At 45.6% G+C, this 60,007-nt stretch overlaps 7 protein-coding genes across 10 annotated transcripts in view; 2 read left to right on the top strand and 5 right to left on the bottom strand.

Moving 5' to 3' along the window:
• The window catches only part of LOC119197994 (myelin-associated glycoprotein-like), a 4,390-nt gene extending 3,071 nt beyond the window's left edge, over positions 1-1,319 (bottom strand). Inside the window, exons 1-3 of the mRNA XM_037454760.2 lie at positions 1,107-1,319; positions 352-756; positions 1-211 (exon numbers count right to left, since the gene is read on the bottom strand). The exon at positions 1-211 is cut by the window's left edge and continues 110 nt beyond it. Coding sequence (XP_037310657.2) covers positions 1-211; positions 352-756; positions 1,107-1,167 — 677 coding nt within the window. The 5' untranslated portion in view covers positions 1,168-1,319. The remainder of the gene's footprint in view (positions 212-351; positions 757-1,106) is intronic.
• Positions 1,320-7,812: 6,493 nt separating this feature from the next.
• Positions 7,813-12,745, top strand: LOC119197996 (myelin-associated glycoprotein-like). Of its 3 annotated transcripts, none has more exons than XM_037454762.2 (10): positions 7,813-8,084; positions 8,512-8,643; positions 8,922-9,332; positions 9,540-9,860; positions 10,187-10,489; positions 10,851-11,120; positions 11,206-11,490; positions 11,637-11,739; positions 11,839-11,908; positions 12,013-12,745. In XM_037454762.2, exons 2-10 carry the CDS (start codon positions 8,577-8,579, stop codon positions 12,349-12,351), a joined length of 2,169 nt encoding a protein of 722 aa, XP_037310659.2. In that variant the 5' UTR covers positions 7,813-8,084; positions 8,512-8,576; the 3' UTR covers positions 12,352-12,745. The 3 variants fall into 3 exon arrangements, with proteins under 3 accessions (XP_037310659.2, XP_062421687.1, XP_062421688.1); XM_062565703.1 differs by having other exon boundaries at positions 8,454-8,643; XM_062565704.1 differs by having other exon boundaries at positions 8,408-8,643.
• A 241-nt stretch (positions 12,746-12,986) lies between these two features.
• On the bottom strand, positions 12,987-16,451 carry LOC119197318 (sialic acid-binding Ig-like lectin 14). Its single transcript, XM_062565558.1, has 7 exons — positions 16,391-16,451; positions 15,757-16,155; positions 15,230-15,550; positions 14,530-14,638; positions 14,171-14,231; positions 13,880-14,078; positions 12,987-12,991 (listed from the first exon to the last, which is right to left on the bottom strand). Exons 1-7 carry the CDS (start codon positions 16,449-16,451, stop codon positions 12,987-12,989), a joined length of 1,155 nt encoding a protein of 384 aa, XP_062421542.1.
• Positions 16,452-17,552: 1,101 nt separating this feature from the next.
• Positions 17,553-19,364, top strand: LOC119198010 (33 kDa inner dynein arm light chain, axonemal-like). The gene is made up of 6 exons (XM_037454805.2): positions 17,553-17,717; positions 17,841-17,911; positions 17,997-18,166; positions 18,257-18,435; positions 18,657-18,821; positions 18,920-19,364. Exons 1-6 carry the CDS (start codon positions 17,640-17,642, stop codon positions 18,953-18,955), a joined length of 699 nt encoding a protein of 232 aa, XP_037310702.2. The 5' UTR covers positions 17,553-17,639; the 3' UTR covers positions 18,956-19,364.
• Positions 19,365-21,475: 2,111 nt separating this feature from the next.
• Positions 21,476-39,317, bottom strand: scap (SREBF chaperone). 2 transcript variants are annotated; one of them, XM_037454751.2, is made up of 24 exons: positions 39,045-39,317; positions 38,330-38,680; positions 36,863-37,063; positions 35,002-35,122; positions 34,514-34,671; positions 34,035-34,255; positions 33,030-33,135; positions 32,765-32,937; positions 32,426-32,552; positions 30,929-31,041; positions 30,673-30,767; positions 30,408-30,506; positions 29,561-29,773; positions 28,975-29,366; positions 28,411-28,560; positions 25,206-25,407; positions 24,878-24,993; positions 24,175-24,706; positions 23,850-23,935; positions 23,614-23,696; positions 22,841-23,007; positions 22,636-22,716; positions 21,892-22,098; positions 21,476-21,771 (listed from the first exon to the last, which is right to left on the bottom strand). In XM_037454751.2, the coding sequence occupies exons 2-24, from the start codon at positions 38,476-38,478 to the stop codon at positions 21,526-21,528; spliced, it is 4,038 nt and encodes a 1,345-aa protein (XP_037310648.2). In that variant the 5' UTR covers positions 38,479-38,680; positions 39,045-39,317; the 3' UTR covers positions 21,476-21,525. The 2 variants fall into 2 exon arrangements, with proteins under 2 accessions (XP_037310648.2, XP_037310647.2); XM_037454750.2 differs by lacking the exon at positions 38,330-38,680.
• A 1,807-nt stretch (positions 39,318-41,124) lies between these two features.
• elp6 (elongator acetyltransferase complex subunit 6) lies at positions 41,125-43,997 on the bottom strand. Its single transcript, XM_037454804.2, has 7 exons — positions 43,718-43,997; positions 43,514-43,592; positions 43,352-43,422; positions 42,840-42,964; positions 42,545-42,761; positions 42,232-42,396; positions 41,125-41,797 (listed from the first exon to the last, which is right to left on the bottom strand). Exons 1-7 carry the CDS (start codon positions 43,769-43,771, stop codon positions 41,672-41,674), a joined length of 837 nt encoding a protein of 278 aa, XP_037310701.2. The 5' UTR covers positions 43,772-43,997; the 3' UTR covers positions 41,125-41,671.
• A 6,903-nt stretch (positions 43,998-50,900) lies between these two features.
• The window catches only part of cspg5a (chondroitin sulfate proteoglycan 5a), a 25,554-nt gene continuing 16,447 nt past the window's right edge, over positions 50,901-60,007 (bottom strand). Inside the window, exons 3-5 of the mRNA XM_062565557.1 lie at positions 59,067-59,448; positions 56,560-56,616; positions 50,901-52,108 (exon numbers count right to left, since the gene is read on the bottom strand). Of these exons, the coding sequence (XP_062421541.1) occupies positions 51,941-52,108; positions 56,560-56,616; positions 59,067-59,448 (607 nt within the window). The 3' untranslated portion in view covers positions 50,901-51,940. The remainder of the gene's footprint in view (positions 52,109-56,559; positions 56,617-59,066; positions 59,449-60,007) is intronic.

Below are 60,007 nucleotides of genomic sequence, written 5' to 3'. Positions count from 1 at the left end.
GAGCTGCGTCTCCGTGTGACAGAAGTCAGGTTCTCGGTCTTCACAGCAGTGATGCTTCCTGTGATGGGAGAGTCCTTCTCTCCTGCTCCTCTCCACGTCCAGGTGATCTCAGGATCCGATCCAGAGCAGAGACCAGGAGCAGTGCAGCTCAGTGTGGTCTGCTGCCCCTCTGCCAGAGGAGGAATCCCCACTGTGGGCTTCTGGGTCAGACCTGAAGGGAGAGCAGTCAGTGAGAGATGAAGATCAACACTCACTTCAACGCAACATTTGTGGAACTTCCAAGCTCCGTTCAGACTTTCAATACATTTGATTGTCATATTATATAAGTATATTTATTGAAGCTCTTCGTACCTTTGACAGAGATAGTTACTTTTTGATTGAATGTTAATCCATCTTCTTTCCTATTTTTTAGTAAACCGTTAACTCTGAGCTGATATAATCCAGAGTCTGACTCAGTGAGGTCATTGATGATGATGCTGCAGTTCTTCAGACGCACATCAGGCTCCAGCAGTGAAACTCGTCCCATAAACCCAGCCTGAACTTTCTTGTTGCCCTTGTTGGAGTGGAATATCATGTTTGAATCCCCACATTTTTGATTTGATGGTTCACATTTGTACCACAGCAGATGTTTGGGTGTGAAGCCATAAGCAGTGGTGAAAGAACACGGTATGACCACACAGAGTCCAGCCTCTGCAGCTATTTCTCCTTGACTGACCGTGATGCAGTACTCTCTAAAACACCAGGTTACTGATCCATCTGTTAATACAAACAGAGAAAAAAACAGGGATTTGGGTTATTTTAATATAATAACAGACCATTTCAGTTAAATAAAAGATGTGAGAAAGAAACAGTGAAAATAGGTGTTTAATTTTGATAATACTTCATAATATTTAATTAATGGTGAGAGAAGGCATTATTTGAAGTGTTTTTGTTTAATAACACTGTTTTTTTCAGAATTAATATTTCTTCACATATATTAACTTTTTGAAAACAAGTTAAAATTTCTATAAAATATATAACTACATATATATACATATATACAAGCAAACTATTGACTCTCATGCCTTAATGTTGGCGTCATAACTAGATGATAATAAAGGTGGTACCTGTAGCAGCAGAGATGCGTCTCACAGAGAAGAGCAGAGTCGCACAGATGAGAACAAACATCCTGATTGGACGATGGAGACAGTCCGTCTCTTTTCCTTTAACAAGAACAAACGTTTCAATGTGCTCATTAAAGTGCGGTGCCGCTTGTTTCACGTCTCGTGGTCTGGTTCTGCTGCTCCCTCCTCACCACGCTGATCTCTGCCGAGTGTCTCTGGACTCACTCTTCCTCTCTTCCTCTTCCTCTCTTCCTCTTCCTCTATTCCTCTTCCTCTCTTCCTCTTCCTCTATTCCTCTTCCTCTCTGCGTCTTCGACTTTTTCTTCTTTGCGGAACAACTCATTTAAGGGAAGTTTCTCTTCACACTACACATGATAAGCTATATCATGTTGATAATCTGCACCTTTGACACTGAAGAATGAATTAAAAGAACAGTAAAAAGGAGAAGTGCTGTTTGTGTCTGATAAAATGTGACACCTTAAGAAACCAATAGTTAATCTTGCACCTCTACTTCCACACAGCAACGCACAATGTAACACATGCATGTGCACAGTGGGGGCAGGGTGCATGTGAGTTACTTGTATTATAATGATAATATATTTAGTCTTTAAAGTTCATGAGTTAGATGCATCTTACTGTAACATTTTTGTTACAACAGCAGGAACGTCAATATTTGTAAGTGTGGTTTTTATAGTTGAATATTTTAAAGTGAAACTTGATGAAACATTTAAACACTTGATTATGACCATAGATACAAAGTCAATGTTAGTGTGTCCATGTGTACCTCTGTGTGTTAGTGTGTCCATGTGTACCTCTGTGTGTTAGTGTGTCCATGTGTACCTCTGTGTGTTAGTGTGTCTATGTGTACCTCTGTGTGTTAGTGTGTCCATGTGTACCTCTGTGTGTTAGTGTGCCTCTCTTCCTTTTATGTCCTGTCCTTAAAAAAAACAAAACTCCCGCTTAATTTAATGAAAGACTCTTAATTAGTTAATACGGAACCAACGTGAAAGGTGTGCGTACCACACACATTGTGAGCGTACATTCGAAAAAGAAAAAAAATAGTGTTTAAAAAATACATGTTCTTTAAAAAAAACAATGTAGTAAATTTGAATAACACCTGCTTACGTTGAAATCAAATTGAATGAAAGAGTCGTTGATGCGGAACCAGCGTGAAATGTGTGTCGCCATCTCACCACAAGGGGGCGACCGCGTTGCATTCAACGCGTCTTTCAAGATCTCAAGAAGAACTGTGGACAACAGGGAAGTACTTTACTGCCACGTTACCATGACAACAGCTAAAATATGATTTACAATACTAGGTGTTTATTTAGTAAGTTTTACTCTGGTTTGAACGTCATACATTTTAACAATCTGAACACATACACGCCATCCTCTTAGTTTACCTTTTTTATGTCCTCATGCGTTCACCGGTTGTCACGTTTTTAGTTTTTAACATTGCAAGGACTTGTGGGTAATTCCCTCGGGCAATATCAGTATCTAAAGCAAGGGTCTCAATCACAAAAAAACGTTTAAACTGCAAAAAAAAATCCAAACTCTTCAAACTTCATTACTAACAGTTATTTTATTCTGAACATGAAAAGCATATTGAAGAACATAAAAGGTTCTCTTTTGACCGGGATTGGTCAAATAGAGGAGCCAGACAGAAGCAGTCGATCCCAGCACTTCGCTCCTGTAGAGCGTCTAGAAGCTTCTAGCAGCTTGGGAACTGTGAGTTCCTGTTTGACGTGAAGGCAGCGTTGTTCAAGGCCAACACACTAACGTTGTATTAAACTGTTAGATAGCCACGTAGCGTTCACTGCTTTATTTTTAGGCAGCACCGAGAACCGCGAACCAACCCATGGTCCATACATGTGGGGCGAGGTGATCTGTTGCTGCAAATATTTTCAGAGTTATTTGAGAAAAATTATTTGCATTTGCCTAACATTGGATATTGTGACAGTTATGGATAAGCATGTTTATTTTAGTATTATCGATTAGGTTTGAACGTTATTAAAGTTGATCGATCTGTATTGATCAAATGCTTGCAGCATTGTTCTCCAGAACCCTGTTGATGTTCCAAAACTTTTGAATTACGTTACTGACCTTATTTTAAACAACAAAACACACTTATTGATGTTTGGGAGGAAATCATAAGTAACATTAACAATTTCTGTTGTGAGTGTACAGGCTGATGAGGGCCAACAAGAAGCCATTTAACAGCTAAATATAGAATTAGTTATAATCGAACATCTCAAAGTGTCAATGTTTAAAAGAGTATTCACTTCAGAGCCCTTTCTGAGAACACAACTTCGATCGAAGTTTCACACTGAACCATTCAACCAAAAAAACCACACTGTTGCAAAAAAAGATCCTTGCAGTTGCAAAAATGTTAAGATGCATATTTATGCGTATAGTGTCAAATTCCTGTCAAATCTTCTCAGACACACCTGGTACTTTTCTCACAGTTCCTTAATAGTGTCAAAGTGGCACATTATCAACATGATATTTATTATAAATACATACGTGTTAACACATTTGAGTGGTTTGACTAAGTGTCACAAGCGTGTCTGAAAATAGCTCCAGAGCAAAGAGAACGAAGTAGAAGAGAACGTGAAGATCAGAGCAGGAGAACTCGACAACAAGCGGCACCTTTATACATCATGAAAACCAACCGCACGAGGCATTATTTAGGTGCTGATGCTTTGTCTGTATTCATGGGGGGGGGGGGGGGGCTAAGAAAGCTTGAAGCTGCAACATCACGTATTTTCTGCTCCGGTTTCATTGAGTCATTCAGTTCACATTGAAACGTTTGTTCTTGTTAAAGGAAAAGAGACGGACTGTCTCCATCGTCCAATCAGGATGTTTGTTCTCATCTGTGCGACTCTGCTCTTCTCTGTGAGACGCATCACTGCTGCTACAGGTACCATCTTTATTATCATCTAGTTATGACGCCAACATTAAGACATGAGAGTCAATAGTTTGCTTTGATAGATGTCCTCAATGGAAGCACCCGTTGAGTCACTTTGCAACTGCAACTATATATTTGTGGAACAAATATATATATAGTTATATATTTTATGGAATAATTGACGTGTTTACCAAAAGTTATTATTTGTGAAGAAATATAAATTCTTTCTCACTGTTTCCATCAACAGGTTCATCAGTGGGGGGAAAGGAACCCTGTAAAGATGGATTCTGTGTCACTTTCAGTGAAGGAGAAGTAAAAGCAGAGGCTGGACTCTGTGTGGTCATACCGTGTTCTTTCAAAACCGATTCTACCTTTGTCCCCAACCAACTGGTGTTTTACAAATGTGATCCATCAAAACGATTTTGTGCTGATTCAGACACAATATTTCATTCTAACAAGAGCAACAAAGTTCAGGCTGGGTTTATGGGACGAGTTTCGCTGCTGCAGCCTGACCTGAAACAGAAGAACTGCAGCATCATCATCAATGACCTCACTGAGTCAGACTCTGGATCATATCAGCTCAGATTACTGAAAGGAAACACAGATTCATATCAATCCTCTTCAAAAGTAAACATCTCTGTCAAAGGTACAAAGAGCTTCAATACATATAATCATATAATATTCATCACATGTTGTGTATTTACAGTCTGAACGGAGCGTGAAAGGATGTTTTGCATTTGTCGACCTCTTTGGTCAAACAGTACAAAGTGCATCAGTTCCTGATAGAAGTTCCACAAATGTTGCGTTGAAGTGAGTGTTGATCTTCATCTCTCACTGACTGCTCTCCCTTCAGGTCTGACCCAGAAGCCCACAGTGGGGATTCCTCCTCTGGCAGAGGGGCAGCAGACCACACTGAGCTGCACTGCTCCTGGTCTCTGCTCTGGATCGGATCCTGAGATCACCTGGACGTGGAGAGGAGCAGGAGAGAAGGACTCTCCCGTCACAGGAAGCATCACTGCTGTGAAGACCGAGCACCTGACTTCTGTCACAGGGAGACGCAGCTCCACTTTGACCTTTAACCCTTCAGCTGAACACCACGGCACCGATGTGACCTGTAAGGTCAGCTTCACCAACAACATCACTACAGAGGAGACGGTGACTCTGGATGTGACCTGTGAGTATCACTGACCTTCATGCTCACCTTCACTCTGTGACGTCTAAAGGGCTCTCCACATGTACAAGGTGTCGTTGATGGTTTTCTGAATGTCGGTTGCTTTTAAAACATCAAGAATGTTCTTCTTGAATGATGTGCAGTCGGTGGCGTGTAATGGCAAAATATAATGATGCCATAATGTTCTATTAGATTAATGTCTAAAACCAATCGTGACTTTAATTCTGAGGAAGTTTCCAACATACCAGCTGTGTGGGAACCTAAGCAGAAGAATCTCTCCTCTTTGATCCCATTTGTCTTTGCATAACACCGCTGCGTGGAGGAGGGAGAAGGTGTGAACTTCTTAGGCTATTGTCCTAGTTCTAATCAAACATCTGTTGTAAGCATCTTGAGTTTTGCTTTAGGTCTGGGACCTCCTTGACTGTCTCAAACTCTTTAGCAAAACAAAACCAAGGTGTTAAACCTGCCCATGTATAAATATAGCCGTGTTCCTCTCAAACATTAAGAAGGAGCTTGCCACTGCCTGTCCATGTGTAGCTGTCGCAGGCCTCTTCTTCCTTGCAAGAAATAAACGGAAAATGCAACTTTGATTGACAAGAGACTTTTAAACTGATTCCCAATTGCACGAGAAAATCTTCCACAACAGGCGTCATACATTTTGAATTTTAATACTCCTGCTTTAATATCTTGTGCCCGACTACAACCAACATTAAGCTCTAAGTCAGTGTTTCTCAACTGGTGGGTCGCGACCCACTAGTGGGTCGTGGGCCTTTTTTTTAAAAATCATCCTGTGATTTTATTTTGAAGGGACTTTCTCTAATGCAGCGTGTCGGTTTTTTTCCGGCTCGTCCGTCCATGTTTTCAGTCAGCGCAGCAATTAGAACGCGAAATAATTTCCAAAACGACTAAATTGATGGAATTTTGTGTCTTTCATTTACAGCCAACACGGGTTAAATGTGTACAGCTTTAATAACACTGTATACTCTTCATTAGGGGTGACCACACTTTTCCGGTTCTCAAGCTACTTTTTGACCGATCAAGTCATACCGGTGTACCTTACTGCAATGACTTGCTGTTTGGAGTCAGCCAGGTTTTTTTTAATGAAATGAAATGCATCCAGATTGCTAATTAGCATTAGCATTAGTTTTCCATTAGCTCCCGCCGTTGACTGCGTGACGTGACTTGATTTCTTTTATCAATGGCAGAGAATCGACCTCTTGGTCCCCACTGATCTACATGTCATTTGTAACATTAGATCTACACGGACCAAGTGCAGAGCTTCCCTGGATGGTGATCGCTGTCATTTCTCTCATTGTGAACATCATCATGATGGTCCTCTTGATGTTTCTTTGGTACGTCCCCACTTCATCATGTGATGCTTGGATCACTCCGTCCATGCAGCGGAGACCTTGAGACAACGCGTCATGTGTCACTCTTTCTTCTCTCCAAAGGAACACGAGGAAAAAAGTGACGCCAAACCAAGAGGACAGGACTTACATGTCACTGCAGAAAACCGACCAATCCTCAGAGTATGATGTCATCGCTCGACCTCTGAACTAAGAGGCCTCAGCTTCCACTGAGGGATCGACGAGATGCTTCTTTCATTCCTCCCTTCAACATGTCTGAAGGGTCATCAATACGGTTCCTAGACTTCTTTTAACTTAACTGTAACCTGTATCCCACTTTGGACAGTGTTATTATTTTATTAGTTTACATTTTATGTACAAATGAGCATTTGATTGCAGCGATGTTTATAAGATAATAAAGATTTATTTTACCTATATACATATTATGCGACTAATATGTCTGCTAGCATTAGGTGGCTTAGATATGAGTTGATCAGAATCTCTTGTTTAATTCATTCATTTAAAGTAGTCTTTAAAAGGTCTTTTTCCTGAATTTTGCTTTTATTTGTTTAGTGACTATTTAATAAAACAATTGTATTTTTTTTTACTACCGGAGACGGAAGGGGAGGAAATAGTCAGATGAGACAAATATCTCTGAAATACCTGAGTGAGTAACTGATGCCGTCATTCAATGCACCTCAGGGACAAATGTTACTCAACCAGGACAGAAAATACCAGATGAACATTTAACGTCCAAAAATTCACATCACAGACACGAGTACGTTGACTTTATAATATCCAGCAGTTTAATTTAGCCTCATTTACGTCAAGATCAATGCTGCTCTAATTCAATCAATGGTCATTAATACGGAGATATGTGACAAAGGTCAAATGGATAATCACTACATTGACTCACTTTGGTAACTTTCTACAGACATTGCCCAATTATGAACAAAAAACCTCCCAAATATGCAGAAGTGCTCTCTAAGTTGCTGCCATATATTTTGAATGGTGTAATGCTGAAAGCAGATCATTTATTTTTCTCTTTTGGGTCTTAATACACTTAATTTGTCACGAGTTATCATTTTAATATAAGATTAAACCAATGTTCATTTGAAATTAAAGAAGCTATGTATAGTTTAAGATTAACAGTTAAAACACATTTAGAAAAAAATAAAGCTCAGTTTCGGTGCTTTCTCAAGACTGGGAAAAACCCCCCCCACATTTTCACAACTTCCCTTTTTAAAAACTTTCAAATTGCCTCAGTTGATGAGGTTCAAAAAATAAACAAGCAAACAAAAACCCTTTTCGTCATTGAATGTAAAAGGTTCAAATCAATGCTTACTTTTCCAGAGCTGTGGTAGACGGATGGGGATATTATGAGATGTAGAGAGTGTTAAAGGAGAGGAGAACTGTTGCTCAGCGCTGTGAGGAAACTTCCAGAGACATCGTTGTTGCACAAACAGAGAAGAGGAGTGAAGGGAGGAGAGGACGAGTCCGTTAGAGCGAGGAGGCCTCTGCACAAATCACTGCTGAGAGGAGGGAGAGCGGGACAGGTAAAGAGCAACATTCGTAGCGCATTGTAGCACTTCAATCTCACCTGTAGAGAGTTGTACGTCGGCTTATTTAATGAAATTGCACTCGTTCTTTTGAGTTTGTATCCTTATGGTTGAAATGCACTTTATTGTAAGTCGCTTTGGATGAAACCGTCAGCTAAATGACACGTGATGTAATATTCCTACTTCTAAAATGCTTGATGAAGGGCGTGTATATTTGGTGTAGAATTCATTAAAAGGTTCAGTTGCTACGTGTTGCTGTATTTGTTATTGCAACAACGTTCACTTACCGTACGGAAGATCTTTTTTTTTTTTGAGGACAGATGTTGCAACCGTGGAATAGCTGACAGTGCAACATCCTGCGTTCAGATGGGTGCCGTCAGCTGTGGAGTTTCCTTCGCTTCACTTCCTCTAATGGTCGTTGCAGCTTCCGTGCAACGCTGGTCCTGTGGAGGCCGACGCTGACTCTCCTTCAATCAACCGAGCGGCACCATGTTCGTTCTCACCTGGGCGACCCTGCTGCTGTTGTTGGTGGTCGGGGACGGGGACGCCGCCGCAGGTACGCGTCCTCGCTGTGATCGTGTTCGTCATTCGGCAGAGTTCTCCTTCCGCTTCGCCACAGCTCACGCTTCACACATGGAAACGAATCATGGATGAAGAATCTTAGTTAAATGAAGAAAGGGTGTTCTGTTGTCTGATTAACGTTGCTTCCAACACCAGTTATGTGAAACAAAAGGATTTTATATTTATAAAAAGAATCGTTTGTTAAACATTGTGGTCTATTGTCAAATTTAAATAACCCAAATCCCTGTTTTTTTTCTCTGTTTTTATTAACAGATGGATCAGTAACACAGTGTATTAAAGGTTACTGCATCACGGTCAGAGAAGGAGAAATAGCTGCAGAGGCTGGACTCTGTGTGGTCATACCGTGTTCTTTCACCACTGCTGATGGCTTCACACCCAAACATCTGCTGTGGTACAAATGTGGACCATCAAATCAAAGATGTGGGGATTCAAACATGATTTTCCACTCCAACGAGGGCAACAAGAAAGTTCAGGCTGGGTTTAGGGGACGAGTTTCACTGCTGCAGCCTGATGTGGGTCTGAAGAACTGCAGCATCATCATCAATGACCTCACTGAGTCAGACTCTGGATCATATCAGCTCAGAGTTCAAAATGGTTTACTAAAAAATGATGGGAAAGCAGATGGAGTAACATTCAAGCAAAAAGTAAACATCTCAGTCAAAGGTACAAAGAGCTTCAATACATACAATCATATAATATTCATCACATGTTGTGTATTTACAGTCTGAGCGGAGCATGAAAGGATGTTTTGCATTTGTCGACCTCTTTGGTCAAACAGTACAAAGTGCATCAGTTCCTGATAGAAGTTCCACAAATGTTGCGTTGAAGTGAGTGTTGATCTTCATCTCTCACTGACTGCTCTCCCTTCAGGTCTGACCCAGAAGCCCACAGTGGGGATTCCTCCTCTGGCAGAGGGGCAGCAGACCACACTGAGCTGCACTGCTCCTGGTCTCTGCTCTGGATCGGATCCTGAGATCACCTGGACGTGGAGAGGAGCAGGAGAGAAGGACTGTCCCATCACAGGAAGCATCACTGCTGTGAAGACCGAGCACCTCACTTCTGTCACACGGAGACGCAGCTCCACTTTGACCTTTAACCCTTCAGCTGAACACCACGGCACCAATGTGACCTGTAAGGTCAGCTTCACCAACAACATCACTACAGAGGAGACGGTCACTCTGAATGTGACCTGTGAGTATCACTGACCTTCATGCTCACCTTCACTCTGTGACGTCTAAAGGGTTCTCATATCATTTCTCAATTTTTTTTGCTGAGCTTTGCTAAAATGAACCTCATCAACAGTGTTCTCACAGGTTGTAAATATGTGGGGGCTTTAACGATGATTATAATAGTAGAGATGCATTAATTGCTATTTTCTCATCTAATTCAAATTTTGTCCGACCTGACCTTATACAGACTTTCTTTCTTAGAGAAAGGATTTACTTATATACTACTAATCAAAAGACTATGAAAACCGGGCGTTTCCTCATAACACATGATGTCATCCTGTCTCCCAGATGTGAAGGATTTTAACATCAGCAGGAACACAAGTGTGAAGGAGGGCGAGCCTCTGAACCTGACCTGCGGGGTTGAAAGCTTTCCTCCATCTCTCATCACGTGGACAAGATCTCCTGAGACACACACGCACAATCAAACAGACACACACTGGCACAACAACACTGAGGCCTTCACGCAGAGAGAGCGTGGAATGAGCACGTTTTACGTCCTTAACGCGACACCGGAATATTCTGGACGATACATCTGCACAGCCAAACATCTGGAGCGCACTCTGGAGCAATACGTTGATGTAAACGTCATATGTGAGTACAAAGTTCAGCTGCTCTAATTCAGAACAATTATGGTGTTTGGCTCCTTCTTTCAAACAAGTAACTTCAACTTTGCTCTTCACATCAAGAGTCATGTGTGACGAGCTCAACGGGCCTTTTTCCTTCAATGTTTGCAGCTAAAATGCACTGTTTTCGCTTCAGTTCTTAATGGCCCAATGGATCCAAACATGCAGAATTAGGATCGTAGGGTCTGCAGTCCTTTAGATGCTGGCGCCCTCTGGTGGTCGGATGTAAAATAAAAGTTCACGGCGCAGACGTTGCAGGAATGCAAGCAGAAACACATCTTCTACCCAACGTGATCATTAGGATGCGAGGTTCATGACTGTCTTCACAGATGTGAGGTCGCCTGTAATCACCGGCAGCACAACAGCGCTGGAGGGAGGCGCTCTGAACCTGACCTGCGCGGTGGAGAGCTTCCCTCCGTCTCGCGTCACGTGGGCCACAACGCGGCGCCGCGGGCTCGACACCGACCGGCAGAACGGAACCGGGTCGGCAGCCTCGCTGGTCATCCCGGACGTGGCGGCGGAGGACTCCGGACGGTACACCTGCACAGCGGAGCACCCGGACGGGACGGTGACGGCGTACGCCGACGTCACGGTGACCTGTAGGTTGGAGACCGGGCTCGACGCGCACGACCTCACGCGGTGATCGGCTCTGTGACCCTGGGGATTCTGCTTGTGCGCTTTCAGGGCCTCCGAGGTTCTCAAACAGCTCCAGGTGTGACGTCCGGTCGGAGGTCGTGACCTGCGTGTGCGTCAGCGAGGGGCTTCCCTTGCCCTCCATCAGCTGGCCGCTGCTGAAGAACCACAGCGAGTACTCCGTGGTCACCACCGTGTCCGGCCACGCGGTCAACAGCACCGCCACGCTGACTCTCAGGGACCACGTGGGCACCTCCGTCCAGTGTGTCAGCAGCAACGACCACGGGGAAGCAAGAGGGAACCTCAGAGTCCAGCAGACCACGTGGGACACAGAGGGTGAGTGTTCTCAGTGAGACGCGGCCTCGTGACGTCTGCAGCAGCTTCATGGCTTCCACGAGCATCGGGCGAGCTGTCAGAAGGACGTGAAACGCTGCACATCAGTTCAGAGATGGACTCTTTTCTTTTGCTCCTCTTGAAAGCAGAACTGTCCTCGGGACCGGTTCCGTGGCTGCAGGTCGTCGTTGCCTTTTTCATTGGAGTTCTTCTCTCAGCAGCCCTTTGCTGTTTGGTCACTAGATGCCGCAGGTACACCATTAAATCAAAGGATTCAATGCGGCTGTAGTTTCTGGATGAAATGACGAAATAAACGTTGCTTTTCGTTCACTGGTTTGAATTTTCTTCCAGAAAAAAACAGAAGATCTCTTCAAATCAGGATGAGACTCATGAGATGGTGACCAGTGAAGAGGCCCCACTGGTATTTCTATTCATCCCCTTTGGTTTTTACATACTTTGTTCACTACATACATCGAAGCTGAGTGGCTGCTGACTGAGTTTCATGCATCACGTTGCACCTGACAGATAAACGGCGCCCGAGCCGTGGAAGACGATCGGACCCACTACCAAGAGTCCGCCCAAGGAGAACGGGGAGCAGCCCCGGACGTCGATGGCGAGCCCAAAGATGTGCTGTACGCCAACATCGATTTCTCTCTGCTGAGCAGGAAGAGTCTCAGCGGGGCGGCGAGGAGCCGAGAAGCCACCGAGACGGAGTACGCCGAAATCAAGAAGGTAGCCGAAGAGCAAATGGACAACGGCGGCGGAGAGGGGGTGAATGCGTCGGGGGGGTCGATGGTCGGGGAGGACGGGGAGGACGAGGTCGCGGTGTACTCCAGCGTGAAGGATGTCATGTCTGAGATCTGAGATCTGTTGCATTGTGGGTGAAGCGTCGTTGCGCCCAGCAGCTGTGATGAATGGACCTGATGAACTGATGGAGGGTCCTGTGATCTTCAGAGGCCACATTCCGCCCCCTGGTGAAGTGACCCCTGCGAATCCACCCCTTTAACCGAGGGGGGGGGGGGGGGGGGCTGAGACTTGGACACAGTTTCCTTATTCAAGCGTCGTTGAGTTCAAACGTGTCGACTTTTTCGTACTAGTCCCGGATCAAGTTCACTCACGGCGACGTTGACTCTGCCATCTCTCCACTAAAAGGACAACCCACCTCCATCCTCTCTGCCTCTCAGAGCTCAAGTGTCCTTCTGTCAGACATCATTTCATTCGGTTCTCTTAGTCTCCCTCTGCGTACGTTTTAAATAAGTTGCTCTATTTTAAACCGATTTCTAAACGGTTTGGTTGGTTATAAATGTCAGATGTAGTTATGACGCTGCATACATAATATAAATGTGTTCAAATGTGTTAATAAATGTGTTCTTGTTCATGAACTCATCCTCTACTTCCCTTTTTGATTCTGCACCAAACACAAAACACACTTGTTTATGCTTGGAATCAAAAGATTTCCGACTGCATTCCGTAATTTTGACAGATTTTGTTGTGAGTGATCAATCTGTAGAGAATAAAGGCTGATGAGGACAAACAAGTAGCCATTTAGCAGCTAAATAAACTCATGGTTCAAGATCTACTGCCTCAAAGTGTCAATGTTTAAATGAGTCATCACTTCAGAGACATTTCTCAGAACACAACTCATAGAAGTTGCCCAATAGATTAACGCAAATATAGATGTTCTTGCAGTTAAAACAAAAATGTTAAGATGCACTAAATATATTAATTTCATTATAATACATCTTTTTGAAAGAAGAGTTGTAAATTTTGATTTTTCAGTGTGTAAGTTCATTTAAAATAATTATCTTAAAAAATATCTAAAGGCAGATTTCCCAGTGGACGTAAATCTATTGATCCTGTTTTGCTGATTTCAAAGGTGCAAAGTACCTTTAAACTGTTAATGGCTTGACTGCTGCACAATGGAAAGAAACTGTGGTTCGTGTTCATCTTGTTGTCACTGATGGATCCTTTAATAGACGCACACAATGTTAAAGAGCTTCTGCATTTGTTTATGATAAGCTTAAATGTAGCATTAGTTTTCGTCAGTCCCTCTGTTAACACATTGGGCTTCTTATTGATTTTATATCGTAATCCGTGGTTTATTTCTTCTCTCTGAAGAATGAGTGAAATCAAATGAAATAACCGACATTTTCATTGGTGGAAGGAGCTTTTATTTCTGTGCAAATACATCTAAGTTTGAATATTTCATATCAATAGACTCCACCATTACTTTATGGACATTGGAGTAAAAGCACATCATCCTCACCTCCACCCTCCTCCTTCAGCACACACTCTTCTTTCTCCTCATCTCCCCCCATGGCCTCCTCCTCCTCCTCCTCCTCCTCCTCCTCCTCCTCTTCCTCCTCCTCCTCCCGGCCCTGCATCGTTTCACCGTCCTCAGCACCGTCGCTTTGCCTCTCCTCCGTTCCCTCGATGTTGATCTCGGCGTACTCTGTGTCTGGGGTCTCCTGCGTACCCTCGGCCCCTCCGGCACGCTTCCTCCTCACCGAGGAAAAGTCGATGTCCGAGTACTCCACGTCACCTCCTGGGCCGTGGGTCCCGTCGCTGCCCGCTGCTTGATTAGGATCCATCTGTCGGGTCGCAATTCGGGAATAAGGAATCATTTGAGCCAACATTTAACCCACGTTTAACTGATGTATTGTGTGTGTGTTAATATAAATACCAGTGGAACCGCTTGAGTGGTCACCGTCTGCAGGTCCATTCCACCAGAGTTCCGTTTGTTTCTGGGGAAAAACAAGGTGAACAACCATTCATTACAACCTCTATTTAAGGTAATCATAACTGTTAAGCACTTCCTCTGTCACTTCACAAAAGAACATTTAGGGTCAAACACAAAGAAGGCGAACTGTCTTTTCATTTTGTCTCGTTATGATCTCTCTATTTTTCCTTAAAAGGTAAAACGGCCCATTTCAGAATTGCTGAATTCACCTTTATGAAACAAATTAACAAATTGATGAAGAAAAGGACGGCAATTCATGGCAAAAAGAAAATTAGTTTTGCAAAAAACAAGAACAAAGTAACCTGCAGCATTTTAGGGCCAAACAGCAGACGGTTGCTGAAAGAATCCCCATCGAAAAGGCAATGAGGACCTGTGGGTTTGTGAAGCTCATGAAAAATGAATAAAGCAGATCTGGAATGAAGAGGAACAAATGAAATAAGTGAATGACAATGTATTGCTGCTCCTTCGTGTTGGAAAGATTATGAATTTTTAAAAGTCGCGTCGTGCCTGCGAGGTTCTTCTCTGCTTCCTCGGTCCCATTTCTGCTTACACACTCACCGGGGGTTCGGTTGGTAAACTTTGGAAAAACTGCAAACAGAAAGAAAAAAACTCAAGAACAAAGCAAACAGTAAATTAAAAGAACATGAAGAGAGCCAGATCATTTAAAAAAAAAGCTCAGGGAGCATGGAAATCCGACAATATCACATGACATTACATGTCATTCAGCTGACGCTTTTGTACATTACATTTGAACCCATTGTTTGAATATTAGGGGTTAGGTGTCTTGCTCAAGGACACTTCAACATGGTGCATGAAGCAGCCAGGAATTGAACCACCAACCTAATCACTCAATCCACCACCATCAACTATCTTCACATTCTAATAATTTAATGTTGTAAAACCAACCGACGTTTAAATAAACCATCAACAACACCTTCTACATGTGGAGAACCCTTTAGACGTCACAGAGTGAAGGTGAGCATGAAGGTCAGTGATACTCACAGGTCACATTCAGAGTCACCGTCTCCTCTGTAGTGATGTTGTTGGTGAAGCTGACCTTACAGGTCACATTGGTGCCGTGGTGTTCAGCTGAAGGGTTAAAGGTCAAAGTGGAGCTGCGTCTCCGTGTGACACAAGTCAGGTGCTCGGTCTTCACAGCAGTGATGCTTCCTGTGATGGGACAGTCCTTCTCTCCTGCTCCTCTCCACGTCCAGGTGATCTCAGGATCCGATCCAGAGCAGAGACCAGGAGCAGTGCAGCTCAGTGTGGTCTGCTGCCCCTCTGCCAGAGGAGGAATCCCCACTGTGGGCTTCTGGGTCAGACCTGAAGGGAGAGCAGTCAGTGAGAGATGAAGATCAACACTCACTTCAACGCAACATTTGTGGAACTTCTATCAGGAACTGATGCACTTTGTACTGTTTGACCAAAAGGTCGACAAATGCAAAACATCCTTTCATGCTCCGCTCAGACTGTAAATACACAACATGTGATGAATATTATATGATTATATGTATTGAACCCCTTCGTACCTTTGACAGAGATGTTTACTTTTGAAGAGGATTGATATGTATCTGTGTTTCCTTTCAGTAATCTGAGCTGATATGATCCAGAGTCAGACTCAGTGAGGTCATTGATGATGATGCTGCAGTTCTTCTGTTTCAGGTCAGGCTGCAGCAGCGAAACTCGTCCCATAAACCCAGACTGAACTTTGTTGCTCTTGTTAGAATGAAATATTGTGTCTGAATCAGCACAAAATCGTTTTGATGGATCACATTTGTAAAACACCAGTTGGTTGGCGACAAAAGTAGAATCGGTTTTGAAAGAACACGGTATGACCACACAGAGTCCAGCCTCTGCTTTTACTTCTCCTTCTCTGAAAGTGACACAGAATCCATCTTTACAGGGTTCCTTTCCCTCCACTGATGAACCTGTTGATGGAAACAGTGAGAAAGAATTTATATTTCTTCACAAATAATAACTTTTGGTAAACACGTCAATTATTCCATAAAATATATAGCTATATATGTATTTGTTCCACAAATATATAGTTGCAGTTGCAAAGTGACTCAACAGGTGCTTCCATTGAGGACATCTATCAAGGCAAACCTTTGACTCTCATGTCTTAATGTTGGCGTCATAACTAGATGATAATAAAGATGGTACCTGTAGCAGCAGTGATGCGTCTCACAGAGAAGAGCAGAGTCGCACAGATGAGAACAAACATCCTGATTGGACGATGGAGACAGTCCGTCTCTTTTCCTTTAACAAGAACAAACGTTTCAATGTGAACTGAATGACTCAATGAAACCGGAGCAGAAAAATACGTGATGTGGCAGCTTCAAGCTTTCTTAGCCCCCCCCCCCCCCCCATGAATACAGACAAAGCATCAGCACCTAAATAATGCCTCGTGCGGTTGGTTTTCATGATGTATAAAGGTGCCGCTTGTTGTCGAGTTCTCCTGCTCCGATCTTCACTTTCTCTTCTTCTTCGTTCTCTTTGCTCTGGAGCTATTTTCAGACACGCTTGTGACACTTAGTCAAACCACTCAAATGTGTTAATACGTATGTATTTATAATAAATATCATGTTGATAATGTGCCACTTTGACACTATTAAGGAACTGTGAGAAAAGTACCAGGTGTGTCTGAGAAAATGTGAGTGATTTGTATTATAATGATATATTTCGTCTTTCAAGTGCATGAAACATATGCATCCTAACATTAACACAGTTATGTTGCAAACATTTGATCAGTACAGATCAATCAAAGAGCGGAATAACATTTTTTTGTTTTGTTTAATGGCTGGTTTGCCATTTGTAGAAAAAACAACGAATAAATGGTCTCATTCAACGCTGTGAGACTTTTGATTTGAATCTTGATTCAACACGTTAACGCGGTCACAAACCGAAATTCCAATCAGGTTCCTCGGGAGGGAGAGAGAGACCCCACGAGCACCACAGGGGCCTCTAAGATCCTCTTGAGATCTTGAAAGACGCGTTGAACGCAACGCGGACGCCCCCTTGTGGTGAGATGGCGACACCTGCCGGTCGTCTCAGGCACTGCACACGTTAGAGTAGTAATAGAAGCTCTAGAATACTATTTAAGACTTATAGAATCACACGTTAAATATGCATCTATCTCACCTTCAATTCGATTTCAACGTAAGCAGGTGTTATTCAAATTTACTACATTGTTTTTTTTGTTTTTTTAAAGCTTCATCCGTCTTCTCTGTTTGCTACGCGGCGCTGCGCCGTGACGCTGTTGCCATGACAACTCAAACAGAGAGCACATTCCTTCCGTCAGCAACGCACCGACACACACACACACACACACACACACACACAAACACACACACACGCGCGCGCTTCCGTCCGTAGTTTACACTTCGATCGTGTCGGTCTTAAAGATCACGCGATGGTCGCGCCATCCGAAACTCTCGTGAAATACGACCACCCGGTTCTGGTCAACAAAACCGAGATGAAATCACGAAAGGTGAGTTTTTCACGGTGGTAATGAATTAACGTTAAGTCAATAATAGAACATGGGTCAAATCTTAGCAAAGGAGATACGTCTGTAAACTGCTGATGAACACCCCCCCCCCCCTCCCCCCCACAGCCCACATCAGAAGCTGCTGATGGCCCCGGGCAAGGAATTCAGGAGATCCTCGACCGCATCTTCCCACCCAGGTATGACCAGCTCCCGCCATCAGCAAACCATCAGTCCACAAGTACAGAGCACGCTCCCATTCACCCAGACATCCCGTCCCTCCAGGGAATGGACGGAGGGGGATCAGCGGTGGGTGCAGCAGGTGTCCAGCGCTCCTTTCACCAGAGCCGACGTCATTCACCTGGAGGAGCTCCTGGACGGGAGGCTGAAGGAGTCGCAGGCCAGAGACACCGGCATCTGTCCCCAGCGCAGGGGGCTCTACTCCCAGTGCTTCGGTGGGCGGGACGACGGGCCCATCCGGAGCCGAAGGAGCCGCATCAATCGGGAGTCTGAATTTCATTTATTGATTTCTTTCTTTCTTTCAGATGAGCTGATCAGACAGGTGACCATCGAGTGCACCGAGAGGGGCGCGTTGCTGCTGATGGTCAGGGATGAGGTTCAGATGACCCTCGCCGTGTACCAGGCCCTGAATGAGGGCAGCACGGCTTTCGGGACCAGGAAGGCGCTGCAGGCCGAGCTGGGCAAGGCTGACGAGGAGAAAGCGGTAAGGACATCCAGAGGCTTCTTCAAGAGGGTTTTTACCAATTTGGTTTGCAAAATGATCCTCAGTTCAATTGTATCGTGTCGATTGATTTTATTTTCGTCAAGCTCGGCCTTTTGCAGTTAGTTAGTTACTTTGGAGACAAACTCATCTAAAGCCTGGAATAGAGACATAAAAACATTGGTTAGGCTTAAGTTGGTCTTTTATTTTATTTTTATTTCTAGATTTGGGATCTGGAGGAGAAGAATCGAGAGCTAAAGAGGCAACTGAGCGATGTGACCGCCGAGAATGAAGCGATCGAGGAGAGAGAGAACGAGAGGCAACAAACGGAGGACACGAAGCACGCTGAAGAGATTCACTTCCTCAACAGAGCTAACGAGCAGTTCAAGGTGAGCGTTCTTTTCTTTTCCAATAAATAAAAAATATACATATTGCTAATGTGTCTCTCCTTTGGGATTGTTATAATTCTGTTTGTCTTCCCGTTCAGAACAAACTGGAAGGAATCATTGCAGCAAAGACGTAACTTCACAAAGCCTTTCCTATTTAAAGGTGAAGGGACATTTTATTCTGCGTTAGTAAAGCATTAACTTGTGATGAATCAGTGCAAGAGGTGATGGCTGAACACAATCTGTAACTTAGTAAAGTAAAAAGGTAGTTCATGGACATAACTTTAACTCAAATACAAATATGTTGAGTGCATTGTTCTGATACATTTCTCCTGTGTTGTTCTTTCACAAAAAAAAAAAAAATAACATTATACATACAAGTAACAGGTAACCAATGTTTGGCCAGTTTTGGCAATTGTCATTCTGCATAATCATTTTTTCCTTCTTCTATATTGATATATTTAGTCTTGTCCTGGTTTTAAAAGCTGCATTTACAATAAAGAAATGGCTTTTTCATTATTCAATAAATGCAATAGACACACAGGTGTTGTGGTATTAAGAGCCTCTTTATTGGAAAATTAGTACAAAGTCTTGCTTTAAAAAAAAAAAAAAAATGTTACAAACTAGTAAATAAGTTACCTCCACTACTACAGCCTGCGTAGTGCGAAGCCAGCCAGGGAGGGGCCGAGGCTAAAGGAGTTTTCCAAAACAGAGGATTTAATTTCTACTCATAAATAAAAGCGCTTAAACATCTGCCGCTATTGTGAGGATGCCGACGCAGCAGATGTTCCTTTTTCCCCCCCGAAGGCTGAAAGAATTTTGATATGGATCAATGAAAACGGAATAAAGCAGCAAAAATAAAACACCTTTTACAGAACAACAAACTGATCCACAAAGTCGCTTAATGTGATGAACCAAAACAACTATAAGGATTTGAATTAAATAGCCTAAGCAGCCCCCACCCAAAAGGAACCGTCCCACCTGGTGGGAACCATTTGAAATGGCTCTCTGGTGCTGATCCGTCACCTCAACCTAAGAGGTCAGAGGTCAGCTCAGTCCAGCACAATGACAGGAAGCAGGAGATCAATGCCAAGTGCCATCGAACATCGGATTATGATCAAATGATGTAAAAATGATAATTCACTATTTTTGTAAAGACTAAATGAATTAGTGAGCTCTCAGTCTACCAGCTGATTTCCACGGGTTAGTAGTGCGTTAAAATAGTGTTGGAATGCTGTAAAGAATATTTAGTCGTTGGATGCCTTTCTTTTTTATGGAAACCTAATGAGGGATAAACTAGTGGCGATTGATCGTTTCACGGTTTGACGAGCCATGAATGCAGAAGGGATTCTAAAAAAGGAACGAGCAAACGAGATGAACAGCAGCGTTGCACTTGTTGCCGTCTGCATTCTCAGCGTCTCGTTTCACTGAGCGGCTGCAGAGAGAGGGGCAGCGGGTTAAAGGTAAACGACACTGCCGACGTGAAAATCCACGATCGGTTGAACCAGCGACACTAAACGGCAAATAAAAATAAAAATCTCTAAAAGGGCAAAATTTAATTTTTTTTTTTAAAATACGACAGCCGATGTAAACATGACGTGAGCTGATGGCGGCTTGTGCAGAACAAAATCAAGTGTCCTCGTCCAGAATTCAAGCGGTTTAGAAAAATGGAGGTAGCCCGATGAAGGTGTAGCACGCAGGGCCCCCCCTCGTACAGCGTCAGCAGCCCCTGGATCAGAGGCCCGGGGGGGAGGCACCTCTTCTGCTACAGCCCCCCCCCCCCCCCCCAAAAACATTTAAACACTTCAGTGTCTCCAGTTCAAAATCACAAACAATCGTCTCATAACCCCCACCCAACAGACAGTCCCCATCCTACACGCATTTCGTTGTTTTAGTCTGGTTTAAAAGCCGGGATTAGCCATTCATAAAACAACAGTTATTAAAAAAAACGCATCGCTAATAAATAATAAATTTATACATGTGAAAACAGCCCCCTAAGGAGGTTTCACTTTATACAGTAATCATCTGTGTTAACTCATACACACACATCACCAATCAATGTATTTTATGCCTTAAAAAGGGCGTAGATTCAATCATATCTCACACACACACACACACACACACACACACACACACACACACACACACACACACACACACACACACACACACACACACACACACACACACACACACACACACACACACACACACACACACACACACACACACACACACACACACACACACACACACACACACACACACACACACACACACACACATCGCTGTGGCTGCACTTGACTTTTCTAGCAAAAGAGGCAGCAGGAATATTCCAAATAAAAAAGCGATCTTCCTCTCTGGGCGGGCGGGGTCACGGGGAAGCCCCACTCGTATAAGCAGCATAGAGGGCAGAGCCACAAGACAAATACGCATTTTTTTTTTAAAAAAGATAAAAAATAAGCTAACTGGTGGAATCTCTCAGTGAGAAACACCCAGCTTTACTTGAACGGACTCCTTTCGTCACCGACGTCCTCGGGTACAACGCGGCACATGGTACCATCGGCCCTCAGCTCCTCTTCCTCCACGTTACATCCAGGCTTCACTCGAAATCTGAAGTTTCATCTGTAGAGGAAACGCCCCCACCCCCCCCCCCCCCCCCGCCGTCGTGTGACAGCAGCCTCCAGTGCGTCCAATCGCCCCCCCTCTAGTCTAGTTTTTCCAGCACCGAGGGAACGTACACCAGGCTGAGCTCGCTGCCAAAGTCACAGATGATGGCGGCGTTGTCGAGGACGAGCAGCTGCCGGACGCCCTGGCCGTCGCTGCTCTGGCCCAGGTAGACCGTCTGCAGCAGGTCGCCGAAGTTCAGGTCCCAGAAGGAGACGCAGCCCTGGCCCCCCGTCACCAGGAGAGACTCGGAGATCACTCCCAGACTGGCCCCGCAACCCGCCTCCTGGCGAGGAAGAAACAAGTGTTTATATTGCCGTAGTGTAGTTGTCATTTTTTTAAATAATTCATTCCCAGGCCAAAGAGGTCAAGGAGGTCAAGGAGGCGGCGGCGTGCTGCACTGTACCTGCTGTATGGAGTAGAGCTTGATCCCAGTGCTGCGGTCCCAGATACAGATGAGGTCATCGAGGCCCGAGCTGATGACGCAAGACGTGGTGCAAACGAGCGAGGTCACGTCGCCGCGGTGACCGTAAACATGGCTGACGCGACTCCCCGTCAAGACGTCCCACAGGCAGATGGCGCCGTCTTGGCCGCCACTCGCCAGGACCATCGTCTGAAGGAACCGGGTCAGAGGACATTCTTTTGACACACTATTGTATGACGTGTGGATTCTACTACATTTTACAACAATGCAATAAATCCCCCTTTCATCGAGCATGATGTTATTCAGTGTACAGAGTTCAGTATGTCAAATAATACTGTGCACAAAAGTAATGTGTATGTCATAGGAAAGCAAATTTCATTAGAAAATTCATAATGTAGCATGTGGAGAAATGTCTTAGAAGTATGAAAAATGTAATAGGATATAATGTCCAAAGAATTAGTTTTAAAAAAAACAGGAGCGGTCAGAGCAAGAAGACTTTCATGAGGTTTTCTACACCACTCGTTTTTTTCTTACATATTTCACTTAAAATGTTTTCAACCTAAATCTATTTTTTCTACCCACTCCACAATATATTTTGGCCAAATTCTTTTTCCCCATGACAATTTTGAATTTATGTTTACTTTTTTTTTTTTTTTTTAAATGTCATGTGAACAGACCGAGTCCGTTACGATGTAACGACGCCTTAGAAGCAGCTCCATCACTCACCTGGTCTATGTAGATGGCTGTGATCCCTCCAGAGTGACCCTGCAGCGTGAAGAGGCAACACGAGTCCTCCAGGCGATACACCTGACGAATTAACCACACGGTGAGAATCACACACACACACACACACACACACACACACACACACACACACACACACACACACACACACACACACACACACACACACACTCTCTGTGCGACTTACCCGCACGGTGTGGTCCTGGCTGCCGGTGACGACGCGCCCGGCGGCCGCTCGCAGCACCGTGATGGGCTTCTGGTGGGCGCACTGGACCGAGCGGGTGAGCTGGCAGCTGATCACATCTTCGCTGCTGTAACAGGGGGAGGGGGGCACGCTGCCTCGCCCGGGGGCACCTGGAGGAGGAGATGAAGAAGCCTTCAAGTGGCCGTTTCTTCTTCCCGCCTCGTCTCTATTGTGGAGGAATCTCCTGGGGTTTAGTCAACGGCTGCAGTTACGTATTCTCACCTATTGGTTATTTAATCGTTTGATCTGTTGACCAAAACCTTGAAATATCTAATTTAGGTACAATGTCAAGACTTCGTATGAAATAACGGCTCAAATAATTGCCTTTCTTGCAACAAAGGATTCATTTCCATTAAAGATAAACCTTCAATAAACAAGTCATTGTTAAGAAAATCAAATGTTTCTGTCCATCACGGTTTCCCAGTGCCGAAGGACTCAATGATATTCTGTGACTTTTTTTTTTAATATTCAATGATGTAAAATTCCACATAGCCCCAAATTGGTGAAGCTGCAACCAGATGATATTTTACAGTGTTGTTAAAATGTTCATGTTGTGCTCTTCCGTACATTAACAGTCGTGTCATGTTCAGGTAATTAAGGCCATGTTGCCAATTAAACTTGAATCCAAAAACACAAGCCTTTAAAAATACAGAGAGAGAGATTTGTACTGATAGAAAATGAAAAAAACATGCAACGAAACAGGTGTCGAGTCTCACCTCGGTACTGCAGAAGACCCAGAGGTTTGTTTATCTCAACAGTGAAGAAATCCAGAGACCCGTTGAGCCGAGCTGCCACAATTCTGGGGAGGAAAAGCACGGAGGATCATTCAGTCTATTAAACTGTAGGGTCACTTTTCACTATTAGAAGGGCAACGAAGGACCGAGTATGCGTCACCGCAGCAACGGAAGTGTGCAACACTGAAATAAAAAGAATCTATAGAAGATTGTTTCACCTGTTGTTGAGGAAGGCGAGCGCCGTGATCCCAGAGCCTCCGTCTTCATTGATGCAACGTAACGACCCTTCGACTGCGTCCCACAACTGGCCCCAAAAGATAGGTTGAAAATGATCCTTACATTTTCATCATAATGTGTAGCATTGTGTTCATTTTTTTTTTTTTTATACAGATCAAAAGAGGAGGTAGGAAAGTCAGACCGACTCAAGATACCAGTTATTCTTCAACATTATTCATTTAAAAAATTGTATTTCTTTCTTGGTAGTGAGAAGCGTCATTAAATGACTGGAAGATGACCGTTTCAGATACAATGCATTTCCCCCACCTCCAGTTTGCCGCTGCTCCTCCCAGCAGCGATCAGATTCCCTCTCAGCTCCATGGCCCACACGGAGCTCTCCCCGTCTGCCGCCGCCTGCGTCCCCGCCGCCGAGGCCCTTTCTTGGGCCGAGAAGGCGGCTGCGTCCCCTGCGCTGGGGCTTCTCTGGAGCGAAGCCCCCGAGGGCGGCGAGGAGGACGCGGAGGAAGGGGCGGGGTAGGCGGACGGCGAAGGGGGCTCGTGCTCCTTGTAGGCGCGCTCCACCAGGCCGCCGAAGTCAAAGCCGTCCCTGGGCGGCGGGCAGAGGTGGGAGGGGGGCTGGGAGGCGAAGTTGGTGTCGATGAGCGGGGTGAGATCGGGCTGGTCGCCAAACAGAGTCGGCCAGGCGGGGGCGGCGCGGCGCCGCACCGGGTAGACCTCCTCCTCCGGCGGTCCGTCGCCACCGAGGGAGGGGCCGAAGCACTCGGGCTCCGGGGCTCCGCCCACACCGTCCCAGCCCTCCCGCTGCTCCCAGCGGCCACTGCTGCTGCTCCGTCGGAGCCTGAGGAGAGTAAAGCGGGGGCCAGTGAGCCGCAGGGCGCCGCGTGCTGAGATGAATCAATCTGACCGACGTCGGCGAGGTTTATACGTCGCAGAAACGCGTTCCAAAGTACGCCGTTATTGAAGTAACTTTAACAACAAAAACAAGCGTGCACGCGAGGGGCCGACGTACCCGACGTTCGGGATGACGGTCAAACAGTCGCCGGTCTGAGTGTCCCAAACCCGGATCTGTCCGGCCAGGCAGCAGCTGGCCAGCAGCATCCCGTCGCTGGCCAAGCACTCGATGTCCTGAGGGACAGAAATACAGGAGAAAGAAAACTAAAAACCTTTAACCAACAGACACAGTAGTCAGGTTTTTCTAAGCGGATTTAAGGAAGAATCCAGATAATCAGCCGGCTTCAGCATTTCCGTGTTTAGGTGCTAATAATACAAATAGTTAAATAATAACAGCTGCTTTTGTGTAAATGGGTGAGATGGCCTTCAGAGGTAATGGCTCTCACCATGCTGTGGCCCCTGAGCAGCAGCGGTGAGATCTCGCTGACGGGCGGCGAGTAGCCGTAGTCGTCGCAGGGCAGGTCCCCGCGGCGCCGCCGCCCGTGAGCCACGCCGTTCTGGCCGTAGTTCCGTGGGCAAAGAACTCGGTAGAGGCAGAAGAGCAGCAGAACCAGCAGGACGCCCGCCGCCAGGCCCAGAGCCGCCACCCTGGAAGGAGGGGGGGGGGGGGGGGGGGGGCGCACAGGAAAAAATGTCATGACATCTACCGGCTCCACAACAGATTATGGCCAAATTATTTTTCCCCCATGACAATTTATTATTATTATTTTTTTTTAATCACAATATTTTTTGACCAAATATATTTCAACAGTTTTTCCAGGTGACTTTTGATTTTTATTCTCTGAGCCCAAACATTTTCTTTTTTTTCTAGCTTTGTATTCATGAAAATGTTCAAGATAACATTTTAAAGTTAAATTTATTTTTTCAAACTTTTCCCCCCGACATTTCTTTACCTTAAAAAAGTTTAGCATTTTTATAGCATGTTTAGCTTTTTTCTCCATGTATTTCGAACAAATACATTTTAACTTTTCTCACTATGACATTATTCAACTCGACATATATTTCCATCACCTTTTATCAGGGGACAAAGGCTTTCATCTCGGGTTTTCTAACAGCTCTACTTACATATCAAATGGAAAGCTTCATTTTTATCCCTCAACTCTTTCAAAAACCTTTTTACCGAATGTGTTCCCACAAAATGATAAAATACAATACACACAATATAACAACAGCGTGCTGAAAAGAAGAATGCAACTGGCCACATGGGAGGAGCAGCCTCCACCTGCTGTGGAACGTGTGCAAAAGCGCGATGGTGAAACCCGGCGAAAGAGCGCGACCTACTCTGCCTGAAATACCGGTCCTTTAAAAAGCCGTTTCTCCGCAGAAACTAAAAACACACCTTTACAACACAACGCTACAAGCCGGATCTCTGCCCCGAACGGTCCCTCAACAAATGTCAATCAAAGCCGCGCTCCCTTCTGTGACTCGACAGCCAGAGAGCACGCAAATATCAGATGATATGACTGCTGATCTCAAAAAAGGTGCCACGAAATGTGTAAACTAAATGCACTGTTACGGTCAGGAGCAGAACATGAAAGTTCCAGAGGTAAAGACAACCGTCAGTTTGTACTCCTTTTGTTAGCTCGCAAAGCGTGAAGCAAACACAAACCTCCCACAACGTTAGAGATGCACCGATACTACGGAGTTGTGTTATAAGTGAAGGCATACGGCTCATTATACGGTTTATTAAAAGACCTTGTTAAAGTCACACTGGTTTTACTGGTGTCAGGAATGAAACAGTTGGATCGGTCTCCACAATCTGAACTGAAAGTTTAGTTTTTGTATTTACTAGGTAATACAATCTCATGTTTGAATAATACATCAGGTTGACACATGGTTGTGTATCCTGTTCTTGCTTAAATTATGGAACAGGCATATTGGGATTCTTGCTGTTGTGAAACAACGAGAGCTGCAGTTAAATATTATCTATCTTATCGATTTATCTGCAGATTACGTTCATGATTAATCGTTTCGGCTGTACCAACTCACCCAAAACCATTTAAAAAAAAAAGTTGTGCATTAAAGCCTCAGTCATTCATGACATAATTACTACTTTTAAATAGATTTAGATTCATAATTTATATTCAACACTCTAAACAATTTAGATTATAGCATTTTTTAATTCCTAATTCTGGAAATGCTGAGAGAAACGAGTCTAAATGTGTTTTTACTGTGTGACAAAAGTGTGTTTTATGCTTTTACTGTATTTAGTTACTAATAAAAAACACTATACAAATAAAATGTCATATTAAATGATTTTCCAGTGTTGGTGATTAGGAGACATTCCGTCCCTCAATCCCACTACAGCTCACTTTTATCACAGTGGCCTTCTCAACCCTCGGCTGCCACTTCCCCACCGTGAAGGTCACGACCCTAACCCCCCCGACCTCAGCTGATAGGACGTCCTATCTGCTGTCCAAAGATGAAACGAAAAAGAACTTGGCCTTGCATTTCGCAGTCAAGGTGAAAACACTTCGCATTACGCAACACAGTGAAAGCTAAACTCCACACTCCGATGTTGCAGGGCAAGAAGGGGGGGCGGGGGGGGCTACCAGCCTTTTTGTCCTAAATCAACAGGACAATCAACAAGGGAATCAAAAGCCACATGTGGAAAATCCTGTTAAATATGCAGTTATGCCGCAGCCGACAGTTCTTGGTTGCCAATTTTCACAATAATTCAATAATCTCACAAGCATTCCAGACACAGCTGTGACAACCATCAAAACAACAACAACCGAACAGTTTTCTGCTCTGAACAAAGCTCAGTTCAGTCTTTATTCATTTCTCCTCCTCAAAGATCTCAAATGAAAACGACAGAACAAATCAAATGGAATCATCAGCTTGAATGTTTTGATTTTTCAGACACAACATGGGATGAAACATCTCCACTGCTGCATCGGGAAACGCTTCCCTTTTCTCTGTCTCTTCTTCAGCATCAGAGGAGATAACAATGGGTCCAGTGAGACCTGACAGTCCACAAAACTAAGAGCAGCGTTTTCTCTGACGCATCAAAAACAATCAAATACCCAGTTTGTTCCCTCGCGGTGTTTCATAAGCGTGTGAGAGCCCAACGTGACCTTGATTCCATGTCGATTTTGTAAAAAAAAAAAACGCACTGAACCGTTTACTGCCTTTCGAGTCATGTAGAATATGGCTATTAAAAAAAAACGCTATGCAACCTCCTAATGAGGACTCAAACTAATAGTTCAATGACCTTGGGCCCAGGGCCAAGGACCTTTTATTGCTCTGCTGTATTGTTTTATTTTTATTTTTACCAGGGGCAGATTTCCGGAGAGATATTTGATTCATTTATGGCAGTCTCAAAAAGAAACATTACAACGTGATTCAGTGTTGTAAACCGATAAAAAAATGAATGCTTTCATAGGCACTGTGCAAACTATTTTAACCCCAAAAACAAAAGTTTACGGACTAACAAATTAAGAATCCCGATTAAGAAACAACTGCATTCTGAGATATTTAAGTGTATTCTTAATTATTCAGACTCTTTTAATAAGGAGAAAAAAAAATAGAACCACTGTTCAATCTTCAAAATGTCATTTAAAAGGGACATTTGTGTGTGCTTGTACTAACTTGTAGAGGGTGAAGTCGGTCTGTAGATTGGCAGACACTTTGGGAATGGATGGAGGGGGGTGTCTGGTGTCCTGAGGGTGACGCGTCTCGATGGCCTCCTGAGGGCTCAGGTGAACAGTGACGGGAATGACGGGCAGGATGCTGATGTATCTGAAACGAGGCGTCCCAGTAGCAAAATGAACATCAGACTCCATCAAACCATATCCAAAACACGCAGGAGCACCTCTACGAAAGACCGCGGCTTCTTTTTAGGATGTTGTTAAAAAGCCTTAACCCTAAACTCACTCTCAAAGTAGTGCTATGATGGCGCATGTTACACGAACACTGAAAGAGGCAAAAGTTAAATGTTTTTAATGCAAACGGAACATTTGTGTAAAATATGATTTTCTTCAGTGTTGCAAAGTATCGATCCACATGTTGTAACCGCTGTGTAAATTCATTTTACTCTGTTGTTGGTGTTTTAATTGGATTAAGTCAGGTATCTTAACCCTGAGTTTACTTAGTAGTCGAATGAGCCTTTTGTAGCTATGGAACCAGATACATGAATTACTGCCACACACCCACCTCTTGGCTAAAGTGATGTTGTAGTAGCTGAAGAGCGACGGCCAGTGCCTGAAGGAGAGCCTCCTCCAGCCCTCCTCGTCCTCCGCTCCCCATGTGATCTGGGGCACGGCGGGGGGCGGAGCCTGGGTGAGGGGCCCCGTCCTGGCGGAGGCGCGGTGGTGGCCCCGAGACTGGTTCTCCGGTACGGGAGTTGGATCCGGCGGTTTGATGGTGAGGGTGCTGGTGGGATCGCCGCCGCGGAAGACGGGCGCCACCCCGAGGTGGTGGGGGGGCAGGCCGCCCCCCCCGGGATCCCCCAGGGGGCTTTGCTCAGACACTTGTGCGGCCAGGTAGGCGCGTATTCCCGCTGGGTCGGTGTAGACCAGGATCCCGATCCAGATCACCGTGCCCACCTGGAGGTGACGCAGACGGAAGGACAGCGACCGGCCAGTTGAGATCAGATTTCTGCCGGAGCCGTTTGGACTTTTGCTTTATCGTCTCCGACGGCTTCCTTAAAAAGGAAACTCCTCCCTAGGTTCTCTACATTTATGTTTACATTCCCACTGATGGTTGATCGACATACACTTCTGACGGGTCATCTTCTCACCATGATGACGCGCTGCGCCAGGCGCGTGCGCGCCAGGAAGTACACCACGCGCAGCCTCTTGGGGAGCCGGAGGTTCCTGAAGGCCGGGGTCTGCAGGGTGATGGTGTGGGGGGAGGGCCGGGGGGGAGGGGGGACCTCTCGCGGGCGCAGCGGGCCGGGCTTCGGCGGCGGCAGACCTGCTTCGGCCGGCAGGCGGCGGTTCAAGTCAGCCAGCTGGTGTGAAGAGACAGGAAAGATATTACAACATGTATAACACATGTTACTACATAGAGAATTAAGGATTTAGGAGAAAGAGGATTCTTTTTGCATGAGTAAACGTACAGGTTTGTGATGCTAAGGCCCATTGAGCTGCGCACCGAGCTAAACAGCGTTTTAGTTATCTTCATGTTTATATATGAGGATTGACACGGACTATTGGCAGAAAGATGCTTCGGAGTGTCGATAAATCACACTTAGATTGTCAGTTTCTGTTAATTCTGCTTTTAATCGCCTCAACGCTCTATTGACGGCATTTATTAGCAGAATCCCTTTAAATACGGCAAAATATTAAGGTTTTCTGTACATAAATATAAAGATCTGGCCTTTTATTGTTAGAAAAGGTGCACTCGCCTGGCAAATGTCTCTTTATAGTTTGATATATTCAAGGTCGAATACTTCAATACTTCATTTGGAGGCCACAATAACGCGCACCTTTCCAAAAAAAAAAATCTCTGGGAGCTGAACAGCTGGAATCGGTCAATTGTCAATCTGCCGAGTTTCACTCTGCAGCTAACGGTGGCATGTATATTACATAGTATATGTGATCTGAATGTAATCATGATGGATGTTGGTCAGTGAGAGTTCTCGCCTCCATGCGTCGGATGTCTATGGACAGCACCGTTGTGAAGAAGAACATCTGCAGGAAGAAGTCAGAAACCAGCCCGACTACAGCAAACAGACAGAACTCCTGCAACATGGAGACCAAATGTTAACAAACAGCCACATTGACTCGGATAGCTCCAATATTTTGGGATTTAGTGCCTCATGTGACGCAAGAACACCACACAATGCTCACTGTGAGAAGATCGAGTCACATTGTCTAATGAAAGACGTCAAACTATTATTTCAAATACCTGGATAGCTGGCACAAGGGTGAAATATCCAATTAGGATGATGCAGAGTTCTGTGGCCATGTTCTTCATGATAGACCAGCTCTCATTACTAAGACCTGGAGAAGAAGAAAAAAGCACCAATATTTAAAGCTGGCGTTGGTGGTATTCTTCTAAAACATTTCTATAAAAAAACATCAATAAATCAAATGCTCTTAACATTTCAATCCACTTGAATGAAACGAGTGGCCAAAAGTCAGCCGTCAGACTTTTCCCTTACCCTGAGCAATACGGAGTTTGACCTCGAGGTCGACAGGGGTGGACACCACGGACTTGGTGAGGACCAAGACGTTCTCCAGACCGATCACTACGACCAGGTAAGGAAAAATCTCCCTGCACACAGAAAACAAAACACTTCCTCTTCAGGGCTGATCCTCTGTCTACATCTTTCTAACTGTGGACCTCAATTTTATAATTGGCATCGTCGTTATATATTTGATTTTCGCATAAACTGCCATGTCTTTTCCCCCAAAAAAACACATAAATAGAGACATCTGAGAAGAAGTATACAAAGCGAGTTTGTCCGTGTGTGCTTTGCATAACTCGTCAACGTGCAGTGGTGGTGAAACGTGGACTCGCAATGAGTTCAATAATAATAACAACCTTTGAATAAACAAAGGCGGCGGCTCATCGACTGCAGGTAGTGGATCCAACATGGAGCGGGAGAAGCTAACGCAAGAACAAACGCCTTCTTCCCTTCTCCGCACTTGTGAGCTGGGCTCAATAAAAAATAAAAAATAAAGAATTTCACACTTTTAGATCTAAATCATCAAGAGTAACGGAAGTAAAACCATGAAACCAATACTCAGAAATGGTTGTGAAGAAGAAACACAAATGACGCAGAACACTCTGTTCTCCCTGTGTCTACAGGAAACCCCCCCCCCCCCCACCCTCCTTCTGAGGGAGATTAGTTTGAGAACATAGTTAAGCTTGTGCTGTAGAAGGGTATAACTGGGTCACAAGAGGAATCAACCACTCTGCACCTTACATCAGACGCACTAAACATAAACACACACACCCTTTACAACCACTTTATTGGACTCAACCATGCGTTAGCGTAGCTGAAACGCACATCTTTGTTGTATTGACCTTGATGAGCGTTTATTCAAACAGAAAGCGCACGCTGGGCCCTGAGCAGACTCGCGTGGAGGATCTTGTGGTCAGCGGTTGGACGGCAGTGTGCCGAGGTCGCGCCACAACGTCGTCTTTCTAATAACCCTCAAACGATTGGACGACCATTAAATGTCAATATCGCTGCATTGCCGCCCCCCTCCTGAAGCCCCCCCCCCCCCTCCCATACTATTCCACCGACGTCTCTGCCCACCTGCTGGAAACATTAACACAAATCCATGTAAAAGTCAATGCAGAGGAAGTGGGAAGTCCGTAAGCCACTGTGCGCGTTTGTGTTTGTTTGTGTGCGCCTCCAAGTGTGTTTTTTTTTTCTTCATGAACCTGTCCTTGTTTCAGTTAAGAGATAATAATGATGATGATTAACAGGACACAATTGAAATGTCAACAGCAGAGCAAAACGAGGGCTGTCTGAAAACATTTATGTTGTAAGAGGCATGATCACTTCAAACTCACAGGCCCTTGAGTTGCAGCAACAACCAGGGGCTCTCCAGCGCAGCCACGACTAGTGGCCACCCAAAATTTGAGGTGTTTTGCGACCGCGCAGTTGCAGTTTGTGGAGAGAAGATAAAAGGCGCGTCGTTCTTACCCTCCGTTGAGCGTGGGCGTGAGTCCGAAGAGCGTGCACAGTCCCACCGACATTAGCAGGGAGCTAAGGACTGTGACCACAGCGGCCAGGGCCAGACCCCACTTGGACTTCACCATGTCAATCTTACCTGCAGGGAGGAAACATTAGAGCAATGCATTGTGATCTACTTTGTTTGCATTCTTGAGTACAGAATCCCCGAGTGAGAGTTCATCCGTGCACCAGACAGGAACGGCCACTGCACACAAAAGACCCCGAGGGGCACGAGTCTGGATCTCTGGCACATTTCAAACATCAAGCCATGTGTGAACAACCACTAAGAACAACAACACAGGGACTGACGTGTGGAGAAGTAGATGTAGGCGAACAGGATGAAGTAGGTGGTGACGAGGGGGACGAGCTCGGCGATGCCAATCTCCTCTTTGAAGTGGACGTGGACCATGTGGTCGTCCCTCAGGCTGCAGTTGGCTGACGGGTGGAGCTGCTTCAGACGGGCCCGCAGGCCGCCCAGGAAGCTGGACGCAGACAGGGACAGCTTCATCACCACCATCATCATCATCGCCATCGGCACAATTAGAAGGGGAAACGTATAATAAATGTAACTCACCTTGCGTCGTAGCGGGATAGTACTACGGTGATGGTGTAGGTCACCACCCTCTTCCTGTTGTAGTGACTGACCCCGGTGTACTTCCCAGGGACACCAAACAGCAGGTCTACAACACACACACACACACACACACACACACACACACACATTAATTAAACCCATTTCTGCTGCAGCATATGTTGATAATCTGATGGCATGATAATGCAATTACTCTGCTCTAAAGACAAATTAAAATAAACATCAAAAAAATAAAATCAAGGAAAATACAAACCATGCAGCCAAAGCACCATAATTAGACTGCTACGTTTTAACAAAAATAAGTAATGTCAATGTTGTGTGTTTACAAGAAAGTGAGAACAGATACATCTATTTTTGGGCTGTACTGTTACACTCAGCAACAACTGGTCACATTAATAAATACATGAAGCAAATAATCCTTTAGCACATAATTCAACCCAATCCAGTGCAAAATAAGCAAAGCCATTGTATCAAATTTAAGTCGTCACATCAGTGTCGTAAAGGAAGTTTTGGTGCAACAAAGAGACATTAAAATGCCTCTTCAAAGGGCCCCAAGCACTGTGTTGCTGGGTCAAACGTGTTCATCGTTTTTGAAGGACTGAGTTACTTTCCAAACTGTACACGATCAATCCAAGTCATGGGTCAAGGCATCTGTACACAAGAGCATTCCTGGTCACAGGCACACGTGAACTCTGCCTTAAAGGGATAGTCCACCTGTGATGGCGGGCGCGAGTCTTTCCTCTTTCCAATGTTCACACTATTTAGGACATTTCTACCACATTGATTTGGAGGTCAGCTAAATTTCTCTGATTCCTTCATTCTGGTGGCTTTTAAGCGAGAGGAAAGAAGTGACTATATTCATAAGTTACGCATACACTTAAAACGGATTTGCATAGATGTTAAAATCCTTCTATTGAATATTAAACTTCCGCAAAGAAAGCGTGCGTGCGTGCGTGCGTGCAGGCTGGCGGCGCCGCCTCCACCCACCTCGCAGGGTGGCCGAGGTGTGCAGGCCTTTGGGCTCGTGCATCTGGATGGTCTTCAGGAGGTCAGGGTCCAGGTCGAACAGCTCCCTCTGGTTCTGCCAGTAGTTGCCGGGGGAGACGAGCAGGCAGCCGTGCTCAGGCAGCACCGACTGCATGCGCCGTAACCCTGGAAACAGGTCCGTCACCTGGAGACACAGCGTCTCCAGACTGCGAACCCCGGAGCTGATGGGAGGGCGGGGTGGGGAGAGGGGGAATAAGTATTTCAGCAGAGGATGATACTAATCTTTCAACGTAATCTGCATAATTGAACATTACCAGTGAAGTACAAGCACTTTTAACGGTTTCTTTTTGAAGGCAATAGACTTTAAATATTTGTATGTCCTCAGAAAAAACAAAACTGATGCAGGGGGGAGCAAAAACATCAATTGGGATACCGTCGGCTCCTTGGTATTGGATGTTGGACGTTACGTTGGTGTTTACCCGTCAGAGTGCACGTGGTTGCGGATCTCGTCCAGCAGGCTGAAGGCTCGACCCAGCGGCGACCGAAACACGTCCACCGGCACCAGGCTGCTGTCCCACGGAGACACGGCAGCTTTCACCACGACCTGCTGGATGTAGGCGACCGGAGGACCTCGGTACTGCGCGCACACACACACACACACACACACACACACCTGCTTTTTAGATGAGAACTCAACACAGCGAAAGTCACTGCTGGCATTCTGTAAATTAAAACCACTGCCATCTGGTAAGTGAGCCGTCGCTCCGTGTCCATCTTTTTTATTATTCATCGGCCTCCATCTTTGCCTTGTGCCAAGTGTGCGGTTCAGACTTAAAAGGGGACAATGTTGTGACATTTAGGGGCTCCGATTTCAGGTCACGATCAGTCGCAGGTGGGGACGATGATCGGGATTAAAAAGAGGTGAAGATATTCTATGAATGCTAAACGCTTTTTTTCCTTCTCTTACCCAGTCGGGCCGCTCTCCGAGGTCTCCCTGAGGCTCATGGGAAGGGACGCTGTAGTCTCGCACCCCTGTGGTGTACTCCACAGGACCCGTCCCTGGGAGGGGGAGCCTCAATAATGGATAGCTAGGGGAAAGATGGGGGGGTCATATTAGATATATGAAACACAATTGTGGGAAAGATTGAACCGCTCAGTCCGCTGTCCGTTTTAAATTTGTTTCAATTATTCTTTCCAGCGGGGCATTAGTGCCCTGAATGCATCGTTTAGGTAACAGTTCGGACAGAATAGCTTATAACCAGTAGACAATTGAAACACTCATGCGTGTTGTGCGTGCGTGTGTGTGTGTGATGTGCTCACAAGGCAACGCCTTCAGAGAACTCAACACCTGGGCCTCTGGCTTTTCTTAAGAGATTAAGGGCCACCTGGAGAGGTCCTTAAGTAACACCTCAAAACCCTCAAAAGACCAAACCAACCTCATTTCTACCTCCATCTGATTTACTGTGGTAAACAAAAAGGATTTGTTTGAGAACGATATCTCAGTGAGTCTATATGCATTGTCTGGAGGAGAGATTGGGAGGTTTTGCAAAATGATCTCAAAGCTGGGAATGCAAGTAATAAAGTATTTGCGGAGTCACTGCTATTGATCAGTAACATTATCACCTGACAGTGCATTGTCATTTTCTGCTGACGATTTTTTTTCTGATTTGCTCGTCCGTTGGAATACAAACTTAATTTCTCTCTCACTCGGTTTTAATTCTTTCCTCCAGTCCAGCCTCCCTTTCCCACTCTGCAAGGTCACTGTACCTCCACAAAGGCCTCTTTTGTGCGCAGCCAGCCCCCCCCCCCGCCCCCCCCCCTGACAAGCAGATGGAAGGACAGGCCTCCCATTCTCACCACGGCCCATTTTCTCACAACCCTTTTTAACATCCCCATCCTCAAGCTCTTTTTTTTTTTATGCTTTCACTTCACAGCGGTTGGCCGTACATTTGCTCTGACCTCCCCCCTCCCTCCGTGAGGACGGCTCGCAGCAGGTTTCACAACGCCTCCGCCGACGGACTCGAGCAAACTGAACCTTCTGACCTGAGATTTAGCAAAAGTATATAAAATGTGCGCGTGGTATGTGGTGAGTGTTTGTGTCCTGGTGTCGGCAGGTGGGAGGGGGGCTGGCCGGGGGGGGGGGGGGGGGGGGCATGTGCAGATGGCCGGTTCAGACGAGGAGAGCCGGGTACTTGTGTAAACAATTGCTTTCCATTTCACTTCAGGCCGTCCATAACGTGATAACACGCTATTCTCTCCACTGGGAGGCAGGTTCCCCTAAAGAGTTTGGGGGCAGAGATCAAATTCCAACACCAGGACCACGGTCGATCCCTCTCAGAAACACTTCTCAGTATCAGATACTGCTCACTGATCAGACACCGCAATCTTTTATCCTTCAGTATTGGTGAATCGTGAGCATACGAGCACATTGCAGCATTCTTATGAAAGGTGGTGAATTACATTTAAAGCATTAATAGTGAAAGAATGTTATAAATGAGCAGAGAACAATATTACTCTTCCTCTTCCTGTGTGTCGTTATTCACACACACACACACACACACACACACACACACACACACACACACACACACACACACACACACACACACACACACACACACACACACACACACACACACACACACACACACACACACATCTATGAAGTTCTATGAACCAGTTGTGCTTTGTCGATAATACTGCTAAAGACAATGTGCAATCCATGCACACCTTTACCTGAATACTTAAAAGTTTTCTCCACAGAGACAAAAAAAAGTAATAAGTTTACTTTGAGCCCGGAGACAAAAGCAACCCAAGCTGACACCTACCAGCAGGTGAGGATGCTGGCGGAGGTGAAGAGGATGATGGGTACTGGGTAGGAGGCACACAGCAGCCCGTGGCGGTAGAAAGCCGCCGAGATCTTGTCCCTCAGCTGCTGGCGCAGCGTCATCCTGGTGGGCGGGGTCAACTTCCGGCCATTGGGCTGGCCTGCGCGGCCGGGGACGCAGCGCCGCGGGGCATCCAGGGACCTGGAGGTGCCAACGACACAAAACCCTCAACTGGTCATCGAAATTCCTCCTCAACGTTGGGGAAGCTTCACATTTACACAAAATATATCTGAGAGCTGTAAGAGGTAGAGGGCGTCTTTTGTTCTGCACCTTGGTTCAATAGATTGTGGAAACAATTAGTGATTTGTGTAAATGTGTTGTATGGAGTTGATTATAGGTAATTAAATCTAACAGCGGTCCATACAGGTTCTATTATTCATTTTTCATAAAAAAGCATCTATACTACATTCCATGAGGGGACACAGATGCACTTATAGGCCGGTTCTTAAAGTGGAGCTCTGTCCTCATCGTTAGTGACATACTCCACGCTGACTAGAGGCACGTTGTGTGATTCAGACCGGCTCATACAAGTCGCACGACTTTAACAAAACGTCTCTTTCAGCACAGCGTGGACACGCCTTTGGCCCGCCAGAAAACACGCAACACCGGCTGAGCACCCTGGCGGAAGCAAGCAGATTTCTCATTGATCATACACCTGGGGGGGGGGGGGGGGGGGGGACGGGTTCATCAGATAAAGACCTTTTGTTAACAGGGCAGTCGATTGATTCGACTTCCACGGAGAGACAATCCCGGCCAAGCAAGAGAGCAGCATTTCAATGAAAATCATTAATCATTGAAAAAAGGTTAGGTTTGGCAGCCCCGACTGTACAAAGCTAGGAAATGAAGAAAAACCGAAGATCTAAAGTCGACAAGACAGAAAATGAATAGGCAACTTCAACAGATATTTTGATAATCGAGGAATGTGCATGTTTCCAATGTAGGGAATTTATGATTGTTTTTCCTCTTTGCGTTTAATTTTTCCAGACACTAAATGATTGATACATGTTTAAGTAGTTAAGACAATATTCATCACATTAATATAATATGACTTCACTAAATTAATAATATTTCATTTGCTTCCCAGTTGGGACTCAAAACTATACGATGCAAGTTATCGTGACCGTGGTACAGCTTCGACACGGCTCCTCGGCTAACAATCAAACGCGAGATCTTTGTTTGATGAGTGACTTCCTTCAGGTTCCCGTATGGACCCTCGGCTCCCTCTGTTCACTCACCGGTTCAGCGAGGCAACGTGGATTTGTACAGATTGTTATCCTACAAACTACTGAGCCTCGGCCTGTCACCTGGTGATCTGTGTGTGGAAAAACGTGCCAAAACAACAACCTCGCAGCTCGGTCCCCGCGACACGTCCATCGAAAGCAGCCTGGGGCTGTTGTGGGACCCTACCTGCTGACGGGTGACCAGGTGAGCTCTCGGGCACGCGGCCTTTTACATCCCTCGAAGGGTTTTTTAGGGTTAAGCGGTGCAGCGAGGTTAACGTAGCGCTCCCCTCTCGATCCACGCTCGGCTCGCCCCGCCGGGAGCAGCGGAAACATTGCCCTGCAGGACTCGGCCCCCGGGAGTCCCTTGATCTGCGGTTATAAATATACTGCACAGCTATAAGGCACAATGGCTTCGACACAAGTCAAAACAGGCTTTGAAGAGACTCCTTTCGGCGCTCTTTTTCCACTATACGCCTCCATCTTTCTGCCTGGTGTCTGGTTTGCTGCGTGGGTTACATCAGTGGAGTTCCGGGCACTGATTTGGCAAAAAAACACAAACAAAAAAAAAAGGGCTCAGCAGCATCTCCGTCAGTATACTAATCCGGGACTGAGCCGAAACGGAAACTCAACGAGCAGAGCTCAGGGCTCAGGGCTCAGGGCCGGCCCTCCTCACACCCCCCCCCCCCGCTGAAACCAAACCAGCAACAAATAACGTGTAACGACATCATGATGGAAAGTCTGTTAGTTGAATAATCCTGTGCTTCTACAAATAGCGTCCTGACAAAGAACGCTTCATACCGGTCCCACGTGGGGGGGGGGGGCAAAGTGTTGCACCAAGTTTATGGTTGAGCTGTATCAAAACTATTTCAAAACAGACAGTATGCTCAAAAAGACCTTACCTCTTTGCAACACTCGCTAAAATGCTTAATTTAAAAGCATCTCCAGGGCTCAAGTATTCCAACGCCATATCAGCTATTTTCTGTATCACGTACAAAACATCTTCCAGTGAAACACTGTTGGCAAACAAATGTGTTTTACCAAAACCCTTCAGCGCTGCATCCATACACCCCAACCAAATCAGAGATTCAATTCCATGGTTGCGTGTTTGCGTGAAAGCATGCTCTTCTGATCAGAGACTCCCATTAGTCCTGCTGTGAGGACGAGCTGGTCGTGGATAAGCAAACGATTACTGCAACCCAGCCTTTTACAACAGGAGCCGATGGCACAAAAAAAAGGGGGGGGGGGGGGGGGGGGGGGGGAATGCCCTGTCAATCAGTAACCATAATATAATGAGGAATGATATACAACAGGCAGTCAAACACGTGCAGGGATGATGGGCGCTGATGCAACCCTGTGGCAACATCACCTTCCAGGAACGAGCTGAGCCCCAAACCAGGGGCCTCCAAGAGGGTTCAAGGATCGCTCCTCAAAAGGAACAGTGTCAAAGTGTGTGTGTACTCATGTCATGAGGAGGGCAGTATTTACCTTTAGATTCCCCTTCGGTTGAGAACAAACTATCACGTCTAATTCACATAAAGCACAAAGTATTTCTCAGTAACGTGACGTCTCGCCCGTCAGCTCCTTAAAACAGTTCACAACCTTTTTAACAATTTAATACTTTAACAGGAGATGGTTGTAGGAAGCACTTTTAGCTGGAACATGCAAATAATATAATAATAAGTAGTTGCGGTTTTAGCGCTACACACATTTGCAAAGATAACACACAAGCAGGAAACATCGCCGTTAGAGCCGACTGGACGGGTGAATTTTAAAATAAACGAACCGATTTTTCTTTATAGCGTTGCTAGCGAAGTTGCGTTAGTTACCGTTAGTGGAAGCAGCCAGCCGCCAGTATCTCGAAGGGTGTCCTGGTTACATACGATGTTAGAACGTTGTAATATCAGTCGGATTTGAACACTCGCGCACAGAACAGGAGATAAATAAAATGAATTACCGGACAATCAAATTAAGGACAACCCCCCCCCCCCCCCCCCCCCACTGAAGCTACTCGTTAGCCTGCTAACGTTAATTGTAGCTAGCTGAGAGCGTGTGTGACTTGACGTTAGCTAGCGTTAGTTGATTTATCGCGTAGCTAAACAACGCTCTGTGACCAGAAAAAAAACAAAATGAAGACTAAGGAGATATTTGGGTTCCTTTCGTTCAGTGCAACTATATGTGCCCGTACAAATAAGACATTACTTCCAATTGTTTCACCTTTTTTGTACCTGCAAACAACTTGTGTTGGCACCCGGCTTAATGCTAAAATAACGTTACACAGAATCACAGAACTCAGCTAGCTATATTCGCACCGAAATATACCAGTGAATCAGGGTCCCAGTCGATAAATGTGGTACGAAATTAACAGAGATTGTGATATAACGTACAAAAAAGGCAAAACACCTGCTGAACCTGTCAGTGTAAAAGCACTGGAATAATCCGAGGCGAACAACGCTGCCAAACAACGCTATATTTAGCTAGCTTTAACGATGTTAAAGTGGTACAATAAGGGTTTAGTTATGGATGTCTGGGGGATGTACAAGACGCAACTGGGAGCCCATCAATACAACCTTGCGCCTGTCGGCTACAACTCTCACTGCTTAACACCGTGGAGGGATTAACCAGCTCCCATTGCTCTACACAGCCACGGAGCTAACTAACTAACTTAGCCCATTTAGCTAGTGCTAACGCATTATAGCTTTCGCGCACGCACACTTGCCTGGGAAAACTTTACAGATCCTCAGAAGCGAGTCGTTGCCGTGATGCTCCTGGTTGAAGTCACATGCAACCGTCGTGGGATTCCTTTGCTTTAGTGCGTTAGCTAAAGGCTTTCTTCTTTTTTTTTCTTCGCCTCGGACGCTTGACATGCGAGGAGCAGGGTTTCAGTGCTACCGGTTGTCAAATTCCAGGGAGACCTTCTCCACTCCGACCTCTCACACGGCAGCGCGAAGAGCGGGGAAACGGCGCCCCCTGGTGGGCAAAACCGTGCAATGACAGCGTTTTTTACACTTTTTATTTTATTCGGATGATACCCATTCAGTGCTAAGAACAATCACCTTATGCATTCATTGTTATCTCAGCCAAATACCAGCACCTCCTTTGAACAATGTGTTTGTCTTTGTTTTGTTTATTGGCTGGTCTATTAATGTCCACTCGCCATCACAAATGTGTCACAGTCTGCATTAAAAAAAATGCGCACAAAAAGAAAAGAAAAAAAACACTTATTCAAACAGCTAAATTAAAAACAAAAGAGATGTGGCCAGGGATTCAGAGGTCTGGAAGCGGGCGATCTGCTGGCAGGATTGCGCCGTCTTTCCTCCAGACAGTCTGGGATCCAGGCTGAGCCCGTGGACACCTTTAGGCATCCAAACGTAAAGCATGACCACGGTTGGCAAATTTTTTTCAGTTCACCAATTTCTTTTGGCAGCCTAACACCCAGCTTGTGTGGTCTGATCATAGTGAAACATAATAGGCGGTTGTCACGTGTAAAAGAGACAAAAAGGCAAAACTAGGACGCTGAAAGGTGGAGCTAGAGAACAGCGCTGGACGTCCCGGGAGCAAAGAAGGAGGCTCCTTTGTCATGGACCTTGTACTGAAAGAGTTTCTTCTGTTTGCACTGTCCATCACCTTGTCTCCTCCTCCAGCACACTTCTACCTGAAAACAAGAAACACCCCTGGTTTACTTACATTCGTATTCTCGAATATGCATCTGTGATTTGCATTGATCCCTTACAGTATATAATGCATATAAACAGTATGTAACCTTTGTTACCTTGCATGTGAGTCACCATCTTTGTCACAGTATCAGTTGTTTATACTGTATAAGCACTGATTTCACCCAGATATGAATAATTTAAGCGTGGCAAAATCCAAAAAACAAATTCCGTTATTTAATCTGATTCAATTTGGTAATATTTGAATGAGTGAATGCCAAAAATGAAAAACGTAACACATGAAATAATTAGTTGATCACCAAATGAGGCAAAATTGACAAAAAAAAATATCAAAATATTTAGCGCAGTATACTTGGAGTATGGGCACACCTCTGAAGTGTGAGAAAACGCATGCTGGACCCGAAATCCCGCTCACCTGGCCGTGTATGTCCCTGCAGTAGCCGGTGGGGAGACCCTGGACCTGAAGAGTGAGGCTGCACTGGTGGGCCAGGCCCCTCAGAAGTCTCTCCGAGCCTTCATCGTCTCCGTCCTCCTCCTCTTCGCCCCGCCCGTCAGAGCGCGCCAGCATCACCACGTTGCCCTGCCGCCACGATCAAAGTTACGCTAGGAAAACAACCCCCCCGACCCCCCCCGACCCCCCGCTTGCTCTCTCTGTTTCATGAAAACATCTCAACTGGCATTAATGACCACAAACAGCCAAACTGATGACTTCACAATGACAAGCTGACCTGTAGCTCGGAGCAGACGGTGGCTTTGCAGTAGTGGCTGAAGTCCAGCACGGCCCCAGCGCTCACCCCCAGACTCAGCAGCACACTGAGGTCGTCCACCAGCAACACCGGGGGCCCCCACTCCTCCCCCCCGTCCGCCTGGTGTCCCCCGACGCCAGAACTGGTCGCACCGGACCGGACGAACTCGTAGAGACTCTTTAGGCCGACCCTAGGATCCCTGGAGACAGAGAGAGGAGGGAGTGGAAGATACCGAGAGATACCGAGAGAGGCGGGATGTGACTAGTTGGGTGCATACCTGAGGAAGTCCATGGCACGAGATCCAGTCTCGGCGTCTCGAGGAATTAGTACAGAGAGTGACTCGTTCAGTCCCTCCAAGAAAACCAGTTGACCCTTTTCCTTGGCTTGTGTTAGACTTACGCCCTGAGAAAAACACAATTCCCACACGGATCAACACAAACGCCATCGCGGCATTAAGCGTAAGGCTAAAAAAAAAAAACCTGGCGTGCAGGGGTCCCGTTCAACATGCATTAAAAAAATTAACTGCAAAAAACACGTGGTCAAATAGCCCACGAATCCAGAGCCACTCGAGTGGAGTACTGGATACGGCTTAAACTGCTTGGTGGTGGAAATTTAAAAGCGAGACCAATAAGGGCGGTGAAATGAGTGTGATTCATAACAGGAACACACAGATATAATGTTGATCAGTTAAATCAACAAGGCGGACTGCAAATGTAAACAGTGTCTTGAAATGACACTCTACTGTTGCATGGTGAGCATCAAATAAAGAAGTAAACGTAAACGACTCACCAGTCTCTGACCGATGGCACTGTAATGGTTGAAGGATTGCACCAGACCTAGAAAGCACACTTTGCAGCGTGCTAGGATACAAAATAATAAATAAAAAAGAGAGAGAGAGAGAGGGAGACATCAGCTGTACCAGACATTTTCTCTTACTTGACATTAACTCACCTCGTAGGTACAGAGAGAGAAAGTGGTGAATGAGGAAGGAGGCATCGCTCTGTCTGTCCGAGAGCAAGACAAATTCTCCCTGTGAAATAAGCCAACGTTAACGTTTATAAACGTTGTATAAGCTGTGTCAACCATGCTAACGTGTAAAACAGCGTGTAGCGTCCCAACTTAGTAATAAATATACCGGGTACATTTAGTCCTAACCTGTGTGAAGCTGTCCGGAGTCGTGTTCAAGATGCTGTTGAGCTCTGTAAACATGGCTAACTTTAACCTCAGGAGCTAGCCTGACTGTAAATACAATCACACGTTAACTGAAACGGATAAAAACAGCGATACGAAAACGGAGTTGTCAGCGGCGATCAATCTCAAAATGCGCGCTGTAACACATAATACACAGGTCAAAAAGTGCCGTCACCGTCTCTGCTTTGCCGACTTATGCCACTGATCTCCTCTCAATTAGCTGCCGTGCTAACGTCGTGTAGCATGCTAGCGAGCAAAGACGAGAAGAGATCCGAGACAGGAGGTCTCACTCTGCACGTGCTGGAGCGGTCCTTTGGACCACAGCGAAGCTGGCTAGTAGCGTCTTGCTGTAAAATGAATAATAACGTAATAACGTTATTTTAATGCAAGTTGTTGATTAAGGAAAACCAAACAAAAACCAAACAAAAAAAAAGAAGCAGAATTCAAAGGTTTTATTTTGAAAACAAAACGGCCTGAGCGATGTGACAGAATGGTTTCCATGGTGACAGCTGTGTACAGCTGTCTTAATAGAAGAGCTTTGCTTGCACATGGTAACTTCTTCGATGTGTTTCCCCCTTTATTAAATGGAGACACCGTCTCCTACCGGTAGGAGGCGTAATTACAGAGTGACAACTGAACAAACATATTTTGTTTTTAATTGAACCATCTATTTGGCTTTATTTTGAAACAGTCCTCTAGACCTGCCTCACGAGGCAGACTGAGCTGAGGTAATAAAAGCATGTTATTAGGGTCACTAAGATTTTTAAAAGAAGTGCTTATCAAGACGTACTAAATGAATTCACAACACAGGTTTTATTTTCTTCCACTGAACAAGCATCACTGCACATCATATAATGTTCGTGTTCTTGTATTTCAAGCGTTTAATACATAGTATTTCTAATTCAGCTCCTTTAAAGCCAGAACAGTTGCAAACAAGCCTTTAAAAAAGAAAGAGAACATAAACAACTGATTATGTTTTGAATCAGCAGATGGCAGTGTGTCACTTTTAAAAGCTGAAAATTGCAAAGAGCACAAATGCAATCTATTTACTTTTTTATTCTTTATATACATTCCATATTTTCCTTACTCATCTTCCCCCAAACATACCTTTTAGAAATATCATCCGTAAAGCTGAGGTTCAGCTAAAAATCTATTTGAGTATTTACATCTGCCTGGATCCTTCCCATCCCAGTTGTTTCTGTTTTTTTCTGCTTTAGTTAAATCATCTTTTTTTCCACATGTCTTTAAAATGTCAGAGTAGTTCTGCTTTGATAGTTATGTTTTTTGCAGCTTCAGGCAACCGAGAAAAAAACCCGATCCCCTACATATTATTTTCTTATGAAGCAGTTAGACGCGATGGAACTTTAACCCTTTGAAAGAAACACAATTAGCCTCCAGAGCTGTGTTTGTGTCCACGTGATGTCAAACAAGTACATCCACTATATGTCTACATCTGTTTTAGTCTTCATTTAGTGGCGTTTAAGCTGCTTAATGTTCCACTTCTTTCACCCAACTATATCTACCTGCTGTTTGGTGCTTGGCAGGAGGCATGAATACATTTGTCTGGAATTCTGTCAAGAATCTGTCAGAGGAAATGACATGTGTCATGTGATACTTCAGGTCAATTAAAACATAACCATTTGATCCGTTGCTACTGTGCAGGTGACCATGTATGCGTACCCTGTGGTTTTCACCACTTCAAAAACTGAAAAGCATCAAATTGTATCCATTTGAAGTTCTCTGGGTAATAATCTATGGCAACTCTTTTTTTGCAGGGATCAATAACGTGTCACGTGATAAATATTGAGAGTATCAGAGTACTGATGTGTGAGGAGGGGTAATGGAGAACAATCCAGTGAGCTGCCATCGACTCGTGTGGCTTGGGCGAAACCGTCGGCACGGACACACACATGTCGGCACAGACACACACACATGTCGGCACGGACACACACACGTCGGCACGGACACACACACGTCGGCACAGACACACACACATGTCGGCACGGACACACACACATGTTGGCACGGACACACACACATGTCGGCACAGACACACACATGTCGGCACAGACACACACATGTCGGCACGGACACACACATGTCGGCACAGACACACACACATGTCGGCACAGACACACACATGTCGGCACGGACACACACACGTCGGCACAGACACAGACATGTCAGCACAGACACACACATGTCGGCACAGACACACACATGTCGGCACGGACACACACATGTCGGCACAGACACACACATGTCGGCACAGACACACACATGTCGGCACAGACACAGACATGTCAGCACAGACACACACATGTCAGCACAGACACACACATGTCGGCACGGACACACACATGTAATAAGAAAGCAATCTGTCGTTGTGCTTTTACACTCCTGGTTCCTGCTGTCCCTGAAATGTTCCTGAGCGAGACCCCGAGGCTGAAATCCTCCTCATTAACAACTAAATTCATTGGAAATTGGGAAAAGGGCATTACAAATAAATTCAAAAAAACGTTCAGACCTTTTGAAAATGGCAACAACTTCAAAAAGTGAAAAAATAAAGCATCGGAACAATTGAGCACTTTTTTTCCCCCTGAGGTCACCAGTGGCCGTTTTTTGTGTTTTATTCGCATTTAAACGTTTTATTTGGAAACATTTGAAAGGCTGCCACTTGGTCCATGTTCGTCCCATCCACAGGACCGCTGGTGGTCCACGACGGACACGTCTACGGTTCCAACCTGACAAAATCCCTCCGGGCAAGACAACTCGTCCTCGAAAAGGAGCTGCCGGTAAAACGGTGCCCAAATGCGCCGCGTTTAAGGGCTTAAGGGGTGAATGAGGAGCTCTTCACCGCGGAAGGGGGGGGGGTGGCCGTAGGGGTGCAGGGTCCGCGGCCCGGACCTCCGGCGCCCGCCGATGGCGGAGGCCCGCGGCGGCGGGCGAGTGACGAGGGGCCCGCAGACGGAACAGGGCGGCGACGGAGGGTAGGCGTCGTCCTCCCACCTCACCCCCCGGCCCTTGGTCCTGCCGGCGGGGCGGGGCCCGCTGGCGGCCCGGGCTCTGGGGCTCGGCGTCCTGCGGAGGTAGACGTCGTAGCGGGCACAGGGGCCCCCGGAGGACTTTGGCCCCCTGGGCCCCTTGGGGAGGTGGAGCTCCAGCTGGATGGTCACCTTACAGCGCAGGGACAGAGAGGGCGTGAGGGGGGTGGGGGGGGGGGGCAAACGGAGGTCAGAGTGTGTGTTCTTCATTGTAGGAGCCAAAAAGGGTCGTGTTCTGATCAGCAGCATTCCGCAGAGCTCTCATTAGTAAACTAGACGGTGCCAGAACGATTCATTTAGACTTTCCCCCCCCCCCCCCCCTCTCCATTGCTCCTCTCCTTTTTTCTGCTTTCAATCCCTTCTCTGAAGGCCTTCCTGCTTGTGTGCGTGCATGCGTGTAATTCTGAATGAAGCTGGCACTGATATGTGTCTCTACATGTTCAGGGTTTTTATACGTGGAACAAAGGACAGATTTAAACGTGAGCGATTCAAGCATCTTCACACGTACGTTTACGTTGCGATTTTTGCACACGCCTGGCTTTGTGTGTGCGTGTTTTTGCCCCCCCCCCCCCCACTAATTATTATGCACTACGCATCAGCCAACCACGATGGGGCTCTTCAGGATGCCGACACCATCATTCCACCACACCGTCAGCCAATCGCCGGCTGCAGATGAATCACAAGTCCCAGCAGGATGGACTCGGAGCGGCAGAGAGAATCTCGACGTGCCGCCATGTTCAATTTACTGCAATCTCCATTTTATGACACCTTTTACTTCTGTTTATAGCTGTGTTCTTGCCGTGACTTCTCATGAGAGCGCTGAGACTCGTTTTACATTACTTGTCGTACTTGTCGTTACTAACATGACGATAAATGATCATCTCTTAATCTGTTTGTCCATGCTAGTGTGTGTGTGTGTGTGTGTGAAGACACAGAAACCCATAGGTCACCGAGTTTGTCTCTCTCGTCTGCTAAGACTCGAGCATCAGAATGGGTTTCCATGGCAACGATGCCCTCTTCTGTCTGAGGATGCATTAAAATGCCTGGCGGCAGCGGCAGATACGTGAGAATAGAAGACAGAGAGAGAGAGAGAGAGAGAGAGAGAGATTGTGAAAAGGGAAAATGTTCACACACACACACATTTGCACAGGGTTAATGTGTTCTTTTACTGCAGTAATAATGACTGAATGAACAATGCGGGGCTCACTATAAGGGGCTTACGTTACGTTCATGCTGTTGGTCTTTTAAAATCTTCCAAACTCTTTTAATAATCCAACACAAGATCACAACAATGCTTTATGGTATTATGCACCTTCTTTAGAATTCCTAGAAAGCCCACGCGGCCCACACAGCATTATATGTAAGAAGAAGAAAAAATACACAGCTTTGGATACTGTTAATGTTGTATTTAAAAGGATTTAAGAGGATATGTAGGTGTACTGCTATCAATGATTATCAGTGTCATCTGATCCGTTGACTGATTTATTCACTAGGAATTTAATTTAAGATATTGTGAGGTTGCAATAAAGAAGCAGTGAAGAAAACCGAACGTAGATCTTCCTGTGGAGTGTCACCTACAAAGCCATTTTCCACACTCATTTGGAGTTTAAACATATTTACCAGAATATTAGGAAGGAAGGAGACAAGGTGAACACAGAGATAAAGATGTCGGCCAAATGAAATGTAAAAACGGGTTCATTGACACGTCTCACGGTGCAATTTAAAGAATGCTTCGCCGGGTGTGAATGGATGAAACTCGCTCCACTCACTTTGCCACAGTATTGCTCTCAGGGGGGGGGGGGGGGGGCGCACCTCCCCCATCCCGCTTCACTTCTTGCTTTCGGTAATGTAATGCCCACTTGTTGCCATGGCGTCCACTGGTACTTCTGGGCTTGCTTGTTTCCTTTCACAGGACCTTCCTTTAGTGTGTGTGTCTGTGTGTGTGTGTGTGTGTGTGTCTGTGTGTGGGTGGGTGCGTTTGAGCATGTGAAATCATGTGCTACTGCATGTGCCAACTTCCGCAAGAGTGTGTTTGTGTGTGTGAGAGAGAGAGAGAGAGGCTGACAGGAATAAAAGAGGGTGATAATCACTGTTACTGCTGTTTTCGTAGCTCGCCTATCCTCAGTTTCCTATTCTTGATCAGTCTTTTCATCTACCTACTAGTGGCTAAATTGCCCCCCCCCCTCCTTCCCCCCACCCACCCACCCACCCAGGCCCTTTCATTCATTTGAAGAAAGAGAAGTGCACCCAGACCTTCCCCCTCACCCTCCATCCATCAGCAGCCCTCCAGCCTTGGAAGGATGTCCCACAATAACACTGTTTAACCCCCCCCCCCCCCCCCGTGATCCAAAGGAGAAACCCGACAAAGGGCCAGCAGCACTGCAGCCTCATGTGAGACCCACTCAGGGTCGTTCATCACATGGCGGGACAGGTGTGTGTGTGTGTGTGTGTGTGTGTGTGTGTGTGAGTTTGCACTTCTATCCTCGTGGGAACAGATTTGTGTGAGGACATTTTGTTCGGACTGTAAGAAGAAGTGGTTGATTGATTTGATTGAAAGGTTGTGTTGCTGCGAGTAGTCAGACTGACTTTGAGACTTGACATTGACGGAACCCCTTTAAGGCTTGACCCCCCCCATGTACTTTGTAAAACCAGATAATGAGGACTTGGACTTGATTTGAATTACCCAGAACTCGACTTTGTCATCTGCCGAACTCTGAGGAAAAATAGGCCTCGAATTCTACGAGACTCAACATCGAGGATGGGGACCAATTAGTGGAGATTTGATTTGGAATCGTCTTGACTTGAGACTCGATTTGAGACTTGACTTTTGATGACGCTCCTCACAAGTAGAAGTGTAACTGTGTGACTGTGCGTGTGAAGGAGAGTGACGCTGAGAGCTGCTGTGAGCACGTATGAATGCATGTGTGAGTGAGTGTGTGTGTGTGTGTGTGTGTTTGTGTGCTCTATTGTGCCAGCTTGGCATCCTGGATGGAACAAAAAGCTCTATTGAGCAGGTCTAAAATGTGTAAGAGGTGTGTGTGTGTGTGTGTGTGTGTGTGTGTCTTCATGCACAGACAAATATGAGGACTTCATTTCTATATTCTATTCTATTCTATATTCTATTCTATTCATGTCCGTTTAAAACAAAAAAGGTTGTATTCCTGCACGTAGTCAGGAATGACTGACTTTCAACTATATGTATTTTTTCATATTCACAAAATATAAAGATTTATATATATAAGATGCGATATAGAGCCACTAATTCCAAATCTAACAAGGTATTCGGATCTATCAGTTAGTGATAATAACAATAACATGCAAAGCAACTAAAGTGGTGAGGGAATTGTAGTTTTGTAGAGAAGTACAAACAAGGATTGAATGTAATTACTCAATAAAGTACTTGATATTCCTATTTTATATAATAATACCAGTGCTTTTCTAAATTGTATTTTGTGGATTTTACGTTTCTTGTTTCGTCTTCGGTGTTCGTTTCAGTGTATTATGGTATAAAGATGTAGTCGTTTCATATGCTTTAATCGGATATCTGATAAAACGTTCTTTCAATAATAAACTCAAGTGTTAAAAGAAAACGTGGGAATTCAACTTTTTTTTTTTTAACTGCCGAACTCGAGATTTCACGACGCGTGTTTGTCTAGAGCTTAAAGTCACGTGCACTTCCCACAAAAAATGTGTAAATATCTGTAACAACGTTTTCCGTTTGTGCCGTTTTAACAGGATTTTTCAGGTCAAACTCAGTGATTTGAAACCTTAGAGGCACGTTTACTGACATTTGCGAGCTTTGGAGATCTGTGTAGATGTGTATCTATTGATCTGATCTGCACCCGAAAGGCTGCATGAATCCAGGGTGCTTATTTTGATTTGGGAATGTGAAATATGAAATAGATTATAACGTGCTAGTAAACCTTTAACCGCGTGTGTGCACGAGCGAGCAAGGGGGGGGGCACGTTTTTGGACAAGGATGCGAGAAGCTGCGTTCAAAAGCCATGCAGAGCATCGTGGAGAGGAGGAGGAGGAGGAGGAGGAGGAGGAGGAGGGTTAGAAGTGGGGGCGCCACGCCGAGGAAAACACAGGATCCACAGAGGTCGTGTTAAAAAGGTTTATTTCAACAACTGTCTGAATCGCGTTTTATTTATTCTGTTCAAAGTCCCCAAAAAAGTACAAAAAAAACGACAAAAAAACCCAAATACATCAAAGGATTAGAAATCACATCAATGAAAACCAAGACACATTGTGTTGCTTCTTTTGAAATCAATCCAAGGATATTTTTTTTTTCTCCAATATTTATACATACTCACTGGATTAGTCAGACAAACATCAAAATCTCTCAGTACTTTTTAACCTTTTTTTTTTTTTTTTTTTTTACAAGGACGTTTTACGTACGTTTTAAACTTCTGTATGATTTCTTTTTACAAAATACACCAATGCAGGCAGGGGAAGGTGTGTGTGTGTGTGTGTGTGTGTGTGTGTGTGTGTGTGTGTGTACATACATACGCGTGTCTTTGTTTTGATCTTTTCACTGTATGTGTGTGTGTGCTTCTTATGTGCGTTTGTGTGTACGTGTGCGAGTGTGTGCGCAGGTAGGACAGATTAGGGAGAATAAAGTGACAGCAACAAGGGGATGGGGGGGGGGGGCGGGCCCGTGAAACGGGGGGGGGCGTGAGTGTATCTAAGAGGGGGTTGCGAGGCGGCGACGGCGGGGTGAGGTTTGATGGCAGGGGGGGGGGGGGGTTTACTCTCAGCAGGGGCGCTATCGGCGGCAGCAGTTGGTGGTGTTGGATGGGGTTGGTGGTGTCGGTGGTGTTGTTGGTGGTGGTGGTGTCGGTGGTGTTGGTGGTGGTGCACGGTGTTGTTGTTTTTTTGCAGCAGCCTGGGCCGCTTGGTGGCAGTTTGGCCGCGTTGGAGACGGTTGTCGACCAGGGTCGGTGTGCTGGTACGTTGGTTGGCAGGCTGGTTGGTTGGTTGGTCGGTCGGTTGACCCGTTGGACGGGGAGCCGAGGGGAGGAGGGGGGGGGGGGGGGGTTGTTGGGGGTTGGGGGGGTTGGGGGGGGGGGGCTCCCGTTGCCGGCGCACCTTTTGTCGTTTTCAGTGTTGTGCGGTCGGGTTGCTGGGCTTGTTTTGTTGTTCACATCATGTTGTTCTGCAGTGAGTTTACCTCCGAGGAGTTCTCCTCGCCCAGGACCTTGTGGTTCTCGTGTTTGGGGGTCAGAGAGTTGTGGATGTTGAGGGAGTCGTCCTCCTTGGGCGGAGCCTTCACCGGGTCCTCCAGCTTGTTCTGGGAATTAGGATCGTCCTACCCAGGGAGAGGTGCAGGTGGGGGGGGGCAGAAAGTACAGTTAGAACCACAACAAACGAGCTCATGTTCACGTGCAACTTTGAACTTGCAAATTGCAAAAACTGCAAAAACGTATTTTTCCTTAAAGGCTCCGTTGATCTTTGTGGGAAGCAAAGAAAAACAGCCTTCTTTTCAAAGCAACCACGTGGATGTTGGACGATTCTGCACCTCACAAGTCAAGTCCAACCCTCGCGTTCAATGACCGATCAAGGAGTAATATGTCCTTCATGTAGGGACGCAAATAAGTAAAGAGGGTTGTGATGCAGAAGAGCAACGTACCGACGATGCTTTTATCACTATCATCCAGGTACCAACCCAGAAACCTACCTTTGTTGACATGTGCAGGTATTAAGCATTGGACATAGGAGTGGTTATGATTTAATGTAATCCAGATGTTTTGCAGAATCGTCCAACATTGACGCTCTGCGACTTGAAGATAACGAAGATGACCTTTGGCTCTGCTTTCTGAAGGGTCCCAGAGCATGCTTTAAAGAACCACACCAGTGTCTATGTAAGATGTGTGCATTGTTCAAATGACTGACTGACTGCGATAGACGGATGTATCTTTGGTTAGTGCATTGTAAATATGCAATCATCAATATCATCATCCTTCTATCATTCATATTCGTAGCTTTTGGTTTCCATTAATTGTATAGAGAGTGTGAAAAAAATCAATGAGGAGATATTAGAAACATGTTTTGGTTTCGTATTGTCTCTCAGATATATTCTTTTATACAATTTGACATGTTACAGTAAAAAGGCCCAGGTGTTAAACAGGGCTCATTCAGCCTTCATAGCAATACCCAGGAATACATATCCCATGAATACATTTTGTGTTATCCACATATTTGTTATAAAAAAAACAACTCTACTTCTATTTTGTAAATGATGGACCCTTTAGACCCAAAGCCGGGGGTGCTTTAGGGCGGGACGTAATTCAAGATGGCCACGGAGCAAGCTTTGAACTGCTGTGAAGAAGACCTTAAGAAGGACCAAAAAGTGAAGGATATCTGGCCTGGTTTCTAAAGCAAGAGCATTGAGAGTCGTTGATTTGTAACAAACGTTGGTCTAATACACTGGTATGATCCTTCAGAGACTGCCAGGATGCAGCAACGAGTACAATCAAATGTTCAACTGAACAAAGTTGCAGCTTTTGCGTCGTCACATCAAGCAAAGACCAATTTTTTTCCCGGGAGCAGCCATTTCAGTGGGTTTGGACGCATCCCCCAGTTTTCATGCTCCACAGGCAGGTTATGAGGAGACAGTGAGGTGAGCTGCATGAGCGACATACCAACCCCCCCCCCCCCCCCCCCCCCGGCCCTCCTCTTTCAGGCAACCTGGGAAGCGCATGCACATCCACATGCATCCATATGCCCCCCCTCCCCCGTTCAGCAAAGGGTCGCTCATGCAGCACCTCCCCGTCTCCTCCTGGAATTTATCTTCCCAAAAGAAAAACAAAACCATGGTACCACCGTCATACATACCCGAGGCAGTCGCTTGGGGGGGGGGGGGCGCGAACAAAAATAAATACTTTTTTTTTTTTTTTTTTAAGAGCTCAATCCATCTGAATGTAATTAAGGTCAGAGGGAAGAAATTGATTGTGACTCCATCACAGCGCGGCTTTCGAGCCTCTTATCCCCATTAATGTTGCACGGCATCATCGACGCGAGGCCCCCTGGTGGGCCCGTCACACACACACACACACACACACACACACACACACACACACACACACACACCCTGTACAGAGACGTCTGTCGAGAAGGACACATTCATTCGGACACGCACCCGATTGAGTGGTTTTTTTTGCGTTTTAGTTCAATGGCACCGTCAGACAGGAAGAGCAGTGAGAGCATTTACCCGCTGGCCGCTGGCCTAGATAGTAACTTCAGGCAGGACGTGTGGATACGTCACTTCCATGGTTACGGGATAGGGGCCCTCTTTCCTCCCGTCGGCGTGAAACTGGAAAATGTTTGTTCACGTTTGTTGGATTTCGTTATTTTGCGCAGGTTGAGGGGCGGGTGGGGGGGGGGGGGGGGGGGCAGTGGGGCGGGAGGCACAGGGCACGAGGACTTTAGAGCGGGTGTCGTTTCCAAAAGGCGGGAGTAGGAACAGAGATAAAAAAACAAGGGTTTTACGATGGTGGTGGTGGTGGTGATGATGATGGAGGCACACGGACTGTTCCTGACTGGTCTTTTGAGCGGTTCTATCGGGCCGGTGAGAGTGGATTCTTCACCAAACGGGACCGTTTTTGCAAATCAATGACCTGACCTGTGTTGCCCTCGACTTTGTATCCCTGTCATGCCTCAAACATTTTTTTTATGAAGTAAACAGGCCCTTAGATGAAGAGCTTTTTTCGATTCTTCGTCCCCATGTGGAGCCATGTAAGGTTTTTTGAGAGTTCAAGGGTCACAGCGGGTCAGTAATTGATACAGAAATGGCCGTTTTGTGGGTGAAATATTCCATTTTTTAGGTGCTTTGTCAGTTTACCAGTCACTCAGCGTCATGATATTAATTAATAAAAGAGGTGTTGGGATTCACACAGACTGTAAACACGTCTGTTATCTGATATATATTTTACATGTGATTCTATGTAGTAAAATGCCCACCAGTGGTGTTTGTGCGTCTTGATGGATTAAAAGAGTCTGGATTAGTATACTTCCTCAGCTCACTGCATGCTGCTGAGTTAATATGTTTTGGATTTATATATATATATACTTTGTTTTTCATGCACAGGTGCAAAAACCTCACATTAGAATATGTGTACTGGTTAATATTAGCCCTCATGCGCCGCTCCCTCCATGCATGTGTTTACATACTTGTTTCCTGGTTTGTTTGTGTTGACCCATTGGCTCTTGTTCAATTTTCCTACATTTGTGTGCTTGCGTTCGTGTTTGTGTTTGTGCGACAGGGAAGAAGAGATGGGTCCAGTCAGGATTCACGGTTGTGAGGGACTTTTTTGCATCACTCAAACCTGTGTGAATAGCTCCATTGATAACCTCTGGACATAGTGTGTGTGTTACCAGATAATAAAACAAGTGAGGAGAGTATTGTGTATTATACTCTGCAACTTGAAGGCTCTTCCTCTGCATATTTCCATTACAGTGAGCGTGGATTTGTTTAATCGGGAAACAGCGAAAGCTAGCTGTTCTGCTGATGGTAACAGCGGAAACCCTACACAAAAAAAAGTCACGTTTCAAAGACCAAAGAAGAATCTCATACATCCGCACCCACTGTTTTCACTGGAAAAGCACCAAAAAAAAAAAGAGACAAAGACCGAGAAGAACCTTTCAATAAGAAATCACAGTATTTAATAGCTTGAGATGGTCCCGGTACTTGATGTTCTCACTACATAAAGAATGAACGTTTTTAAATGAGGGGGAGACTTTGATTAATGGATAAACACATAAATCTACCGCCTATCTGCGGCTTTTGGTGAATTCAGTGAGAGCAGATTCAGCCGATGGAAGTCATGTGGTCTCCAGGGCCCAGCGCTGCCCGGGCAATTCATTTTCTGTACTGAATTTATTTATTATCGACAAAACACAATTCCATTTGGCCGGTCAAGATCGAGGACAAGAGGGTTCAATCTACCGCAGCAAATCTCTGTAAATGCTTCTTTGTGTTTGTGTGTGTGTGTGTGTGTGTGTGTCAGATACGATGTCTGGACTTCAATCGAGGTAGTTTTGTGCAGTGTTTTGTTTCATGTCTGTTAGTGGTTGGATTGGGATTTTACCACATGATCGTCATCCTTAATGTGTCTTAAAGGATGATTTGAATATTGTTATTGTTGCATTGTAGACCCAACTTGAGTCATTACTGCTTTATTTTACAGATTTTTAAGCATAAAGAAATACCATTGGAATCCACGTTTGTTCACGTTCTAATAAATATTTAAGCTCCTTTTTTGAGTCGTATTTCATCTAACTCTCAATCCTTTACCATTGCAGTAGTACAATAGATTATCCTAATGGCATTTGTAAGATCCCACTGCACGCAAATAAAAAAGACCAATCGGGGTCGAGAAGTCTCCGATGCAGCTGTCAATCGATGCTCAGGAAGCTCATAAACTCATAATAAATAATGATAGACGATAGATTACCGACTGTAGCTTTAACCGTCGCTCATAGTTCATCATCTCATTTGGTTAGTTTAGTAAAGTAATGTGAGTCTACTCAGCTCTAACAGGTAACCGGATGTTTGGGGATCTGTGTCCTGACGTTTTATATATTTTTTAATATTTATCTATTTTGGTGGAAGGGGGTAGAACTCCACTGAGAGTAGACGGTGATTGACAGGGCCACAGTAACAATGAGAGAGCTGTTTGGGTGGGTGAGAGAAGAGGTGGGGAGGGGAGGGGGTGGGGGGGGGGGGGGCGGCACTATCTGACATTTGGGATTTGGTCTTACCTCGCAGTCGGACTCCTCTTTGGTCTTACACTCCCAGGTGTATCTGCTCATGGTTTTCTGAGGGGAGGGGGACGGGGCAAAGGGTTATACTCCTCAAAACCATACAAGGCATCCTCAGAGAAAGACAGGCAGAGATGGACAGAGAGAGAGAGAGAGAGAGAGAGAGAGAGAGAGGGAGGGGGAGGACGAGGAGAGACCAAATTGAAGTGGACGAGGAGACTGAAGCCGGAGTGGGAGACGATACGGAGAGAATTTAAGAGGAGGCCGACAGGAAGAGAGAAGCAGACAGATAAAATAGACAAGAGAGAGAGAGAGATCGAGAGTTGGAGACCAAACGTGGGAGAGAGTCAACTTCCTCTCAGACGTGATGTTCTCAGCTGGCCACAGACTCTGTGGACGTGGACACAGACTGTCCCATATTAGCACAGTACATACAGGTTTGGATACCTCTGGATGGGGACAACCGGGTCTACTAGTTAGGAAGGGAACCGAGGTTATTTGATTTATTGGCGGGTGTTTTTGTTTGCCTTTTTGTTGGGGGGGTGGGGGGGTGAGCAATGAGTTGATAGGTTTTTTTGGTTTGGGGGAGACCTCTATTTTAAAAAAGGAGTTTTGTGAGTGGCTGGAAGATGTTTTAGAGAGTCAATCTGGGCTGAATAGTAGTCGGAAATCTATTTTTTTTTTGGTGTTTGTTTAAGGCTAAGAGTGGGCCTCTTGTGGACGGTGCTTAAGAAAGAGTTACCGCCAAAAACCGTCTCGCCACCGTGAGTATCGCGGGGGTTGAGGTTTGATACCGTTTCAGCAAATCTATTTAAGTTTAGCTTTCATCATTTCGTCAGATCGTCAATCTAATCTTTTTGTCATCTGAAGAAAAGTGGAAATACTTCACAGCGCTAAGCTAAGCCAAGCCTTCATGGACCATTTGCTCCAGATGCCGGTGGTTCTGGATTCTTCTCTATCATTAGAGAATTCATATTTTAAAAAAAGTGACTGGAGGAAAAATGTTAACAGGTTACAGCTGAGTCAGTTTTCCCTCCTCAAAAGTCATTTGCGACACCTGCAAGTGCCAAAACAGACCAAAAGTATTTACAATAACTATTCAGTCCAAAGGATGACTCGGTTTTTTGCGGGGTTGTGAAAGGTGTTCAGTTAGGGAGTTGACCTTTTTTTTTTTAAAGATGTTATTGGTTTTTGATAATCCCTTCAGGGTTTCTTGTCTCGGGGTAGTGAAAGTGGTTTTTGGTTGAGGTTACAATGAGTCGGCGAGGCCTCTAAAGGGAAATGAAAAATCTAAAACGGTTGAGCTAGCGTGAAATAAAAATGAGCGTCACAGAGAATCGACTAGTGGCTGCAGCGTCACAAGAGAACAGAACTACTGATGGAGTTGTTAGAGGGTGGTACCAAATCCTAAAAACCCTGTAAAAACAAATCAAAAAACAAACTCAAAGTGAGTTGTAGCGCTAGAACTACCCATGCTGCTACAACGTTAGCGCAGCCGCTACTAGCTACCCATGCTTCAGTTAGTGAGGCACCTGTCGGCTCTATGCTGCCAGGTGCCTGGTGCAGGTAATGGAGGTGGGAGGTGGAAGGGGGGGGGGGGGGGGGGGGGGGGAGTGAGGGGGCGGGTTGCGTCCCAGGTGTTTATCCTGATTACCCCCACCATTTCTCCCAAAATATATAAGTCCCACACTTCTAGCTTACCTGTTTGTGGCATCAACCGTTTCCCTTCCTCCCCCCCCGGGAACAAAACAAACAAAATGAACCATTTTGGACCAATTGTGGCAGCCCGCCCGCCCGCCCTCCCATGTTCAGGATAAACAGGTTAATACAGATTTGCAAAAACAAACAGCGAAGCGGAGCCGGCTGCGGCTGACATGACCACTGGGGTGGCGCATGTCAGCGAAGAGCAGGAATGCCATGACACGCCGATGCAAAAGGTGATCAGAGAGAGAGAGAGCAGGTCAGAAGGAGAACGTGGTGGGCAAGGGGGTCGCAGTGAAGGATTGTGGGAGTTTTCCCTTGGAAGGGGGGGCTGAAATTGAATCCAGGGCGGTTTTGTTATCTGCACTGTGAGAGACGTCTATAAATTTAACCTCTAACCTCGGCTGTCCCACTAAACTGCTGCAGAATAAGCGGCAGAATGCTGTGTAAAATACTCAAATTTATCAAGACCGGTTTAAAAAAAAAAAATCTTTTTAAATGTTTAAATTGGTTTAAAAAAAACAAGGCATGTACATTTGGTTCTATCCTGATATAATACATAACGTATTTTTAGATATTTAGATGAAATTATAAAAACCAGAAGAAAACCAGAGAAAACTCCCGCCATCCTCTGCCCCGCTTCCACCTCGCCCACCCCGCCCTCCTGAGCATTGCACACCTGTCAGAGACTACTCATGCCCATGCATTGGGAGGGGAGTCGGGAGGGGGGGGGGGCACCGGGCAGGGTTTGCAAGGGGGAGATGCAGAAAAAAAGGGGTGAGAGAGAGAGGCGAGAACCACGTTACCTGACAGATAATGTTATCATAGTAAGCCAATGCACGGGCATGAGGGACGTTAGGAGGGGTGTCGCACAGTTTCCTTACATTTGGGTGGGAGCCCTCAGCGATGGTGGACAGCGAGAAATTATCATTGTGCTGCTCCGATGAAGGCCGGTACTTACTGCTGGGTGTCGGAGGATGGAGCGGAGTGGGGGGGGGGGGGGGGGGGTGATGGTGGAGGCAGATGGGTGAAAGGTGGAGAAGGACACGGGTACGATGTGAGGGGTAAACAGAGTTTGAAGGTAAGGACGAAAGGACGACGGTGAGCAGGGGGGGGGGGGGTGGGGGGCGAGACGAGGGAACATGATGGAGAGATAGGAAGGAGGAGAGTGGAGACGCAAACGCCATTGACAGGAGGGGGATTCACAAGTGGAGAGACGGAGGGACAGGGGACGGAACAATGCAACGAGGGTGGACGTCGAAGAGACGAAGACAGACAGAGTGAGGAGACCGAGACACGGAATGGAACCCGGTAGAAGAGAGGGAGGACAAGCAGGGCAAGAAAAGGACAAATTTAGGGGGGAAAATTACATTATTGAAGTAAAGACAAACAAACGGGGGGAAAAAAAAGAAAGGAGGGGGGAGAAAAAAAAGCAATAAGCAGCATTAGTCACAGACGGAAAGTTTACAAAAAAACAAGACATTGTATCTGAGAATAAAACCTAAATCAAAAAGGTATAAAAAAGGATCCAAATGACCTCAAAAGGCCACTGATGGACCTTAGTTCAGAGGTGTAACAGTGTAGCGATAATAAATTATGCAATAACATTTTGCAGATTGCACACATGTAAAAAAAAATCCCCCAATTAAGCTTTTTCGATGTACGGAACACTGAACCAGATGACATTAAAACAAAAACGTTTTACTTTGACTTAAAAAGACTCTCCAGACTCTGCACTAACCGTATT

The sequence above is a fragment of the Pungitius pungitius genome, chromosome 11 (assembly GCF_949316345.1).
Source record: "Pungitius pungitius chromosome 11, fPunPun2.1, whole genome shotgun sequence".
In the NCBI taxonomy this organism is placed as follows: domain Eukaryota; kingdom Metazoa; phylum Chordata; class Actinopteri; order Perciformes; family Gasterosteidae; genus Pungitius; species Pungitius pungitius.
The sequence above is the reverse complement of the archived record's forward strand: the minus strand, read 5'-3'. Positions and strand labels throughout refer to the sequence as shown.

Bases quoted from the DNA above. Each gene is read 5' to 3' on its own strand.
- LOC119197318 (XM_062565558.1), bottom strand. From the start codon at position 16,451: ATGTTTGTTCTCATCTGTGCGACTCTGCTCTTCTCTGTGAGACGCATC. The intron at 14,232-14,529 runs GTTACTTTGTTC...GTTTTTCCCCAG, and splicing joins TTGGCCCTAAAATGCTGCAG to AAACAAACGGAACTCTGGTG. The intron at 14,079-14,170 runs GTATTTATATTA...GCGACCCGACAG, and splicing joins CCACTCAAGCGGTTCCACTG to ATGGATCCTAATCAAGCAGC.
- LOC119197996 (XM_037454762.2), top strand. From the start codon at position 8,577: ATGTTCGTTCTCACCTGGGCGACCCTGCTGCTGTTGTTGGTGGTCGGG. The intron at 9,333-9,539 runs GTACAAAGAGCT...CTCTCCCTTCAG, and splicing joins AGTAAACATCTCAGTCAAAG to GTCTGACCCAGAAGCCCACA. The intron at 11,740-11,838 runs GTACACCATTAA...ATTTTCTTCCAG, and splicing joins TTGGTCACTAGATGCCGCAG to AAAAAAACAGAAGATCTCTT.
- elp6 (XM_037454804.2), bottom strand. From the start codon at position 43,771: ATGTTTACAGAGCTCAACAGCATCTTGAACACGACTCCGGACAGCTTC. The intron at 42,397-42,544 runs GTCAGCTTGTCA...TCGTGGCGGCAG, and splicing joins CCGTCTGCTCCGAGCTACAG to GGCAACGTGGTGATGCTGGC. The intron at 41,798-42,231 runs GTGAGCGGGATT...TCTTGTTTTCAG, and splicing joins GCAGGGACATACACGGCCAG to GTAGAAGTGTGCTGGAGGAG.
- LOC119198010 (XM_037454805.2), top strand. From the start codon at position 17,640: ATGGTCGCGCCATCCGAAACTCTCGTGAAATACGACCACCCGGTTCTG. The intron at 17,718-17,840 runs GTGAGTTTTTCA...TCCCCCCCACAG, and splicing joins CCGAGATGAAATCACGAAAG to CCCACATCAGAAGCTGCTGA. The intron at 17,912-17,996 runs GTATGACCAGCT...CCGTCCCTCCAG, and splicing joins GACCGCATCTTCCCACCCAG to GGAATGGACGGAGGGGGATC.
- scap (XM_037454750.2), bottom strand. From the start codon at position 39,208: ATGGATGCAGCGCTGAAGGGTTTTGGTAAAACACATTTGTTTGCCAAC. The intron at 32,938-33,029 runs GTGAGTTACATT...GTCTGCGTCCAG, and splicing joins CTATCCCGCTACGACGCAAG to CTTCCTGGGCGGCCTGCGGG. The intron at 29,774-30,407 runs GCGAGAACTCTC...TCTTCACACCAG, and splicing joins TAGACATCCGACGCATGGAG to CTGGCTGACTTGAACCGCCG.